The 71479-nt window shown below is 45.4% G+C and overlaps 1 protein-coding gene across 3 annotated transcripts; it reads right to left on the reverse strand.

Moving 5' to 3' along the window:
* Positions 1 to 8590: 8590 nt before the first annotated feature.
* Positions 8591 to 41779, reverse strand: LPAR4 (lysophosphatidic acid receptor 4). Of its 3 annotated transcripts, none has more exons than XM_049828070.1 (2): positions 41648 to 41779; positions 8591 to 14551 (listed from the first exon to the last, which is right to left on the reverse strand). In XM_049828070.1, exon 2 carries the CDS (start codon positions 14396 to 14398, stop codon positions 13352 to 13354), a length of 1047 nt encoding a protein of 348 aa, XP_049684027.1. In that variant the 5' UTR covers positions 14399 to 14551; positions 41648 to 41779; the 3' UTR covers positions 8591 to 13351. The 3 variants fall into 3 exon arrangements, with proteins under 3 accessions (XP_049684027.1, XP_049684025.1, XP_049684026.1); XM_049828068.1 differs by lacking the exon at positions 41648 to 41779 and adding an exon at positions 26121 to 26459; XM_049828069.1 differs by lacking the exon at positions 41648 to 41779 and adding an exon at positions 25079 to 25451.
* Between the last annotated feature and the right edge of the window lie 29700 nt (positions 41780 to 71479).

A 71479-nucleotide genomic window follows, 5' to 3' on the forward strand; every position in this document is an offset into this window, starting at 1 on the left:
ATGGAGAAAATCTGGACTGTTTAAAGGGAGATTAGTTTCCATGTCAGCAATCTGTCCTGCCTCTTCCTCTGTTTATCAGTGTGACTATAAAAGATAACTGGTCCATCATTAGGGGCTACAGCGGAGAAGACTAAAAATGTTTCTGCACAGTTCTCCAAAGTATACACCCCTGAAAATAAAGCCTCCTTTGCTCTCTTGCCCTACACCTTCACCAGAAAGCTTGCTTCTTCCATTAGGAAACAGAGTGGTTTAAGTGATGTGTGGATATATAGGCCACACAGTGAGAGCAGACCAAGAATTTGCAGATCCTAAAATGAAGGATTTTCACATTGGAGGAGTTTTTACTTTTAAATAGATCAAGCTTAAAAATAAGCCCAGTTGTTCTTGTGTGTTTGGCATCAGATTTCCTGTAGAAGTAATAGTAATAAGGTATTTAAATAATGACCTTTCCCCTTTGCCAGCTTTCTCTGCTACCCTGAAGCTAGCTTAAAAAGAGTTGCTATGGAAATTCAAACTTGCCAGGCCATATGCGTAGGATTAGAGTTTGACTATGAATCAAGAAACAAAAGGAACTGGATGAAAAGTCTTTTTATCTGAATACACATCTTCAGCAGTGATCATTTGTAATCAAAATTCCTTCCCTGATTTCCTGCTGGAGACACAAGACTGCAAGCCTGGCTGCAGTACAAGAGGAGCTAACATGAACCTATTTTTTGTCGCTATGGTGCTAGGAATAAATAGCCTTTTTTAGGACTGTCTCCAAAATACCACTGGCGCTTGCTAGCTAACACACAGTCATTCAACTTCTGAATTATCTGCATCCCTTTGTATTTCAATTTATCCTGTGTTTCCTTAGTTAAAACGTTGTTTTCCATATGGGTATGGAGCTTCCTTCCTCACTTGCTTTTCATGTTCCCAGTGTGAACAGAAGAGCACGAATCAGAAAACTGCTACCTATCACCAGCTTTTTTTCCCTGAGAAATTAAGCAGTGACCTGGCAGTCTCTGTGATCACTTCTTAGCCGGTTGCTTCTTGAGGTCTGAAGTTGTGTGAAATGCTGCGACACTGAGCTTCATCGTTACAAAAATGACTGGGGAGGTGGAGGTTTTGGAAGAATTATCTTCCTTGGTCCTGTGAAATAACCGAGATGGGAGAATTTTTTCTGTGGTGTAAGGTTGCAGTCGGACTGTGCTGTTCCGTGCCAAGAAAGATGTGACCTTGAGTTGCACAATCTGACTCGATTTGATAAGCGCCTCACAGTTCTGGCTTAGAGGGTGTTATAAAGCTGAGATGCGCAGCTTTCATCAGCTCCGTGAGGTGCCCATAGGCTCTCGCAGAGCCGCTGGCTCTGCATGCTGGGCCAAGCACATTAAAAATTAGCTGGTTGAATTCTTCCTGTGAATGTGTCCTTTAAACGTATCTCTGGAACTTTGTGATGTGGCTCAGCCCAACCAGTGCAATGTCAATGATACAGACAGATACCAGGCCCTGTCTCTGGTCTTTATCCAGAGCAGTCATGCATAGGCTATCGCAAAAAGAAAGGGGGGCGGGGGGAGAAGTTAAAATATGCTTGATATGTTTTCAGGCGAGAGCACTGTGGAATATGCTCTTTCACTTCAAACTCTGAAAGAAAAGGAAGTAAATTTGATCTCTGCTCCTTGCCTAGAGCCCTTAGGTTTCTTTCTGTAGCAGTCAAGTGAGACAAAGCCAGTAAAAATATATCCTGTTCTAGCCATTGGTCTCACCCTGCTCCAGCTGCAACTGTCTGTTCAGCCTTACCAGATGAAATTTTACTGCTGGAGCTTGGGCTATGAAACTGAGCAGGTTTTATGAGGAACTGCTTTAAATCTCCTGTGTTACCCATCTCCCCTCAGTGAAATATTTAGCAGAAGAGCAAGGGAAAGAGAAGTCCAGGAGAGAGGTGTGAAACACTACCAGCAACGGCTGCTAAAAAAGTGACTGTTTGCTCGCAGAGCCCCACGTGGTGTTTGCTTAGGCTTCCTGTTTGAAGCACAGAGACGACTGCGGTGTTGATCACCGTTACCAGATAAAGATCATTTTTAATGGTGAGACAGTATAGCTAAGAAGCACTGCCTGAATCAGGGCGATTGTACTGTTTGTACATAGATTGCTGCTTCTGGAGCGGAAAGCATTAAGCACATCCGTTAGGAGCAGAGGCCATGTCCTCCTTTTCTGTAAAGCATCCAGAGAGCACCTTCGACTGAGTTTGGGACCCTTAACAGCTCTTATTTCCCAAACAAATCCCTTGCCAGGATGGGAACTCTTACCTTGAATTCTCCCTAAATACAGACAGAAAGATAGACAGGACCTAATTCTGAGAGCTCCCACACATAAGACAAGTCATTCTTGAACCAAAGGGTAATTCCAGCTGTAGCTGTTAACTCCACACACCACAAATTTCTTTGCATAATCAGGAACTTGTTCCATACATCTGCTATATAGATTCACTTGTAGCATTTCTTTTTTTTTTTTTTACCGAGATGTCCTTTTCGTACCGTGATACTTCAGCATGTACTTTCCTGTAAGTACACCCCGTGGCTGTGTCTGCACTGCAGCACGTTTTCCCAGTGCTGGGGCCAGGCGTTCGGCTCCCTGAAATCCCTGCTGATTCTAATCTGCAGCTCAAGTGACTTGGCACCCATTTGTCACAAAGACCCTTGGTATCTACACCCTGTGCACGCCCCAGATACTTGAATTTATCTTTGCCTGATTAGGGCTCATCTGCTGCGGAGTTTCTGCAGATGTTTCTTTATTTAAACCATACTTCATGAAGGGAAGGAAAGGAGAGACACATGCAGAGGAAGGAGGTGTGTTTCATAGCATCGCTTACTCTGAAGTGACTCTGATGCCAGGAAAATGTGCACATCGCTCATAATTCTTTTTGTCTCATTTGTTCTCCCCTCCTACTCCCCCCTCAAAAACCCCACCAACAGGAATTCCTTGCTTCCTTACTTACTAATTAAATCTCTCTGTCTACAATGAACCAAGAAGGTCTATCACTGAGGCAGTTTGTGGTCAAATGATGGTTGGAACTGCTCAGCAGGAAATTTGGTAGGAAAATACGACTTCAGCAGCTTAGCAGGCTTTATTTTTAGGGCGCATGAGCTTATTCAACTCTCGGATGCAAACTGCCAAATTTCTATTGTTGTCAGATGGCTCCTGTCCCACCAAGCTGAGTCAAACTGGTGACTCACGGACAAGGAGGAATCACTTTGGTAAGGCGTTGTGATTTTCTTCCCTCCTCCAGTCTAAGATGTCGAAGGTGATAAAACCTCCAGTCTAAGATGATAAAACTTGTTTGCAAAACTAGTTTCCAGTTTGTTCTGGTTAAAAAATCCTGTTTGTAATCAAAAACCCATCACATTGCAAAATTGTTTGAAAAACACCTGATGTATTGAAGTTGGGTGCTTTTGCAGTTGGCGTGGGCTGTCTCTGCTCATGCTCTGGTCTGGCCAGGTGCAAGCCAAGCCCCGAATGGAAACAACGGGGATGTGTTAGCTCAGCGGTGTTTCTTGGCCAGCAACCCCTGCCGAGAGCCGGGATTTATTAAACCTGGAGCACAGTGCTGTACTGAGGCAGGGACAGGATTTCAGGTGTGAGCTGGCTGGCATATAGCCAGCTTGCAAGTGGATGTAAATCCTGTGGAGGATTCAAGTCCATACATTATTTGGGGAAATTCATGTTCTAATTCCAGCACACCGCCTCTCTCCCTCAGCCTTCCTCCTCCCAAATCCTTACCCTCCTCTGTAGTACAAGCTACTCCTTCTAGAAGTCACTAAATTAGTTCCTCGATATAGATACATGTGGGATTATCTTGGAGTCCTTACTGTGCTCGTTGCTTACCCTTCTGCCCTTTTGGCTCTTGAAAGCATTGTGTGCAGTTGGATACCAGCTGGGATAAAGCGAGGGCATGCTTTCAGGCCATCACCCGTAGAGATGAGAAAACCTTACGGCATTTCTGGTGGTTTTGTCTTACCGTGGGCTCTGAAGCAGGTCAGGGGGCTGGTGCCTTGCAGGAGAGGAGCAGCTGAGCAGTTCTTGGTGTGCATCCCATCGAGCACTCCCGTATCATAACGACCGGGTCGGGCTGTGTGTAGCAGAGCTGGAAGGCAGCAAGCCTGACTGGGGGGTTTAAGGTTGTTTCTTCAGGCTTACAGCACCTTGCAAAGACTTTCTGAGTTCACTCAGAAGGTATTTAGAAGGAATCAACCTTTTTTCTGTTATCGCAGTCACCAAGAGGTGTTTGGATCTAATGACATGCCCACCCGGCAAGGCAACAGGTCGTTCGGAGCGCTCGTTTCCCTACGCGTGAGCTTTCTCCTCTGCATTTGTGTGTGCTAGGCATCGCTCTCTGGTGGCTGTTCAGGCACTGAAGACACAAAGTGTTGCTGTAAGCATTGAAGTATGCTTGAGCATGCCCCTTAAAATGAGTAACAAGTCTCTCACTGTAACACAACATCTTGTTCTGTAGGTCTCAGCAATGTAGAAAAAGATGGATGGCCTTAGCATAAGGTACAATTAAACTTATTTAGTAGCCTACTGCAGTGACGCTTCTGCTTATAGCAGGCTTATATTGGTTTAACTTTCAGTGACTTATGTACTGAAGAGTCTGTTATGAGTTCATAGTTTGGTAACTATATGAGTTTGTTACTGTTTATTTTACTTTTAAGGAATTTACTTATTGTGAGTTTCTTACAGTAACATCCTTTTGGGCCCTTCACTAAAATGTTAGATCACACAAAGTCTGAGGTTTTGGTGTCGGACAAATCCACATGTGATTTTCAAAATCCCTAAATAGGCAAAATGTCCAATCCTGCAGTTTTTACATCTGTCAAAGTCTGGCTCAAGGCCGTGGCAGTCTGTCACATACAAGGACTGCTCAAGAACTCAGGCAATTATTCTCACTGCTTGACAGTGGTTATCCTGATTTTTATTTTTTTTCTCTTCTTTGGCCTTGTGACTGATCCGCACACTAAAACTGTCCTGCTTTGTCTAACAGGAATAAAGTGATAACTGTCCCCCCTCAGCTGCAGACTTCCTGATAACTGCAAAGGATGCTTTTAACAGGGTGGTTTTTTTCCCAAGGGCATGTTGCTATATCAGCAGAAGGTACTCTGATGTTATGAGAGCTGGAGTGCAAACCCAAACAGGTTAAGATAACTAAATAAAAATGGAGTATGAGTCAGGCTCTCAAAGTAAGGAAGGTGATAGTTCGCTGGGGGATGTATGCAGTATAAATGATGCATGCAGTGGGTTTATTTCTATATTGAACAGTGAAATAGTGTTTGTATCGCCCTTCATAATTCTGATTTGAACTACAGGTATGCTGCCTTTGTGTTGACCTCTAAGGATGAGATGGCTTTGAGGTGCTAGTCTTATCAGCTAGGGCCTTTAAATGTTCGGGTGTTGTTTTTAAGACTTCACATGGAAATCAAACTCCACCTCCACTACACGCCTACCCTTTATTCTGGAAGAGGGGCACTGTGATGCACTGACCTGAGCTGCAAAGTTGCCTTTAAAAGTTCCCATTGTCCTACCCACCCCCAGACACCCTCCCCTCAGTTGTCCCAGCACAATCACCGATGGGATAGAGCTCTTAACAGTAACCTGGTTAAATGATCCAGGTTAAAATCAAACCCCCGTTTTGGGGGGAGGCCATGGAAATGAGAGTTACATTTGAACCAGGTCATTGCAGTGATCTGGTAGGCAATGTGACCTCCCAAACAGGAGTTGCACAGCTCAAGAGCAGTGGAAGAGGCAGAGAGGGGTATGGGGAGAAAAGTGGGCAGCAGCCTCCAAAATAAGTTTCATTGTCCTCCACCCCTCAAAAAAAAGAGGGAGAATTGAACTGTGAACCCTGGTTTCAGAGAGTATCAATTAAACAACATGAGTTGTGTTTAAAGGGGGAGTTGAGAATAAATATTTGGGAATGAGTGACTGCTGCATGACAGTGTCTTACATCTACCTCCCCCATCCTCATCCCTACCTGCTGCGCTAGTTTGTGATGATGAGCCAATACATGGGAACAAGACAGGAATCTGAACTGCCAAACGGCAACCACATTTATGGCTGTACCAACATCATGACAAACAGGTCTTACCAATATTCTCCTTGGGTTGGGATGGCTCTATTGCACAGGTATGTCTTCTTTCATACACGCAAGTGGGAGTGGGGTTGGAAAAAGAAAAATTATTCTCATGAGCAATGCTGAGAGAAGATGCATTTCAAATTATATAATTTGCAATGCAAAATCTTCAGGTTAGTGAAGGAATTTTAATAGGAACCCTTGGCCCCTTGCTCTGTGGCCTCCTAGCTGTACACATGCCAAGTGACCACTGCCAGCAGTGAAAACAGCATAACCAAGGACCAGAAACAGAAAATGCCTTCTCCAGATATTACTGCAAGAAGAGCATTTAGCAGGATGTGGTTGTTGGACTTGAGACTGAAATTTATCCTATGATAAATCTGAACCCTTTTCCTGCACAAATCTGAAAATGAATCAAGGTCTCCTCAAATTACTTCCTGGCTATGGTTGCAGTCAGGTAGTTACATGCTTGGCTTTATAGTGGTTTTAAGAAGGCGTTTTGCATACTTGATATTGCCCATGTGCAGGAAATTTTGTTTCTCTTCCAATAGCTCAACAGTTGTGTGAGTGAATCTCAACTCCATTGTAACCTCAAGCTCTATATGAGTGGCGCTGATCATGCTATTTAGATGAGAAAATATTCTCTTGCTAAAATATCTTTACTGCCTTACCTGGAGCAGCATGGTCAGCATCTGACCTTGCTGAATCATGCTCTAAGCTTACGCAAGACTTTATTGTGGTGGGGTTTTTTAGCCCAGGTTGTGAGTGCATTACTGCACGGGTTTTGCACAAGGTTGTAATGGACACTGACAGAGGACGCTAGAATTTGTGATCTTAATAATGCCAGGAGGTCACTATTAGAACATAGGATAACTTTTTAAACTTGTGACACCTCTGTAAAACTTGTAAAAGTATTTCCCAGCCCAACACTACATCTGTGCAGTGGAAAGCAATCCTCCCCATGATATCTGTGTGCTGATCTGATGCTGTGCAATGGGACACCTGTTTAAAGCACTTTTCCCCACTCCCTAATGCAGCTGATACTAATTTAGTATATGAAATAACACCTCCACTGTGTATCAGCTGCTAAATCAGCATTGTTCAAGTATGCCATACAGTTCTCGGACTCCTTGTGTACGATCTCAACACTCACTTTTACTGAGATGGCTTTTTCTGCCATCTCACTTCCAGAGCTAACACAGCTTGATGGCAGCTTTGGAAACAGCGCAGTCCTTTCAGGGGTCAAAAGATATTTCAAGATCAATTTTATTCTATTAGCGTGAGGACACAAACTTTGTGCCATGGTTGAGTTTGAAATTAATGTCTTAACAGACAAAACACCAAGTCTAGAAAGACATTTTCCTTTTCCCTTAGAGAAGATATCTACCTTTGCTTTCTTTTTGGATTGAGTTTGCTGTAACAGTAAACAAACTCCTTCCAGCAAGGCACAAAAAGTAGGAAATGGGAGGATGAAAGAGGGACTGCAGATATGCACGCTGAAGGGAGGGCGGCTGTGGGAGGCACAAGCAGAGACAGAAGGTGTTTTGGCAGCCCAGGCTCTGACTTTGTCACCCTGTGCAGGAGAGAAAGGTGGGAGCTCAGAAAAACAAATTTATTAAAATAGGTTCAGTGGTAACTGCTTTAGTCTTATCTGTCAATTTTGGTCTTAGGATACTGACTCTCAGAAGTGATCTAGTGAATGAGTTCCAAGAAAGTATTCCGTGACTGCAGAGATGACTGAGGTTAATGATGCACTGCCTCAGAAGAAGTTGGGGGATTTGTATAAAACAAAAAGCAATGACTGCTTTCCCATGCTTATGGTTTCCAGGAAATTCTCCCTGTGTGCTGGATGTACTCACAGTTTCTTAAGAGGTCTACAGAAAAGCTTAAATTTAAGTATTATTCTAGTTAATACGTATATTTATAGAAGAATAAATAAGCACACTCACACGTACTGGTTTTTGGGAAAAAACTTTCCTTTTTCATTATACACACACATGCACACACATGCCCACAGATACATAAAAGAGCAAACAGTGCAAAACATGCATGTTAAGTTCTATACAATATTTATATTGGTCAAAATCCTCCAGGCAGAGAAAAGCTAGCGCAGGGTTTTCTTGGTTACTGGACAGTTAAGTATTCTGGGAAAACATATGCACAGTGATCCTAAAGACAAACTGCTTGACTTCTTGCTTGTCCCAGTGTTTTAGGGGTGTGTGTGTGTGCTGTTGTTTTTGTATGGAAGCTAAATTTAAGAATCAAAACCAAGAACAGCCAGCAGTGTTAAACATTAAAGTGAAATGACTGTTTCTAGAGAAAAAACAGGAATAGTGCTATGCTTTTCTTTGCTGTGAAATGTACCCGTTTTATAGCGGTTAAAATCACTGTGTTAAATGACAAGCTTAAGACTGTCTATTTTCTGCCCCCCCCCCCCCCCCCCCCCCCCGCCCCCCTTTCCTCCACCCCAGCATGCTCCAAAACTCGACCAGCCCTTTTCCCCATGAGGAACCCTGGCAGGCACAGTCCTTCACACGTTGTCCACATCTGCTCTATCTACAGCTCTGCCTAGCAATCTTTCACTCTTGGTGCAAACTCGCTATGTTTCACATCTAGAGCAAAAAGCACAGCAAGGGGCAGAACAAGCCCTTACTAATATATCCAGATATTGATAGAACAAACATGAAATGGAGAAGATTCCAGCAGCTGGAACTGGTACCTAGAGAAAAGGATCTTTGACCACTGCTGTGGGAAGTAAAAAAAGGTATTTTGAGTAGATCTTCCTCATTTTTTAGGCTTTTTGAGTCCATCTTAAATATCCCACAAACTTAATTTTCTAAACAAGGCACGTCCATAGCACAGCATCTCGGGGGTGATTTGAGTTATGGTCCTTAGGAGTGTGTCAGAGAGAAAATGCGCAGCTTGTACCCAGATAGGACTCTCAGGGGTAAGCTTGAGGTCAGCATTCAGAAGTTAAAATGACAGCTTTTCCAGCATTAGGCAGGGAAACAGGGCTTGGACTTCTAATCTTATGAAGAATAGCTCTGCCTCTTTCTTAACGCTGAGCAACATAATCTGCTTACTGAAACGAGGACTGTTTTGTTTCTGTTCTCAAATCCTACCCAAAGAACCATTTGCAGTCTCAGACACAGCAAAGCTCTGGGGTTATCCTGCGCTTAGGGTTACGTTTGCTTGGCTGGCACAGTGAGACCCAGCCTGGCTTTTGGTGCCCTGCACCGGCGGAGAAGCACAGGGTGGCTGTCCTGATCCTCTCTGCGGGACAGTCACCTTTGCAGCCGGCTGCTGAGCAGAGCTGTGGGCATACAGGAGCCTGGCCGTCCTGCTCCTGGCACGCACCGCTCTGCCTCTTTTGCTTGGACTTTGCAGCCTGGGTCGATGATAATTTGAGCATCTCCTCGCTGTGCTCCGTGGTGTGCTGTGGAAATGGTCTCGGCTGCTCCTCTTGGCTCCCTCACGCCTCCTGTTTTTGCTTTCTCCAAATCGAGCACTGCGTAGACGTGCTTTCACAGGGACCATTTTCTGTTGCTGGTCTCTGTTTTGAGGCAGCGCTTCTGAGATGCTAATTTCCTGCCTGTTGTACAGCAAATCCACCCACTGGGAATGACATAGAGCGTTACTGGGGAGCTCTTTAGGGACACTGGCCTTTGAGAAGATCATCAGAGGTGCCTTATAATCTTATCAGTGCGATAGGTCCCCTTTTCCTTGACCAGCTGTTTGTCAGAGGGAAGTCCTCTCGGGTTTTGCTGGGCAGAGGGCAGGGAGAGAGAGCAGAGAGTGTCACCCCTGCAGCACCACAGGGACAACTTCCTACAAATGTCATGGGGATGTTTTCAGAGGGACCTAGAGGCTGAATCCATCGGGCAGGTCTGTGGTGGGCAAGGTTAGGAGGAACAGAGCCTTGCTCTCTGAGTAGCTGTTTACTCGCATGTGCAGCACAGGAACTTTTCATCTTTCTTACTTACGTGACTTTTATGGGTGACTTGTTCTGCCTGCTTGCTCTTGCGTTTCATGGACTCGAGCCTAGGTAGTTTGCACTGGTTCTAAAAAGCTGGTGAAGATTTATGCTGTCCCACAAACACTTGGCACATTTCATCTGATGCAGAGCCTGCTGTGTTACTAAGAAAAGCCTACTGTACGCGGAGGGGCTTTCATGGTGACTGTAATACAAGGCCCTGCTTCCTCCTCTCAGGACATCTACCATGAAAACTCAGACTGGCGTGGCATTTTGCATAGGTGTGCCTATACAAAGGTGAATTTGGGCAGAGAGGTTTTCATATTCCCTTTCAGAGCTTCAGCTTTCCAGCAGGGCAATGAGTTGCAAAGCTTGTGGTGAGCTTACAGCAAATGAATCGCATGCGGAGGACTGGGGAATAGGAAAAGTGAGCTGGCTGGCAGCAATGAAATCCTTGATTGATGCTGTATGTTTAGCATCCAAGAGGATTACTGGGTCCTGTCTCTCAGCTTCAGCTAGATAAAGGCATCGACTTCTAACTAATTTGATTTTTTGCTTTTAAACTCATAGTTCTGGTGTGTCCCGTTTGCTGACAATAGCCCTTTGTCAGAAAGGGGAGAAAGAACACTGAGCTGCACCTCAGCCAGAAAAACTGTGAATCCACTTTTCTTTGTACCCCCATCGTTCCTTCCAGCTTGGCTTTACCAACATCTGAAAAATTACTTTTCCTCTCTCTGAATGCATAATTGGTTATTTATACACAAACCATAGAGCATTTACTTGGTATACCTGACCTAGAAAAAAAGATTAGTCAAGAACTATCCTAGCAGATGTGAGTGTCAGTCAACATATGATCTCCATATAATTTATAAGGTATTAAATTACAAAATAATGAATCTTTTCAGTTAGCCTTTTGGCACATGATGATAGTATTACATTTTATGTGAGAATATTGACCGCAGCTCTTGCCCCATAAAACTGCAAACAGAAATTTGTAAGCATTGGCACTAGTTTCACTTAGAAAAAGACACCCATTATGCTCAGATTACAGTTAAGCTATGTACGTACAGCCTGGAGGTTGTCCAGTCACACGCAGTTCTTTCCCCCCTCTCTTTTAACATTTCCTTAAGAAGCCTCGACAGTGGTTTCTAGGGTGATTTTGATTTTTTTTTTTTTTCTTCCCTTGGATTTAACTAGAGGAAGGTCTGCAGAGCACAGAGCAGAAGGTCTTCCAGGATTCTTGCAGATGAGTTATTCCTCTGCTGTCAGCTCTGAGGTGCTGGGCCAAATTCTGCTCTCACCCCAGAGCAACTGAGCAGCCACTGTGTGTGAGAACAGCCCTGTCCCACGAAGCTCCCAAACCCCACGTAACTCGGGAATCTCGTCTTCCTGCTTCTTGCTTGCAAGTGGAAAGAAGCAGCTTTAAAGTAAGATTTACAAGCTGACAGTTGTATGTTGCCCATTGAGAGCAAGCTGGCATGTAAACAAGTTTCTCATCTGTCTTTGTAAAACTGAAATAATATGAGGTTTTGTCTCGGAGAAGAGCACTTGTGTATCATATATTTTTCTTGCAAATAGGAAGATGGTTTTAAATGCACCCTCAGGTTTTTAGTGAATCCTCCACACTCTCATTCCTTCTCTCTCCCATCCCTAGAAGTGGAGCTCTTCTCTCATTAAGTACGATTTTTGACAACTATTTAATGGCAGGGCAGCGGAACAGGGGTGCCCCAGGTCTTTCACACAGCTTAGGACATGTCAGAGTTGTTGATGGTTTCACAATCCCCTCTTCTTCCCTAGACAGCACTGTGCTGTGAAGGATGGTTTAATGCATACAGAAAACCCTGCCTGTATCGAAGCCTGCAAAATCCTTCTTGCCTCACTTTGCATTTTGATCTGAAGTTATGGAAACAGCTTCTCTGAAATATATGCATTTTATGAGAAGTGTTGAAATGGGCTCATTGGCCAAAGGAAATACAAATTTTAAAAAGCCCTCTAAACAGTTGGGTTCGGGCCTGCACGGGAAGGAAAGAGGCACGGCACTGGCTTTCACTTTGCATATGGTTAAAATGCAATGACACACAGATAGGTAACTTTCCATATATTTCTATCATCTAGAGCTATAAAAGGAAATGCAGGATATGTAATAAATGAATTGAAAAACAAGAGAACATTGCTGTAACTGACTTAAGAAAAGACTGCGTCTAACTCGTTTTACTTACTCTTCTTTTGGAGTTACTTTGAGACCCTCTAGTTTAATTAGTTGACTGTATAGCAAAAACTGGCAAGCAATCACTTACAAGATCTTCTCTCAATTGGATGCTCTAACACCAGCTGTCTGTATCCAAACAAGCTCTTTACTAAGGTCAGCACTCTGGTTCTTCAGCCCTTCAGCTGCACTCAATTTCCACATAGGATATTTGCCCTTGCAAGAACTCTGGTGTTTCAGGCCCTTTCCTTCAGCTGGCTTTATGGTCTAGCCCTTGCCAGAAATAGTCACATATAATCTCCTAGGATGTAAAAGCCCAGGTGCAACAGAACAGTAATGAGCTCCTTACTTCTCCCTGGAGGTGCCATTTAAAATAAATTAAAAGACAGCTTAATCTGACAAAAATGAAACTTCTTCTTTCAAAACTGCATTATTAATTATTCTTTTCAATTATTATTTTTTTCTCTATCACCAGGCAACTGTTTTGCCTACTCTCAGAACAATTATTTACACATGAAACCTCTCCATACAATAAATTCAGCATGCCTGTATCTATTAAAACCAGAATGTATACTCTTGCAGTGAAATAAGGAAAAGCCAAAAGCTTTTATTATGTCTTTTTAAGCAAACATACATATTGTGTGAAGTTATTGAGTTAACATATGATGATGCATTTCCCAAAGACATGAAATATTGACAGATATCTCTAAGAAAATTAAATTTGCTATTTCCCAACCAGTCCCATGTCAACTGTTGGGGCTAAAAAATGCCAAATGTTGGCACATTCTGACTAAAGAAGCTGTTCTGTTCCCTCCTTAGTTGGTGCATACATTGTTACCTTTCCATAATCTCCAAAGGGAGATCCATTGGGATTTTTATATTTCATGTTCACCTGTTGTATCTGATGGGACCATCCCAGTGTAAGGATTTGTCTACCTGTGTAGTTATGCCCCAGCAACTTTTCTTCATTAACACCATGTGTGAACCCACAAATTCTGAAACAACTATTTCACACATGGTGTTAATCGGAAGTTAATGGGGGATAACTCCATGTGTAAACATCTCACTAGAAATGCGATTCAGATGTTGGGTCTCCTCCATTTGTAATAGCCTGGTCACTTATTTCATCCTGTGGTGCTGGTAGTGCAGTCTTTGTTAGAGGTGTCTCAGTCTTGAAAAGAGAATCCATTTTTATCTGGGTTTTTATATTGAAAGACTTCTGGAAGGATTCTGATGTAAAGTAATAGATGAAAGGGTCAAAGCAGCAGTTCATTGTTGCAATGCACAACGTGATTGGGTACATTGTCCTCGCAAACCTCTCCAAGGAGCAATTTGCTATTGCTTGGGACCGCACCAGAGCATACAAGAAGAGTATGGAATTGTAAGGCACAAAGCACACGACAAAAATGGCCACGTGCACAATGATCATTTTCAATACTTTCTCTTTGTTTGTCCCGATCTGAGACAAGGTGGCAGGTTTCCGGAGAGTCCTGAGAACTAAAGAAGAGCACGTGAGGTTGAGTAGCAAAGGAATTATGAATCCTACCACTTCAATAAATATAGTGATCTTAGACAGATAGGTTTTCCAGATACGTTTGGAAAAACCTTCAAAACAGGTTGTGCTGGTGTTGGAAATGTTGGTTGTGGAGAACAATGAAGCTGAAATTCCACCGCTGAGGACCAGTATCCAAACACCAGCACAGACTATGGCAGAATTTCTCCTGGTCCTAATGGTGCGAGATCGGAATGGATAGACGATAGCGAGGAAACGGTCAACACTAATGCAGGTGAGGAACAGCATGCTTCCGTAGATGTTAGTGAGAAATGCTGTACCAGAAATCTTGCACAGGCTATCTCCAAAAGGCCAGTGCCTGTTGAAATTATAAAAAATTTTAAAAGGCAAAGTGAACACAAAAAGCAAATCTGAAACAGCCAGGTTTGTCATGAAAATGGCTGTTTCACTTCGCATTTTCATCCGAAAGCAGAAAACAAAGAGGGAGGCACAGTTAGTAATCAAACCAAGGATGAAGACCACACTGTACACGGCTCCATACAAGTTATACTTAAAGGAATCATCTATCAAACAGGTATGATTGTTGCTGTGGTTTCCCATGCCAAGTTTGTGATGTGCTTCCAAAGAACTTCAAAGTCTACTTCAGTGACATCCATAAAATAAGGCAGTGATCTCTTCTCTTCCTGAAGAAACACATTCCAGGAAGGTTGCTTGACACCTTGCTACCACGTCTCCGTCATGAATCCTTTCATCCTAAAGGAGAGAGAAATAGATGCCATCAGTCTTGCAACCTGCTATCACCTAAACTGGCTGTGCAACAGAACACATGCCCTTTCCTTTCTAAATTAATGGATGTGCAAACAAGGCCAGTAATTAGGTTTCAAGGTAGTCTTTAAAAATTTCACGATTATTGGGATTTTTCAAAGTTGAACACAGCAGTTACTGTACTCAGCCTTTCCTTTCCTTCCCCCATTGCTCCCTTGTCCTCCTATTGGAAGGAGAGTGATTGCTAATTCCAACTTTCCACTTGGAAAGGTTTTTCTTTAAAATTTGAGATGGAATTGGCCCAGTGTGTTTGGAAAAAAATTAAATCATGGACCCACGATATTGCCCAGGTATAGAATCATACAGTCTGAAATGTTCACCTAAACTTGTAACAAGAGGAGAAAGAAGCTGAAAGTTTTAGTGTTTGCTTTTAACTGTGCAGGAACGAAAGTTCTATGGTTTTTCAACCTTTATTGATGCAAAAGTACTAAAAAAACCCAAACCCATGTTAACAAAGTACTGCTTTGCCTTTTTTTCTATTTGAAAATAGGAGCATCCTTAGACATGTTTTTCAAAGTGAAAAACTGAAATGTTGTATTTCAGAAATGTTTTTCAAAAATACTTTCTAAAGTTATGCTTGTCACTTTTGGACAACGGTGCTCTTTTTTTTTCCTTAAAAATTTCTGCAAAAATGGTATTACTTTTAGAAGGACTTTTTTTTGCAAATGTAAAATGCTTTGCAAAAAGGACTCCCCTAAGTACCAACAGCTTTGTTTCATTTCTACTCTTTGTCAACGTTCAGAACCTGAGATTTCAGAAATCTCAAACTATGCCCTTGTAAGACTTTGTCTCAGTTCAGCAAGCTTTAGAGAATTGTAGAGTTGAAGTAAGCATGCTGTTTGTTGGAAATAAGTGCTTTCTGAACTGTCTTGATGTTCTCTTATTGCTCTTCTAAGTATTGTTTTTAAGGCCTGGGAGGATAAGCAGTTGGAAAGTCTCCCTCGCTGGAGTGAGGAGGGTTTGTGAGTTGGAACATGGGCGCTGCAGTCGGTACATCTTGGAAATGTGGAGCAAAGTTGGACAACGAAGAAAAAGACCTTTTGCCTTATAAACTACAGCAAACCAAATATAAAACAAAGTTTGTGATCTTCTTGTAATCTAAGAAACATCTTGGTAGCTACAACTATGGAGTAATTTAGAGAGGTGAAACCCTTGTGAAGAGTAGGATCCATTCCAGAAAGTGATCCTCTGACAGTGTAGTTTCAACAGCACTGACTCGTGTTAAAGGTTGAAATGGCAACATATAAACAAATAAACTGGGGAAGAAAGCATGGAATCAGGACAATTTGGGATGCAAACTGATCAAAATCAAATGTCTTCCATATGTTTTCCTACTGGAAAAGCTCACGCTGACAATTGTTCTTGCACGCAGGCTGTGAGTCAGCTGGTAAAATGTCAAGTGTTGAGACAGATGTAATAGCCACGGCTTTGCCAGATGGAAGGTGCAAGCTCTGCCCTCACCTGGGAGTGCCTGGACAACTGCAGGCTTTACAGAAACCAGCCCTGGGACCCAGAGAGCAGGCAGCACCTTGCCTTTGCCCCTTACACATTAGTTGGACGTAAAGCAAAAAAGCAGTAAGGGAGGATCCCCAGATCTTGCTTCTCAGAAAGATGACTTTCAAATTACTTGAACCTTTTGACATCCAAAAAGATGACTTGGAACTATTAGGTCTCTCCTGTCGGGGAGGGTTCGTGCTCTCTGCAGGCTGAGGCAGTGTCAGGACTGGGGCAGCGAAGTGGTGCTTTGGGCTGGTTTGCTGTTCTGGCTGAGTTTGCTGTGCAAGCCTTGAACTACCGGAATTCCCTATGATATTCGTAGGCAGCTTTGGTACATGCTCTTCACCCAATTTAGTAAATTCTTCCTTCATTTTAGTTGCGTTTTGATTTACACGTTTGTGATGATATCCTGTATTAGCCAATGTTCAAACCAGAAGTAGATATGCCTTTATCCGATTGCTGTGGCAATGACAGAGGAGACCGATCCCATGTTGGAGCTTTCCCTACAGGGCATGTAGGCAAGTGCTTCGTTATGCAAACTGTACAGGGCTTTGGGGGGACAGGCAGGGTAGGGAATGGGCTGCGTAGGGGAGCAAAATGTTCCTTGCACCCCTTTGTGCTTTTGCACTTATCTCAGGTTTTTTTTCCTACTAATTCATGCCTAAATGAACTTTATTGTGAAATGACCTAAAAAAGATACTAAACATTGAAACTTATGAAAAGGATATTGGTAAAATCTCAAAGGTGCACCTCCTTTGAATAGGTGCTAATCTAAATAAGCGGAGGTCTCACCTACAAGTTGAAATGCCTTTAAGCAAGAACTTAGATTCAAAAGCATACATGAGCTCCAACAGGAATATCTGTGCCTCTTAGCTTAACCCTCAGCCTAATGCATTAAATTCTTGGCTTGTAACTCCCTTTCAGCAAAGAGAGTGCATGTTATCTCCATCAGGAGCAATTTTTGTTTATTCTGAAATGTAAACTCCATAAGTAGATCCTTTTCTTCTGCAGTGTGTAAAAACCAGGTGTGCCAGACTATTCTAGTCCAGGCTTCATGTCTAACTGGGGAGGTCTGAGAGGGATTGGGTGTCCTTTGAAACCTTACAGAGCCATGTGCCTAGGAGGCTGATGGAAACTCCACTTTCCAATCTGTGCACACAGTCCAGGATTTTGGCTGCTCTTCAAAACACAGCCTGACACAGCAGGTTTGAAAGGCGGCTTTGAAATGCTTACCTTTACTACTGACCTACGTGGCCGTCGCCAGCAGCCTGACCCAGATACTCATTACACGGGAGAAAAGATGCTCAATCGCTTGATTCTTTTTTCCCTGCTCTGCATCAGACAGCCACAAGGTCAAACACCAGTTTTTCTGGTGTATAAGTCTATGGGAATTGCCTGCCAGCAGTTGTTTAGCTACGTTATGGTCTTTAAAATACAGGCCTGTATTGTTTACCTATCTAACACTGAAGTGTTTAAACAAGCTGGCAAGTTGCTTTGAAACTCAGCCATGTGCTTTAAATTCTGCAGCTTGAGTCTACAGATTTAGTTTTCTGAATGTAAAATTCACTTTCCTTCCTTTTCACTAAGGATTAAAGTGGTAGGATGCTCTTCATTTATACCACGTTCACCACTGCTATTGCCTTGCTGGGAAAAAAACCCTAGCAATACATTTTAAAATGCTGAGTGAAGTGAATATAAAGAAAACCACTTTACTGTTCTGTATTTTAGGCAGGCCAAAACTTTAAATCCTGTATCTAAAATGGGGGGCAGTACATGAGAGCAGGAATGTACCTAGCTGTTATCAGAATTGGTGCTATAACAGAACATGCAGCCTGTTTAATGTGGTAATATTAGGAATATTCTCTCTCGTAGAAGGGATGGTACAAGTAAACCTACAGCAGCTGTTGCTTACTCATTTAACCCTGTTATTCTCAGAGTTATGAAGTGGGATTCAGCAGAGTAGCTGACAGGGTTTACTTCCATTTGCCTTTTATTGTAGAGATATCCCCTGTCCTCCGTGTACTGAAAATAAAGGAAAACATCTACGTATTACTTCCTATGGTGCACAAGTATCCTGTTTACAACTCTTTTATTTCCTCCACCTGGCACCCCAAGAAATCTCCAAAACAGCCAGTTTGCAGCTTAATTCAGACCAACCATTTGTTAGTACAGAAAATTACTGCAGGTAAAAAGCACACTTTAAAATCAGATTCTGTAATTCTATTAAGCCCATTCTTTCTGCTTCATAAACACCTCATTCCCCACAAGCCCATCAAACTGAGGTCAGAAAAAACAGCATGAAGTTTGGGACTGACATTTTTGCATCTTCACATTTTCTTTCTCATGCGAGATGTAAGATGAATGTAACTTTATCAGTCCGAATATGTAGGACATCCTCTGTGTGTTCATTTAAATAACTAAACACTGCAAAGCGTTTTCTTGTGAGGTCTGATACGAACCGAATGTGAAAACCTTTCAAATCTGAAGGATCTCGTTCTAGATTATCGCAATTGTCTCTAAATCTTGAGACACAAAAGTTTCATAGGTACAGAAGCCAAAACCTGATGGATCAAAAGGTGGGGATACTGCGGTTGGGGGGGAGGTTCTCTGGGTTTTGTCCAGAAATGTGTCTAGGTTACGGCAGCATTTGTTGTGTTTTGGTATAGTCTTGGACCTTGACCTTGGAAATAAATAAGTATTTTCCTTGGGCACAGCGTGCGTTTTATGCCTTCTCTTGACAAGAACTACATTCATTAGAGGGTTTTCACTTCCCTGTCACTCGCCCAGTTGGTACAATGATCGTATGATGTGCAACTCACTTCTACGACTGAGTCCAGGGTTACAGCTTTACAACCACAAACTGTATAATTTCTTCAATTTCTTGGGTTTTATTTCCCTCCTTCATTCTATTTTAATTATGCAGAAGGCTCAAAAAAGGTTTTGTTGGGTTGGGGGAGAGCTGTTTGGGGGTTTGGAAGATTTTTGCATACATGACAATTCTACATGAGGCTATAGGACTTGGATTCTTCCAGACTGGTAGGAGTACTATAGGTAAGGTGAGATATAGTGCAACTGTTTGAATATGGACTTAATAGATAAACAAGAAACTTTTTCTACCTGAAAAAGTAAACATTTCTGACAATTGTATGACAGTGCTAATGAGCAATCGTAACACCACCAAGCTATTATTTCTAAGGGCTTACAAGTGTTCACTTGAAAACCACAAAATGTGAATTCAAAGAAAGCAAAGCAGCACTGGAAAACACAACAAAACCATCTCACCACTGAGTTCCCCACTGCTTTGCCACTCTCGCAGTACCTCGGTGCCTGCAACGGGATCTCCGCTTACTAATACTTTCTCTTTTCAATAAAGCTTCACTAATTATTTTTTGTTGCAAAGAACTTTGAGAGCATTACCTGAAAGCAGTTGTAAGAACAAACCTCCAGTTTGGGGGAATCTGGTTGCTGACTTTTCCCGTTTTGAGGCTGACAGGGCAGTAACTGTGTTGCACGGCGATGCTGGCTCCGTTTTCCCAGTGCCAGCAGCGTGGGCTTACGGAAAGCTGTACCGGCAACAGCAGGCATTGCTGGACCTGGCTGCTGCTGCAGGGAAATGGCTGGGGATGGGAAAGGGCTTGGGACGTCAAGTTTGGGGTTGGTTTTTAAACCGACCAGCTTGCCGAGTTGCTGTGAGCTCTCCATCCTCCCCAGAGCTTCTTGTAGTTTCACAGTAACATTTGCCTACGTTTCTTCGCCGGTGTGGTAGGAGCAGGAGAAAGGGTGGGATTAGACAGTGGGAAACGAAGCAGCTGCCTGTAAACAAAGCACTATTGACTATATGAAGCGCTGGAAAGTAGAAATGCTTTAATCTCTTTCATTTACTAATCCTAAATGATGAATTTGAGAACAGTAGGAAAGTAGACAGAAGTGTGACTTTGAAGTCCAGCAAAGATTTCTGTAGCTTCAAAGAGCCGTTCTTCCCTGCGTTTTATCAGAGTGAATGCCTAGCTGGTATGCTGGGCAAAGGGGGACATTTTCTGATGGTTAGCATAAAAGACAAGGCAGGAAGGCTTTTATTCATGGCTTTGACACTTATTGTGCAAGGGTCTTCTGTACCACTGGTACTTTCATTCCCCAGTATTTGCTGTGGGTGTAATAACATCTCCCGCACCTGGTGGGAAGGTGAAATCCTGAATTACTTGGGATCGTTCCAGTCAGGTTTCACCGTCTGCTTTTCAAATCCTCTTTGACAGAAGAAAAACAAAGCGTGGGAGCCCATGAGGCATTTCTCTCAGCCACCAAGAGTCATCCCAGGGACACGCTGGGACTAGGTGAGAGCGCACCAGCCGCTGCTTTCCTCCCTGCCTGGGGTGGCCTGGGCTCTCCGGGAACCTCGCAGACCCTCCAAGTTCAACAGCTACTTTCTGTTGCCTGGAAGTCAGCGAACGCAATTGCAGCAGGAACCCAATTTAATTCTTCTCCAAGATGGAACGGAGAAGGGGAAACTTGAGCCTATCGGACCTAATCCTAAAGGCGCTCTCCTTTTTTCTTTCCTTTTTTTTTTTTTTTTTAATTGGTCAGCGCTGCCGTTGTCTCCTAACTGTCCTCTGAGACTTACAAAGCATTTCCTGCTCATGGTGACTTCTCTGTGCTGTATCTGTTTTGTATTGAGCTAATTAAAATGTTTCCTTCTGAAGAGAATAGTGAACTGACTTACCCCATATTCAGACACTGATCCTCAGGGCATGACTCTCTTTTTGTTTTCACTGAGAATGTCTCTCTCCATTTACATCACCCCTTTAACCCTTGACGCGCTTTAGCCTTCCCCATCCACTACGACCTTTAGAGGGTCTGGTCCGCAGAAATGACAGAATTCACCCCAAACTTCCCAGCACAGTTTGCACTATTTTATTCTTGTAAGAGGGACTTTTTTGCTTGCAAGGGAACCTCAATCTGATGATGGAGGACTGTAGGAATGTTGCTTTTTTCCGCTCTTAGGTGTCTCACTAAGGGGAGATTGTTTTATAATAGCATTGCTAGAGTCAATAGAAATCCCAATAGGAGAAGATTTAGATGCAAAGAAAAAAACTGATGAACTGATGAAAAGCCGAGTTACACTGTTTGACCCAATACTTGAAGATTTGCAGGTTATTTTCACTCAGAAGTAGAAGTTGGTGACGGAGGTAGCTATGTCTTTGATGTATCCCTGTTTATTTACAAAGCATGGTTAAGAAAAAAAAATAAAAAATAAGAGAGTCCTGTTTCCCTGAACCACTGGGGAATCCAACAACAGGACTCAGTTTATTTGCTTATGGTTCCAAAATGCTTTCCAGTCAGCGTCCTGCCCAAAAAGCTTCCTTTCTTTGCCTTCTCTGACACAATTTCCAGTGGTTCCTTGGTGATTGCTTGGCTTTTTGGCTCCTTGTTGCCTTTCCTCGGCTCCTCGCGAGGCGCCTGCAGCCGCATGAAGCCGTGCTTTCACCCGAGCCTTGTTTGACCGCTCTCACCCAGGACCGTGGCTCTGGGCTGGTTCCTCTGCAGTCCCTTTGCTGAAGCAGGAGAGCTGAACTTTCACCTCTGTTTATCCAAAAATTATAGGCCTTTTTTTTTTTTTTCCTTGCATACATTAGCACCAACAAGCTTCCATCCAGCCGCCAGCACCACAGCACAAACATCTATTTCAGCTTTTGCAAGCTAAACTGGGTGCAAGGACGTACGGTTGGTTTCCTTGCGGGTGCTGAGCACAGTCCTTCAGCAGGGCAGAAGGCAATCTGTACTCTGCTCCAGTGCTCAGGACCTTAAAGGATCTGTGCCCTGCATTTATTTACTGGAGGGAGTTGATAAAACAGGGCTTTGTTCTCTCAAATTGCTTTATTCTGGAGGGAAAGGGGAAGGTTTGAGAAGTCTCTTCTGACAGCAGCATGGACTGGGTGGGTATCGTCAGCCTTCGTTTCATTTGCTCCGAGCGCTGGAGATACATGGTCCCCTCCCGGAGCTGCCGGGCTCCCTCTTCTCCTTGGGGTATGTTTCTCAGCAAGATATTTAGAGGCATGATTGGGGTTTTCATGTCATCTCTCTCACCCCCCCTCTGGGGGAAAATCATTAAGGTCTTGAAAAATATTCAGTGGTGTGTAATGAAAGGACGCGTGAGGAAGCACAGCACACGGCTATGCTGGTTTTCAGCAAGCGTTACAGAGGGTAAATTTGCACTAATGTGTCAAAATAAATAAGAAATCACTTTGCAATGCAAAAATATCAAATGTCAGCCAGTGACTGATGGTTCTGCAGTGAAGTTTCTTAGAAATCAGATTTCTAATAGTGAGATGAGAGAAGGGGAATGACATTTTGGTATTTTATAAGGGATGCTGCTCTTACGGTCAATATCCATTTACCATGTAAAAGCAAATGCATGCTGGGGTGGAAGATGGTGTGTTATCTGCGGGTTCAAGAAATTAAAATGGGAATATTATTAGGTGAAAATAAGAGCTTCCGTTGTGGCTATCTATTTACAGGCATAATAGGTACTCAAAGTATTATGAGATCATGTTATGTACAGAGAAAGCAATCTGCTCTGTTGCCAGCACGCACCTTTGTCTCGGGGCTTAGGGACTGATGAATGTCCCTCAGTTTCACTTGCCAAGATAAAGAGACTTTCCTTTTTCTGCAAAACCAAACCAAACCATTACAAATAATGCAGAAAACTCTCCTTGCAGCTGGGGTCAGCTAAGGCTAGTTTGGCTCTGGAGCGGTGTGGATCTTTACCCCCTTTTACGGGACTGAACTGAGAAGAAGGTGCATTAGAGGAAGTGTTGCAGAGCCACTGTCTGTTCTCATGAATAAAGAGCTCCTCTTTTCAAGGGACAAATTTGCCTTTCACAAAAGGTGATGGCTCCCCTTCCCTGAGACTAAATCGGATCCTTATTTACGGAGGAGGAGCAACGTGTGAAGGAGCAGAGTGAGCCTCTGCACGCACGCTTGACCTGGAAAGACCTATTGAGGCTGGATTTGTGCTCCAGGAGCCATCCTCACCCACCCCAGCCCGTAGACGGGATGGGTCACTGGCATCTCATTTGTGATCCCGGGGCACTGTGTGAGCCGTCAGGCTGGGACCACCACATCATCTGTGTGCACCTGGCCAGCAACACTCAGGCATCGGTCAATAGAGCCCCGATACCCAAATATGCTTTTAAGCAGAGTTAGGCGCAGCCTGCACAGATGAATCACAAACATTGGCGTAAATACGTACGGCCGCTATAAGTGCCAATGCCGTACCACGATAACTGATGTCCCAAATTGTTTTGCCATGTACGTGTCTCTCCAGGGAGCAATCTTCTCTCACACGCCCTGTTCCAGGAGTAACATACCCTCCTACAGTGCACCCTTACCCCAGGATCTGGCCCAAGGTTTGGGTAAAATTGCCTTAACTCCTGCTCTTGTGCTCCAGCCATGAGGTCAGAGGCTGGAGGAGGGCAACCATCTTACAGCTGGGAGTGCATCCTCTCTCTGGCACAAGCTGCAGCGCTCAGGCACAGTGAATGTTTCGATCACTGCTTCTCAGAAAACTGGGAGGCGATGGTTTTTCACGGGGTTTTCTCCCCTCTCATTACAATACTCTGAATGAAAGTGAATGGGTAGTTGCGTTCAGGCGTTAGTTCTGTTTGTCTGTCCGGTACAAGCTGAACTTCTAACTCCAGAATTTGAAAGACACTGATTTTTATCAATTGACCTAACCCCAGTTAAGGAGGAGTCTCATTTTTAGTCTCAAAGGATTAAAGTGAAATGCATGCTCAGCCTCCCCCTCCCTTCCTCCCTCCCATGTTTTTCAGGACTTTCTTTTACAATTCAGAGGCTTTGAAGCCCCTAAAGTTACCAAGGTTAGTTTCCTGCCTGTTTTATTTTAGCTTTCAGAATGCTAGTAAGGGAAAGAAGATGGAAAAGTGCTACGAGGGGGGAATATCCTTATCACCAACCTGTGAACTTTGCACTTCCCATCCTCTGGGTTTTACTGTTCTGTTCATATAGGGGAGCAATACAAAAACACACAATTGTCTCCTCTCAAACAAAGATTGAGGAGTGCCATTAAAAAACCCCAACTTTTCTTGCAAATTCTTCTGCAGTGGGCTTATATTGTGTTAAATCCTATTTCTTCTAAACAGCTGCACCTTTAGATTAAGTATGTTGTTCATCATTCATTTTACTTCTGACACCAGGTTTTCTATCTGTTTAGAGCTGTATTTGACTTTTTCTCATGGAATTTCGCCACTGAGCTTAAAAGGAGTAGATTTTAGCCATAAATGAAAGCCACAGTGCTAAATAACACTTTTAAGTTTTGCAGTATAAAATATATAACTTCCTAATTCGTAATACAGTTTGTAGGAAGCAGTTCTCACATTACATGAAGCTGAAAGCATGTATCATTGTAAGCTGAAAGTCTATGTTTATGCCACATTTACATACAATCCTTTCTTAAGCTTAAAGTGTCTTTATGATACTGACTTAAAGTATAGAAAAAAGAAGCCCTAACCAAGGGATATTTTTTGCAAATCTGAAACAAACAACAAGGCTAGAAAAGTCCTTAACTTGTCATCTGCAGTGACACAATGAAAATTACAATGTGAATTATATCAATTTCCACTGCAACAGTTTGGAGGAGTAGCTCACATAGTAATTACCTTCCAAAAACTTGGAGATCATCTTTCTCACTTTAAACAGAAACATTCGCCTCTCCCATCCCAACCATAGCATAGCTCAAGTATGAGGAATGAGATCTGGCTGTATAGAAAAAACATTGCTAATCTCCATTGAAATGTACAACTCGAGCCCATCCCCGGGTAATTTTAACCCCCGGATTTGTCTGAGCCTTCAGATTTCGGAAAACACTGCAATCCTTTTTTCAGAGCTGACATGAAATCTGGATGCTTTTCTGTTGAGTTCAAAAGCGAGGAAGCAGAAACTTACCACGGCAGAGCAGCCGGGGCTGAGATCATGCCCACGGCTCGGCAGATTTCAGCCCGATTCCTCCCTGACAGCCCACATTTATCCTTTTTGTGTGCGTGGAACGTGAGCCGAGTTAGTCCCACGCGGAAGATCTGCGTGCTCGACTTTCTAAAAGTTTACCCGTTCATCTTTAAAATCTAAAGCGACTGGTAGTTGTCTGCCTTCCTTTGTTCGGAGAGGAAAGAAAACTGCTGAACGCTGCAGCCATCATGTCTTGGGAAACGGGACACAAGAATGGGCCCAATGTCTGGGCAGGGTCTGTGGGCTGGGGGAACTCTTGGGGGTCTCGATAGGAAACGCTTTCCATTGGGTAGGGATGTATTATTAGTGCCTGAGCCCGCCCCGCGCCCCGGTCTCTGCTGGGTCCCTCTCGCGGGGCTGTATTCCCTTCCAGAGCGTTGCCCAGCCAAGGCAGCTCCCAGTTCAGAATTAGCAGCTTAAGGACAGCCCCACAATGGGTAACGCGGATTTCCTGAGCAATTAGCTGGCAGGGACAGCCTGCGAGAGCGTGCCCGCGCCTCCACGCCGGGGATGGTAATGAGCAGGGGGAAAGCTGTTTAAATCTCGGATTTTCCTTCGCACGGCTGTAATTGTTTTTCCTTCCAATTAAAAAAGCAAGGAGGAGAGGGGGGAGTGGGAAAGCGTTGGGTAAGACTAGGAAGCTGCGAAGCAAAGCTGGCCGTGAAAATAAAATGCCTTTCTAAACAGATTTAGAAAGGGGTTGGGTTTTAGGTTGGGGTCGGTTTGGGGTTTTTTAAATCTTCTCAAAGGAGCTGGCTAGAACAGTCTGGACTCTTGTCCCCCAGCAGTTTGCTCTGAAAGCCCCGGGTTCCTGCTGGAAAACCTGGAGGCTTTCAAATGTTTAGGGACATAATTACAAATACTCCAGGGAAGCGCTGCTGCTTTTGCCTGTGTAGCTCACCCCGGGAGCTGCTGCTGCCTTTCAGTGAATCTGCCTTCCAGCAGAGCCACTAGCTAAAAGCTTTTTATTTTTATCTCTTACCTTTAATACCAGCCCTTCAGCTAGGGAAAGAGGATCTTCTGGCAGCAGGAGTAATGCAGCAGACGGCTTGTTTGCCTCCGCCTGTTTATGCTGTGGAGCAGCTGGTGCCCTTTTCTTTCTTTTTCAGCCCTCTCCAGTTCCATAGGTTTGAAATCCTGAGTCTGCTTTTAAAGCCCAGCCTCCCACCTAACGTGCCTCGCTCGCATTGTGTTTGTCTCTCCTTTTCCTCCACTCTTCTCGGCTGTTCCCACAGGCAGCCAAGGCCAGTAAACAACTCATTGTGAAGCTGGAACTAATGTTATTCCTTGGGCTGGTGGCTGATGCAGCGGTCTCTGACTTGCTTCTGCAGCACGCCCAGCTGCCACAGGCTTTTATCCAGTCGATGCAAATAACTTCCTGAATATCTCATATAACAGCCTAACTCCAGTCTGCAAAACCTCATCCTCTGAGGGCTTACAGTTTAATAAAACATATGAAAACACGAGTGTGGATTTGGATGGCAAATGGCGAAGGTGCAGATGTTTCCTGCTCCTAATGGTCAGAGGTCCATTTTCCTTTTTTTCAGCTGGTAAAGATGACAGCCAGTCTGGGGAAATTGGGAAGGGATGGCCAAAGACATCGGCCACCACTGGCACTTGTGGACAGATGCGGGGCGGGGGGAGTATGCAGGCTGGGAGAAGGCTCAGGATGCAAAATCCACCAGTATCACCAGTAAACTGGCATACAGAAATCAGCTATGGCCCTTCATGGCTTGTGGGCATTTTCAGGCTGGCTGCTTTTCACACCCAGGGGCCCATTCTTATGCGAGTGTGAGTGCTCTCAGCAGGGACCGATTAAATACCACCTCTGCATTTGAAATCGCCCTTTTTACAGAAAGAAGTGTGGTTTGGATGGTTTGGAGCTGTGTGTACTGCTACAGATTAGAATGAGCTGCCTGAAACCCTTTGCAGATTAACATCTTGTGTCTCAGCCTTCAAAACTACCAGTCGCCGGGTAAACCCTTTAGAAAGGAGACTGATTACTCCTTGAAGCATGCAGCATAAATCTTAATATTTCTGTGCTTCTTACAGTATTTAGCCTGAACGTGGCAATCATGCCAACTTTAATGCTGCTGGAATTTAACCAGGCAGCTGTACCTATCTGGGATGTTTGCTTTCTCTCTAGAGTTTTTGGTTTAATTAAACACTCCTAACGAAAGTCTTCAGCTGTTGTGAACTTCAAGGGTTCTCAGGAACTGCTCCGTATTATGTTACCTTTAACCTAACAGGAGACCAGGGATGGTATTTTTGCCCATTATGGAGTCCATCCTTCTAAACCATTGTAGTGGTTCCAGCTTCATATACATCCGTGGTTGCCACTGAATTCAAACGCATCTCTAGTGAGCAGGTTATTCAGTCACTTGTTACTCTGGGTTTTTTTTCTTTAAAAAGGAGCATCTTTTTCTGCTAGCTATAGCCAAAACTAGAAGCTGGAAAAGTGGGATCTCTAGGGTGACTCACGATGCTACTCTCCAGCCTCTAGAAATCATAAAAAAACCCTCAACATTTTCCCCTATGGGACATAAAAAGGTTTTGGTATTAACAAGAAAGAAAATATCCCCAGAGCCATATATTTCTGCTCCACTCTAAGGCACATTTCACAGAGTAATACACATAGGCCTTTACCCTTCTCCACGCCAGTTTAAATAGGCCAAATGCTGTGCTATCAATGTACTCAGTATATTTTTTTTAAATAAATAAAGTACAAACACTTCCAACAAAGTACCCTTAACATAGGTTTATTTGCCAAACATGAAAAAAAGGAGGTGGCTGCCTCTCTTCTTGGTTCCAGTTACAGGCAAGTGTTTTCTTTAAAATGGAAAAACAATGAATAGACTCCTCAGCTCTTCATCTCTCCTCTTTGCACAACTCCTTTGCTGTCCCCACCCTGATCCCATGGTGTTCATCTTAGACTTGGGACAGGGTGGGATTTAGTGAGCTCTCCTTGTTAAAACATTGGCAGTACATCAATAATCTCTAGTTATTTTGGAAAACAAGGGAAACTGGACTGTTATCTTATTGAAAACCACGGCTGCTGAGAAGGCATAACATGTTTAAGCAAAAGTTTTACCCCCTGTTTACAGTACTCGGATTTTCTGCTTATGCATAGAAACCCTACTGATATGATACCTCTGTTGTGTTTCTGGTTGTCTGTTGTGTCAGTGGTCTGGTGGCTTTTGGACTGGCATATGATATTTCCATTGATTTCAGCCAGACAGGAATATCTGAATTTAAGGAATAATTTTGCCCAGAAGACTAGCATACTGCATTTCCGGATGATTAACACTTAATTCTTCTGCTGTCAAACATACTGGCTATTTTCAGTCAATTGATACTTCGTTGTGCCAAGATTCTTACTTCAGGGCACTCGAGAGCACTCAAAAGGAGCCAAAGAGCAGAAACCAAATCAAAATTGCATTTTAAAGACCACTAGAATATATAGGATAGAGACATTAGCTTTTCCCTTTCCTCCTCTATTCATTGGCAAGGCATGTTTCCTTCCTTTGCTTTCTTACAACAGCAGACTTAATTTGTCATTTGGTAGCTAAATATTGCATGGCTTTAGTTAACCCTGATATGGCAGCACGTATCAGATGTTCCGAGGCCCCACGGAGCCCTCCCTCCCGTAGAGAAGAGTCTGTGAACAAGATTCTGTTAAGCTGCTGTGGTCAAAATGGACCATGGCACAGCACCGGAGCGGTTTAAGGACCTCCTTGGAGAAGCAGGTAAACCCCACGTTGCCAAAATACCTTCCCCTTGAGCTTACAAACTTGGTTGTATTTAGAAATTTTGGCTGTCTGCAATACATCTATATGATGTCCTGTATCATTTGCTCATCCTATGAGGCACACCGCTTCCTAAGGTCTCATGATTTTTTAAGTGCTGGCTTTAGGACTACAGCTCCTATGGAATACGGTTAATGTCTGGGTGACCCCAAAGGAAACATTTGGATGATTAAACCAACAGGTTCAATTCTGTTAGAATGGAGTATTTCATGTAAATGTGCCCTAGGAAAGCTAAAGGAAAAAATCAGTAATACTGACATTTTCCTGGTGAAAAAAAAAAAAAAAGTTACTTTACAGAAACCACAGTCTCTGCTGGAAAAGATTTTGAAGGAAAATTCCTCAGCAGAGGTAGCAGAACCCTTCAGGAGCTCACTAATGCTGCAATGTTTACTAATACTTAATGGTTTGTCAGTTCTTCCATTTGAAATCCTTTTTGAAGAGGTTTATAACAAAGCCATAAAAAATCACTTTGGAATCAAGTGGAAGTACAAAGCCTCATCCTGTGTATGTTTTTTTTCTTTTTTAAAATATGCATTTAGAAAGACCTTTTTTAATGATTTTAAATGCTGTAGTGAGATGGCAAAAAAAAAAAAAAAAAAAAAGGCAAGTGCCCATTTGAATCCATATCCTTGCAATTTTAAGAAGGCTTCATCTGAAACCCCTTGTTTGTCAACTTACCAGCACTTAAAGTTCCATCACTTTCCAATCCGACAGGACTTTTTGCTAATAAATGACAGGATATTTCTTCTCCAAATATTTAGTCAATTCAAAGCTTTTGGGGGCGGGGGAAAGTGCTACTTGCAGCAGCAGAATGGCTGAGTGTCCAGAAAGTCCCTGCTGCTCTCAGCACTGACAGTTTTCTAGTGTGAACATGGTCTGCTAAAACACACATACGATCCATCCCGGTGAAGATTGGATTAACCAATTACCCTGTGATTTGTTTCTCTGATGTTTAGACCCATCCAATAGCAACTCTTTGCATTCTCATGAGTCCTGAGGGCCTGCCTTTATTAAATGCGCTTAACTCGAAGCAAAGGCATTAGATTATGAGCTGCTGAAATGTGTTTCATTGTGTAAAAAGTAAATTAGAAGTTCATACTCTTTGCTAGGTCAGGAAAATAGAAACTTCTGGTGGCACCAAGTGCCTGAACTGAATATTCCTCCAAAGCATGCATTTTTTCCTAAACTTTTGCTTTTCTTTGCTATGTAGCATCATCAATAAGCTTGACGAATGTCAGTCTTTTGGGCAATGTCCTCTCCGTGCCTCGAGGCACGCCTCTCCCTTTGCTTTCCATGTTTTGCAGTAATTTAATCGGGCTCTTCCAAGTGCGTCTCAGTAGTTTCAGAGTCTTTAATTTTTCTTGTCAACGGAGAAGGGATTCATTTTGCAGACTCCCTGCTCATTAGTCATTCTCCCCATAACGTGGAACAATTTCCAATTTTGCATGACCAAATCTAGCCGATAATGTCTCCCTTAAGAAACCGCATCCAGGAGTTACTTCAGGCAAGAAAGAAATACCTGATTATTCTCTCCACCAGAATGAGTTCAGAAACTCACTGTCCTAATTTGGTGGGGGATCTGGGTTCGTCGATTCTTTTTACTAAGTTCAAAAGGACTCTACATGCTTCAGAGTCCCCGCTTTAATAAACACGCGGTAACGTATACCATTGTTTTGACAAGAGGCACCCGTTATGCCGAAATCTTATCCTCAGGAAAACAGAGCAGGTGTTTTCCAGCAAAGCTGCTGGGCTGCCTGCGTGAGCCACCGCCAGCACCGGCTGATGGAGGAGCTGGATTTCAGAGTTAAGTGACGTTGCTCTTGTCACGGCGGAGGCTGATGTTTGAATGTGCCCAAGGGGAAGCTGAAGCGACGGCTTTTTGGCAGAAGATGTTGTTTGAATGTGCCCAAGGGGAAGCTGAAGCGACTTGTCTTCCCATAGCGGGGAGCAGAGCAGGTTTTAACGAAAAGCAAGTGAAATAGAGTTATTTCATTCTTCTTCTGAATCCCAGCAATAGCCAGCCAATGGCTCCTATTCCAGGCATGGTGGAACCTGTTTTTTTTTTAGCAAAGAGCACCCTGTTTGACTGGTGTGACTGGACCCGCAGCGGCTGTTGGTGTCAGCAGGAGGTACCGTACCCGTATTTCACACGGCGCAGCTTCCCTGGGCTGAGGCTGTGGGGCGGCGGTAGTCAGACCGTAAAATGGCTTCAGTAAGTGCTGGTGTTTTACTGGAGGAAACTGAGTTTTACCAAATGAATTGGGAAGGACGAAGAGTGACCACGTCAGGAAGAGCCACTGCAGAGCAGTTAATGGAGCAAGCATAGAACAACAGACGATGCCGGCCAGCGCTGGCTGACTTCCCCATGCAGTAGCAAGGACAGCACCTCGGAGCACAGCACTGGAGGGATATTAAGTTTCAACAAAACAAACCCAAAGGACGCGAGAAACTGGTGAATATAATCTCTGTTCTGATGGTAAAAAATCAGAGTTTGAAAGGAGCCTGGAGCACCTAAAACAATTGAAGGCGCAACCGGGCAGGGAGCTTGCAATTCTGCTGTGCATGAATAGAAGGAAGAAGCAGCTGAATATCAGGAAACGTTTTCTAACAATGCGGACTATTAGACTTCAGTGGAGACTCCGGAGGGAAGTGGTAAAAGCCACATGGGCTGAATAATAGAAAACTAGACAAAACCATAGCGTACGTATACTGGAAAGAAATCTTTCGGTACAGTAATACACAATTCACAATACCTAGCGAACATAGCATTGCCATTATTAATAACATCTTTGAGATGCATTTTTTGATACACGGATTTAGAAGAGTTCTTGCAAACGAGGAGGCTGCAAGCGTTCTGTGCAGGTCCTCTCCCTGCAAGGTGGGTGGTAGAGAAGGGGGAGAGGGGACACGCTGCCCGTCACAGCCCTGCAGTGGCCTCCGCACCGCGTTTCGCAACAGCATGAAGAGGTTGCCTTGGCTGTCCCTGCGCCTAGGAGGAAGCCTGTTTTCTGCACTTTTGTAAGAAATCTCAATTAACCCAGGTCCCGCTCCCTCTAGAGGGCAGCTGCTTCCCTTAGAACCACTCGGGAGAGTGATCTCCCCACCAGCGTGTTCTGGTTCCCACTTTACGTGCAGTCAGGTTTGGGGGCTTGCAGGATTTTGGCGGTGCCGCAGACAGCAGGGTGATGCCAGACGATTCACAGCCCCATCGGGCTCCCCCCACCTTCGGTACTACACCAACCTCCATGGCTGTATCGCTGATGGAGAACAGAAACAGAGCTAAATCACTAAAATTCATCATGCTCTGTGGCTTCACTGTATTGGAAGCCTCTTGCAGCATCACAACATACAACAGCATAGCTATTATCAGGAAATTTATTGATGAAAGAAATATGCTAGATGGATGACAAATATTTCCAGTTTTCATTAGCATCCAAGCTATTGCAGTACCTAGGAGCTGGTACAACCTGCAGTTCCCCCCTGCCTTCTCAGTGGTTGACCCTTTTGAGCATCTTAACCCAAAAGACGACTGGTTTGAGCATGACTAATGCCCAGCTCCAGTCAGGTGTGTTCCATTGCACAGAACTACCCTCACGCCGAAGTCCAAACCTTCGCGCCGGACTTCTCTCCTAGGGACTGTGTTAGTAAAGCGTATTAACGGAGCTAATCTTGCCAAGCCGTGTGCTTTTCTGTTGCACAAACTTACAGTCAGACAGTGTTATGCAAATCAAAGCGGTATTATTCGTGTTGCACCACCACTTAACTCCTGCTCTCTACCAGCCCATTGTTGATAGAACTCTGGCATCGCGTCAATCTGATTGCGATTAAGCTTTTTACAAAGCATCGTTCAAGGCTGTCTGTTCTGGTTTTGATTGTTCGTGCTCTGAAAGGTTCTCCACAATGGATGTTCCGGGGAATATGCTACCAGCTGTGTTGGTAATGCCCTTCTCTGATAGTTTTGATAATTTTTTTGTGACTCATGAAGGTTACTTTGGTACTAACTTGTTTGTTTTTCTCATTGAAAAGTAGTTTCTGAGGAGAGAAAAGTTCATATTTAATGCCCTAGTGTTACGCAATTTTTTCTGAAGCCTTTTCCTATCCACAAAATTTTCTTCTACCAGAGACTCCAGAAAAATGCCTGTGTTCCTAATGAAAGCAGGATGTTATGTGTAGAGGAGCAGTAAAGAGGAAAGATTCTGATACAGATATCAAGGCCTAAGTGTGTTGCCAATACATAAATGTAAAAATAAAATGGAGCCTGCATTTCATTTTGGAAATAGGCTATATTTCCAGCTGAAACTTGCTGTCTTGGTTCAGCAGAGTCTGCAATAAAGCAGTTATGACAGTGTACTGAGAAGGAGCAAACAGTCTCTCTCAGCTTGTGAGCAAATGTGGGAAGGCAGCAGCATCCAAGCAGTGACTGTCTTATTTGGGGAAGGTCTGTACCTTGGGATCCTCCCTCTGCACGGAGAGGAGGCTGGTTTGTTAGGCTTAAACTTGGGAGGCTTCTTTTCCATTACATTTTGTCATTCTCTTCTGTCTCAGAACATTATTTTTGCATTTGGGGGGAGTGGGGTGTGTTTTTTTCTCCACATGAGTTCAATGTGCAGGAATTAGGCTGGACAAGTCTCTATTTTACATCAGCTTATAGAAAATACAGAAACTTTCTCTCTGCTGTGCTCTGTAATTCTGTTAGCCTCCCCTGCTTGCAGTCCACCTAACCCAGAAACAATAGGAAAAAGCTGTTTCTTTAATCTTTAACTGTTTGACCTAGTGCAGGAATTGCCTGGTACAGGCTCTCTCCAGCATTTCTTGTTTCTCTTCACTTTGCCCTGGACCATTATATTTCACCTCATAAGTCTGTGAACTGCTATTTGCATCTGTGCTAAAGCTACATAAAATAAACGTCAGGTATGCAAATACAGGCATTGGCCAATTTCCTTTTATTTTAAACCAAAGGCAACTTGCAGTAATTTAGTGCGAGTTGAGCATATCGGAGTTTCCCTGATATGAGAGAAGATCCCTCCTCTATTTGACTGAAATCCTCACGTACAGAGGGACAGGACCCAGCTCCCATCTGAGAGCACATTATCTCGATGGAAGCCTGCAACAAAACATTGCCTTGTGGATGGCCCCAAAACACCTCCAAAGTGCCCATCGGGGAGCTCTCACAAGCCCTTCTTCCTACTGACTCTCCTTTTCAGGACCACAATAGCCTATAGCAGACACTTGGCATCCACTGGAAGTCCAGCCTGAAGTTACAAATTAATCCCAAAGCTGCTAGTTAACAACTAGCCCCAAATTCATGCCCAGGCTAACGCTGAAGAAATGTGGCCGATGGAAGGCGTACTGCGTGCTGCACGTCACCAGGTGTCCTCCGGAAAGTGAATTCAACCAGTTTTTCATGGAGTCATCTGGAAAGAAGTTCTTAATGAGCAAAACGCACTCCTCGGTGATAGCTTCCACCAGCAAGGAGGCAACGACAAGTACCAAATTACAGGTACCCGCGGCGTATCGGTCAGGGCTTAGCTTAACAGTGGGTCGCTGATACAGGACGAGCTGTGCAGCTCGCGAGGTTCAGAAATAAGGATGAGTCCAAAGTTCAGTTTTGAACTGAACTTTCCCACAGACATGGGGAGCTCAGGGAACGCATCTCAGCGTGAACCACCTTGAAAACGGTATCACCAGTGCTATGCTTTCAAATAGAGCGGGGTGCTCTTAGCAGATAACAACAGATGGTCTCTGTTCGCTTCCTTGGAGTGCCCGAGGAGGGCTGCAGAGAAGCTCAGGGGGTGACACCTGGACACTGCTCAGCTGCTGCCAACAGGTTGCGGTACCGAGAACGCAGATGTCACGTCCTAGCCCCTGCCACGCTCCCAGGTCTGAGGGTACAGCGACAGCCGTGCCTCGGGATGCCTGTCATGATGAATATTTCAGTTTCTGGTAGAAGGCTGCCATGGGGCACTTCAGCACAAGTGGAGAATTTGTTCCAACGCTCATGACTTTCTGAGATACGTTTGCAGCTCTCAGCTGCTCATCACATGGAAAGACCCAGTGCCCAAGTCATGCAGTGACTGAGACTCAGCGGTCCTTTTAGAGGAGATGGGTGTTTCTGCAGTGCCATCAGGTTGAAAAAAAGAGCACCAAGACAAATAAATACAGGAGATATACTGAATAAAAGCTGCTTTTCTAAAAATGTTTTTACTCCTGAAGGAGAAGTTGCTTGGAGAGGCAGCTTGCCATGTCAGGGAAAGGCCGCCCTGTCTAGGAGCTCCCTAGATAAGAATGGAAATCCTTGTATAACATTTCCCTCTGTTATCAGAGGGGAAGAAACACATTTAAAAGCATTGTTTTTACAGAGGAAAGCAACACCATCAGGGCAATGACTTTTTTTATTTTACCTTTTCTCTGTTGACTTGGGATGGCCTTCCAAGCCAAGTCTTCAAACCACCCTCCACCGCTGTCCCTTCTCCCATCTCTGCCACAGACTCTTTCTGGGTTTGATCAGTTCTTGTTGCAACTGGAAGAGGTTTTTGCTTTCCTGCTCTCCTCCCTCCCTGGCCTGAGCTACCCACCTGCCGGGGGCACCGTGTCCTCACCCCTGCCCGTTGCTTCCCATCACCGTGGCCATCTCGCACGCTTCTCCACCTGCTCTCAGGGCACCGAGTCCCTTGCTTTGCTGAAGGCACCCTGTGCACAGGTTGCTGCACAGAAGAGGCTGGTCCTCTGTATTTGTTACCAGGGCTAAATGTTACCTAATTTGTTCCCTCAGCAGAGTTGGTGCTCTGCTGGGTCTGGGTCAGGACAGGGTTCATACCAGTCTGCATCCCTCCTTCAGTAAGATGCTCAGAATTTTGACTAAAATTTTCTTGCCGTTCAGTGCCCTGGGATTTAGTTGCCAAAGTTTCAGAGCCCTTGTGAAACCAGCTGCTCCTCTGAGATTCAACCATATTCAGATGATCCCTTCCCCTCTGGGTTTACGCATTATCTGGTACCACAACAACGGGGGTTACACGTAAAACTTGGGAAGGCTGAAGAGTATCTGGATTTTAATTTGCACTTTTGATTTTTCCTTTGTCCAAAAGCCATTTTTAATGTGGAACTTCTCAGATTCAAAATTCAAATAGCATTCTCATCCAAATGATATCCTGACAGTTTGCGCTGATGCAGAGATTTTCACCTTGTAGAATTCCCCATGGCCGATTGCTTCCGAGTGACCAGTGCCGCTGCTGCCAGCTCAGCTCCCGCAGGAACACGCGGCACCGCAGCCCCATTGCACGCCTGCCGCGCCGCTCTAGAGAACAGCCCTCCACGAAATGTGAGACCCTCACTCATAATTCATGGACGTCCTATTTTATCATCACTAAGTGAACAGGGAAGGGCAAATGTATTTCCTGTGACTTGGAGCAAAATACAGGATTGACTCCTAGGTTCACGTCTTCCCTCCTTTACCATCCTTCTCCCGTTGGGAGAGGATTTGCTTAAAGGAAGGATTTTACTTAACATTTAACAGCAAGTGTTATTGACTGAAGCGAATAGACCAAAACAAATAAACCCCTAGTTTTACATAGTCTGATTACAAGTCTTTCCTGCTGGTTGCTAAGTAGTGTCTTGTTTCTTGTGATGTAATTTCACTAATTAGTAATCATCGTGGACTCCTCCAAGGCAAACTGGCTGTGAAACGGGGGAAGAAGGGATGCTTTTTTATTTATAATACCACCAGAGCGACTGCTGTCCGAACTGCGCCAGCACCCACTGCCCTCGGGTGCGATGCTGTGGGCTAGAGGATTATTTCATCCATCCCATCCCCATCACTGCCTTTGTCAGAGCCACAGATGGGATGTTCAGCAAAAAGAAAGCTGGGAAGATTTTCATTGATTTCAGCTAGGTAGTGGCACAGCCACGGCCGGCGGGTTTGCTAAGGCTTTGATGGAGCTCTTCTGTATTTGTTGGAAAAGGCTTTTATTAACCTCATGCAACCAAAAAGCTTCCAAATGGCCCAGTTCTAGACTCCGTCATCCCTGGGCCTGACTCTGCGCTGCCTGTCCCGAGGACGGCCGGGAACATCAGGGAGCAGAGCGCTCGGTGGGCTACGAGAGGCCGCGGTACCCAATTTGACTGCAACGCACGTTCAGAGTAAGACGGCACGTCGAGGCCACTGAGATGGGTTGAGGAAAGCCCTAATCCTCCTCCCTTTTCCGTAGGCTTGGCGTGTGCGATTTCCCTGCTTGCAGCGAAGTTGCTTTCCCTGCGCAGCGGCGAGGTGGGCTGCAAGGAGCGGAGCTGCAAGGCAGAGCCCAGCTTTGGGGACAGGCAGCTCTTCTGCAAGAGCTGCAGATGCAGTTTCCTCGCAGGGCTGGAAAACAATGAGTTTTCAATCAAGCCAGCATCTTCCAGCAGGCTCTCAGCTCCATGCCTGGGGGGATCCGGCTCCAGCTGCACTGTGCTGTGATTCAGGGCAGGAAGCAGAAACCAGCACGCCCAAAGGGAAGCGCCGGAGGAATTCAGGGAGACAGCAATTAAATAGCCTGGAATTTGTCCAGGTCCTTGGGGTTGTCACCCCATCTCCTACAAAACTTTAACGACCATATGTAGCCTGGGTCTCTGCGTTATGTCTCCTCTGAGAGGCAGCGTGCAGGGCAGTGGTACTGGAGCAGCGTGAAGTGTTTCCTCCGTACTGGTTTCAAACCAAGCTCCAGCCACTGCCGTGCAGTTGTCTGCAGCGGCACAGGGAGTTTTTGCTTTGGGAGCTCTTGCCACGGCAGTGACATGGCTGGACTCTGCTGGGGCTTGTGATAAATATTCTCATGGGAATTTGAAGTGACTTCTTGGACCATTACTAGAGGATGCTATATTTATCCTAATGCTGACACATCTTTAAATAGTACGGTTACATGACAAGGTCCCTGTTTAAAGAGTTTACCACTATCACTTTCACCGAGTGTAGTTCATTCAAAGCAGTTTGAAAAGGAGCAGAGCCTCCCTAAGCACCGCTTTGATCCTACTAATATTTTTCTGACCAGAAATAGTTGCCAGAGACTCTCCCTTCTCTGTCAAGTCGTTGTTACACCTCTTCTGTAAACATTTTTTCCTCTCTTTTTGTTTTCTTTAGCTTTCCCAAACCACCTTTCCTACCATCTTCCAAATCCTGCTAAACTGCTTCCAAATTCTTCATCACCCCCCTTTCTCAACACAGCCTTTTGGTACACGCTGCCCTCGACTGCCAAGCATGTGGTCCTCCGCTTCACCTTGGAGTAAATGACTTATTTCTAAACATCCCTTGAGAAGCATGATTTCACCTCTTTGGCTGGGGTGCCCTGCTCCAATATTGGTGGGACATCTGTTTGCAATGTGAGTGATAGAAAACTGTAGCCTTTTTTTTTTTTTTTTTTTTTTTTTTAACTGCTCCTTCTTGTTGGCGGCTCTTCACACTTAAACTTGGCTTCTGCTAATTTATAACAGTGATGGATGCATCTTTAATCACAGGAGTACTTTGCACGTACCTCTGGCAGCTGCCGGCTCTGATACCGTGCCCGCGCTCGGGGAGCTGCTGCCAAGGCAGAGCAGCGGCTGCTGGCCCGGCTGGTGGTGAGCACGGCCCAGGGTTCAAGGCACTGCTCATGTTTCCCGGTCTCTTTCCTTCTCATGTGCTTTTATTTGGTTTTTTGACTGCATTATCTTTTAATGAGGACAGTGTCGCCAAATGACAGTTCCGTCTAAGCTTTCAGCTGCACCCGCTAAAATACCATCTGTGGGAAATGAACAGAATCGAGGCCTTTTTTGGGTGGTAAGCAGTGGTTGCAGCAGCCTTACAACTAGTTTTAATAATGGACCTTTATCTGGACAAGGAAGGAGGAAGAATCTTAACAAAGCCATTTGATGGAAGGAAAAACTTACCCAGGGCATGGGCTCAGCTTCGCTACCACTGCAGTTGGGTTGGGTTGCATGAAGTTCACATGAGAGCAAGCTGACTTTAAAGTCCTATATACCTCATCCTCGTTCCCCTTTATAGGCAACAGAGCTTTTATTTTGATAAACATGATGCTGTAGCACAGCTGACAGTGGAGAAGCGGGAGTACGCAGCCAGCCCTGCGGTTATGGCTCGCTTCCTAAGGAGAGAAGGGGAAAGGAGCTGCTGAAATGGCCCCTGCTTCATTTTTTGATTTACTGTCACACCTGAAGTCACAGGAAGCATCATAACTTCTCGTCACTGGAGAAGCTCGTGACTATACACCCTGTTCTTCACCCCACATTGCCATGGGCATATCTGTGGTCCAGTGCACGTCTTCTCTCCATCCCTGGCGTGGGTCTGTAACCCACTTTTTGCTTCTCTTCCAAGCTGCTGCTCAGTCTTTGCTCTTCTCTCTAGGACCCTTTTGCTTGGCCCTTTTCAATTTAGTTTTGCTATGAGCAGAAGTTATGACCATAGCTCTGTCTTTGCACAGTGTTGAAGTTAAACTTTCCCCTTGTTTTAGAAAAACACATGGTTTTGCTTAGCACTAGCTAAGGAATTACAAGCCGTATGTCTTGAATATGTATCTGCCAAGGTAAGTAATCTCTGCTGTGAACTTGAACAATCAAAGCTCATGGTTATTTGTTTTCCTATGTATAGATTTACCATTTATTGATGTTTTCTTTTCTCTAATCAAGACGTCATTGCCGTGTTTAACTAGGCAGTCTGTCATCTGACGTGCCGTGGGTAGCTGGGCATAGTGCGAGGCTTTTCCACCGCCCGGGGCAGCACAGCCCTCCCGCATGTCAGCAGCAGGCTGGGGCAGGATCTGGCAAGGAATCCCAATTTACTGTTTCTACCAAATCTGCTGGGGGAGGAACAGGTACAAGCAGTGTTTTACACATCCAGACGGCTCCCTGTAGTCAGCCCCCAGAAAAGGACTTACAGAAATCTTAATCCAGGCTGTTCAAAATGCCAGGGGATCCTGAAAGAAGTGACTGGGTATTTTGTATCAGCTTTTTTGAAATGTGCAGCATATGTTTGCTTAAAGAAAATAAGGGAAAGCCTGACTTTAAAGGTGTGTATCGTATCTTGTGAGTTTCCTGAATATTTTTTGCGATTCACTTTGATTTATGTGGTAGTTACGTTCTGAGGCAAAGCTTTGCAGAAAGAGCAGGTCCTGGAGCCATCACGACTAGATCTTGAATCTTGTCGTTCACAGGTGGACATCTGGGTTCACAAAACTCATGATAACTCTCAAAGGCTTCCTTGCTTGCTGCCTGTCTCTTAGCCCTGCCAGCGGATTGTATAGCTTTATCTGCACCAAGGTCCATGGGTTAGACATGCTGGATGAGGACAACTGGAAACTATTTGTGCTGTTGATTCAAATCAACAGTTCTCCATACACCTTACGGTGAAAAATTTTAAGTGTTTTGAGCCATGACTATTAGATTTACAAAGCCTGTGCAGAAGGAGTTTCACTTATGGAAGGAACTCCTCGGTAAAGGATGAGAAAGGGTTTACTGTAAAAAGTGATTGTGTTTTGCAGAACTGCCTTGGCAGCATTGACACAGACAAGGTTTTGAGACCATTTTGTTGGCTCGTACGAGTTGCTTTTACAAATAAAAATGATTTCCCACCCTGTCATTTAGAATAATTTAGAATTTGCTTCTTGCCTAGTGTCTTAACCTCAGACAGGTGCGGAGAGATCAGTGGTATCAATTTAGGCCGCAAATGGAGCATTCCAAAGTTAAGAAATGCCACTATTTCCGTTATCTGCATATTTTTTGTACCAGCAAGTATGTTGGTTTCTCCACACTCCATTTTGGTGCACAGGATGATAAACAGCAGGTTTCAGGACTTGAAAAATTGGCTAAGTCTTTACAAAGAAAGAGTTTATCTAGCTCAGAGGGTTTTTTCCTTGCCAGATTTCAAAGGCTTCCTCAAACAACGACAGCAACAGAGATTCTTGGGACAGTTTTTGAGAAAATTTTAAAATGCAATTTGGGAGCAGTTATCACTTGCCTTTATAGGACAGAGAAAAAGAGATTTGAAATGTGGGTGCTCTCCGATAATCTACTGACTTAAATGACCATTTGTTTTAGTCCTGGAGTTATTTGACATGCATAGAGACACAGAGCACTTTCGAGATCTCTCTAGCCCCAGGGAAACATTGGGAGCTCTGCCTGCCCTGCAGCCTGGCTGGACCCAGCACCTCGCCTGGAAAACCTCAGCTTGTGCTCTTGGCACGGGTTGCACGTGTCTTTTTTTTTTTTTTTTTTTTTTTTCCTTGGTCCAGAGAGCAGCAGGCAAAAAAAGCAACTGGCACAGAGCCTGGCGTAGCTGCGTGTACTAAAGCAGGGCCAGAACCCAGCAAAAGCACCTTCAGGGAGCAGAGCTGGGGGAGAGAGGTCTCTGGTCTGCCAGGAGAGAGCGGGCTGTGCTCCATTTCAGAGAGGTACACGCAAAGCAATGCCGCTTTTTCTGACTGCAGGCAGAACTGCCTTCAGTCTGGCAGAAGCACAGAGTTCGACGCCTGTTTCCCCGTTCTCCAAAGGGAGGTTTGAAATTGGGAAGGGAAAAAGGAAGGCGAGTTTCTGGTCCCTTCTCCCCCAGGGAGGAGCTGGTGCTCCCGGGGAATGAGCAGAAGGGAATGCTGCACTAACCTGCTACACAAACCAGAACAAACAATATAAAAAAACCCACCAAGTGCCACAGAAAGAACATAGATACAGCAAAATCTCTGCTCACCAAAGCTCCCCATGCCGTGACCAGGGAGCAGGCAGGAGTCTGGTTTTCACTCGTCTCTCCCGAGGCTTTCCGTCAGTCGGTGCAGCACTTGCCGTTTGGTTTTATTTGGGTGAGTTTTTCTGAAACTACCTGGGAGGATTTATTGAGCTACGTCGATTCTGAGCATGCTCTGAGCTCTTGACCAAGGACACTATATTGAGCATTGAGGTTGCTCTGGCTCTCAGCTGAGCAGATCTCGGTAAACACGCAGGGCACGGCCATCCCGGCGGCAGCTCTGCCCAGGCGCAGCGCTTGAACCTGACATTTAAAAATAGCCTGAACGGAGGCCAAGAGATGAAAAGAGCCCACAGCATGTCCACCAAACACAAACCCTTTAATGAAGCCGAGGGACTGGGGCTGGACCAACAACTTTGTGAGCGGAGGGAGATCTAGTAGCCAGTGTCATTATGAATAGACCGCTTGTAAAAAGGCTTACGTGCAATTTGCACAAGCGGGGAGACTGCTCAAGGAAAAACAACGTTCAATGAAATCTTTGAAAAAGCTCTGCTTTTTCAGTCCACGTTTAACGTTTAAACTGCTCTGAATTTGATACCTCCAGATTCAAACTCGTTCCATTACAGAAGCACACAGAAGGGGGGGAGAGAAAAACTCGTTTGGCTTGATTTTCAGGTAAACTTAGACTTCTTCATGAGCTTTTTTCCTGGCTCTCTTTATTAGTGGAAAGCAGATAATTCAACGTATTCTTACAGCCTCTCAACAGTATCAGTGTTTTGGCTAACAGCAGTTCTGTAGGTAACTTGGAGAATCAAACCCATTTTCTATGCATTGAAGAAGTAGCCACCTCTGTCATACAGAAACCCGTGTTTGTGATTCAGAATGGGATATTCTCCAGAGAAAAAATTTCATAGAAAAGCTGCAGGGGAGTTCCCACCCATGGGGTTTCGGAGTGTTTTACCCACCCACCCACCAGCAGCCCCCTCCCATAGCTGAGCATGGCAAGAATAGAATAGAATAGAATAATTTCACTTGGAAGGAACCTACAACAACCATCTAGTCCAACTGCCTGAGAGAAGCCACCACTCCTGTGTTTAGCTCTGCTAGAACGGTGCAAAGCTTCAGTGTCTCAATGGGATTCCTTGAAGAAGCTTTAATGACAGGCAATCTATTAGTTTAGTAAGATGATGTCTATGTGTTCCAGTGGACCCAATTATACTGCTGGATGTAAGGCTGAGCTACCGCATTACCGTGAACCTAATGTTAAGTTGAGAGATTTTTTCTCTAAACCCAAGCAAATTGGGCTTCTAGAAAAGGTATCTGAGACTGGTGCCAAGTGCGAGCAGGTATAAATACTAAGAGATGCAGCCTGAGGAAGAGCATGAGATCCAAAGCCATAAACTTGGAGGAAGCTCAGCTTTGTGTTTTATGGCTCCAAAATGACTGCAAAACAGTATAAACATGCCCTGGTTGACTTTAACCCTTTGGGGAACTGCAGCCATCTACCACAGCGGCACGGATCTCCATGCAGCCCCCGAGCCTGCCTGAGCAGGGGAAAACATCAGAGACATTTGACGCAGTGCTTAAATCCAACACTTTCCGGATGCAGCCTTGCCCCTGGGTAACTCAGGCTCTTGGGCTCATCTCTAACATGCAGTTTTTCCAGCTGCTCAAAAAAACCCCCAAATCACAAAATGATAAAACCCATTATTTTTTTCTCCTGTTCAGCATTAGAGAAACTCAGCTGAGAAGTTCCCGCAGCCTTTCTCTTGTTGGCATTGCTGATTAACTCCTCAGCCCTGGAGGCAGCAAGTATCATCTCCCTTAGAGGATTGAGCCAGATATTCCTCTTCTTCAAATCTGCTTATTCCCTCAAATTAAGCATCCAGCAGGGCTGACATTAAGTTTTTAGGATGCTATTCTTGCTGCTTTCTCTGTGACCCTGCGCACACCTACTGTCATGCAGTAAAGTCTGTGTTCCTCCTGCCTCTAATGAGATAAAATAAGTAACCTGATATTTTCTGTTCTTCTGCCTGATTGCCTCCCTCAGAAATAAGGCAGAATCAGCAGTGTCAGAGTCCTTTCAGTTGTGTGTTTGGATTTTGAGTAGTTGATTACCTGAAATCAGTACCTAGGATGGTCAAAGGGAGGTTGCGAGTGCTTCAGAGACCTGATTTTCAGAATGCGGGTCCTCAGCACCTGAAGGTCAGCTCTTTTCTCAGAGCGGGAGCCCCAAAACACGATGAACCTTTTAAACATCCCATTCGTGGGGTGCCTTCCTCGTGGGTTTGTGTGCATTTGGAAACGTGGCCTTGCCTTAGAACCAAATACTCCAGATACACCTACTTTTACTGCTGCGATGGGGGGTCCTGGATCTATCCGCATATGACTATATTACACAGTAGCGCTGTGCAGAGGCTTGAGCTACTGCTGAAGAGGCAGCTCCTCCTGTGCTAATTAACTCTGCCGAGAAATGAAGCCTGCCAGCCAGGGAGGACCAGCCTGCTGACAGCCCTGCACTGTTCTAGGACTGAGGGACTTTGTTCGGCTCAGGTGTCCCTGCACGAAGCGCAGCGGGCTGACTTGCTGGGAGCTGCCGGCACCGTTCGAACTTGCACGGAAACCCAGGTCACGTAGTGCAAATCGGTTCACTCCCGCAGACCGCTGGCAGACGCCCCAACTCCCAGAGTTTGCTGGATGTTACCATGGAGAGAGCATTAGCTATTTCTCTTTTGCCTCTTGTTGCTTTTACAGCAGCGGTGCTGAGGGCAGGGAGCAAAAACCGTAGGCAGCGACTCTGGATGCACAGGAGAGAGAATAGTTTTACTTGTACTGCCTGTCCTCAACCGTCTGAGGTACGAGCGTTTGTCAGCCACCTACATCCCACAGGTGCATTTGTAAAATTAAGTTCCCCATGATAACTCCAGCCTCGCTTCCCAGCTAAATGGTGAATGTGCCCAGTTGTCCCAGCTCTGCAACGAGCAGCGTAGAGCCTGTGAATGGAGAGCTATTGGGGATGCAGCCATCCCGCTGAGGGGCGCTGGAGGTGATGCTAACTGCCTTGCATTCGATAAACTGTTGTCGCCTGAGAAAAAGTCAGATTGGGCCCACCATGTCGTGTCGGTGCTCAAACAAAATTCCACATTGCTGGGACCAGGGGGAAGGGAGGGGGGAGATGCCACCCACACTTTCTCGCAAGTGTGGAAATTTCAGCTGCTACAACAGGCAGGTGAAATGAATGTGTAATCCTCCCTGGATTTTTTTTTTTTTTTTTTTTTGGTGGAGTTTTGCCATTTTATTTCAGTCCTTAGACAAGGTCAAGCAGGAGTTTTGTTAAGGAAGGGCTGAAGCCAGGTGTAACTGCAGCACCGATGGAGCATCACGAAGTCTAACACCACAGGGACCGGGATTCGCCCCAGTCTGAGATGGGCTCGGGCAGGTGCAGCTCTGCAAACATGTGGGGTAATTTGGGAATGACTGAGCCAGGTGGTGATGGGATCGTGGGGGGACAGCACTTCCCTGACCTTGCTCCAACAAAAATCCAAGCCCATGGAGAAGGGGCTTACAGCAGAAGTTCTGATAATTCATTTCCCTTTTCAAAAATTGTTTAAATTAGCCGTGTGATTTAAGATTGCTAATACAAAACAAAACTGACCAATTTTGGAGCGGGAGGGCAGTATTTGGTTTCTGAGCAGCCAGCACCCTCTCGTGCTAAGGCGTCCTGAACAGGCCACCAAAATGCCCAGGCGGTTTGCAAAACTAGAGCAGCAGAACGCCGAGTGCTGGCCGGGAGGGAACGTGCTGCAGAGCTGAGAGCAGCTCTTTGGTACTCAGGTATGAGCCTCTTCTGATAGAGATCTTCTTTCCAGCTGCGGTTTACATGCAAACTTGATGTAGGAAGAGAGGGATGAGGCAGAGCGGGGCCGATTTGTCAGAAGATGAGAGAATTGTGAGGGTTTTTCCTAATAACAGTTTCATGCTTCCATTCCGGCTCACAGCGGTGCAAACCTTTGAAACCAGCTAATTAAAAGTACAGCTTGCTTAAGTGGGTGCGTTTTGCCTGCGTTCAGAGCTGTGCCTATTTACATCCACGGCAAAGCTGGCCCTAGAGATTTGCAGCGGCGTGCACGCGAGCAGGATACGGCCCTCGCCGCTTTATCCCAAGCCGAGGAGCTCTTGCCGCTCTGTCAGCAGCTGCCGGCTCTACCGGGTTTTTATGAAGTGCTGTTTCAGCTGCGGTTGGGGCTCACCTGCGCTTTATAAATACCCGTTCTCTGCCAGTGCAGGGCTTGGGCTCTGAGTCAGCAAAACATTTCAGCACGTGCTCAATCATACCCCAGCCCATTACAGAAGTTAAGGATCTGCTTATTTTTAAGCTTGCACTTACATATATTTGGGGGGGGGGGCTTGAGTGGTATTGCCAAGTGATGGCCAAACCTGGGTGCCGGTAACGGTGGCTCTCGCTGCCTACCTGGAGCTCCAGGTGAGCCCTGCCCAAGCTACCTTCTGCTCTAATGCTCTTAAAGAATGTAAAATTGTCCAAAACTGTAAATATGGGAATAAACATTCCCACAAGTCATCTGCTGTTAATTTACAGTTGAATCAATTCATTTTAATCCAAAAACAGCAGAGCAGTTTTCAGTCTCTGAAGACCATTGAATATTATACTTGATATCATAAGCAAAAGGATTGCAGGGCATGTCTTTCCCCCAACTGTTTTATTTCACCAAAAGCATTTAGTGCTTTGCCAAATTCTATCTCTCAGGGTCACTGCATATGTGTTCTCCTTCTGCTTTTCATATAATACTGAAAAGTGAGCTGTGGTTGTGTAATTCGTTAACTATTCTTGCAATTTTACCTTGGAGGCTTCTCTTTTTTAATGCATACATATAGCTTGCTCTCACAGACTTATCTCCCCCTAAAAAAGTAAGTACATGAGCAACTTGTGCAGTGCTGCCACAGCAGATTGTTACCTGAAATAATGGGAATTATTTCTCTCGAAAGCCGGAGCAAACAAACAGCCAGTTTCTTTGATGTCTTGATTTGAAAAGTCTGCTCATGGCAAGTGGTCAGCCTCCCATCTGTCACCACGGTCAGCTTTAAATATGAAAACTTTTCTCCAGATCACTTTCGATACGTTGCTTCCTATCTGCAATATCTGGTACTGCAGGTGATCATTTCTCTGTCTGTCAATAATGGGAACCAGTTGCTTAACAGCAGAGTAGAAGGTCCAGACAAAGCGAGTGCGCTTACCCAAACCGCTCTTGCACTGGAAGTTATTCAGTTGTCAGACAGTGATTCCTCCCTCTCCGTGCCCATCCAACCCACCATAACAGATGGCCCCAGGCAGCGTGTCCCTTTGATTTTAGCATCGGTTTGACGAGCATTTTTGCTCATGGGCTCTAGTACACGTCCAGGACAGCAGTCGGGGGCTGCACTCAGGCTGACGGGCTTTGAAGGCTGTGCAGTGAGAGGTGTAGCCATACACCGGGTGAAATCCCGGTGCATCTCCCTGCCAAGCTGGCAGGGACCGAGTCTGTGCCCTGCTCCCCGAGGAGCGCTCCCCATGCACGGGGCTGCTCCAATCCCCCAGAAAAAAGGTCTCAGGCATTGCTCGCCTCTGCTCAGACAAGTTAGACTGCACAAGGCATGCTTCACGTTAAAATTATATCACAAAAGAGCAAATGGACGTTGCCTGATTTATGTCTTCATTTACCTTTTTTTTTTGCCTAACGTTGAGGAAAGACCTTGGTAGGAAGCAGTAATGTTATGCAGCTGGCTATGAGCACTGCCGGGTTCAGTGTCTTTTGCCGCGTTTGATTCCTTGCAGCTGCTCAGGGTTGGTCAATTATCTCCTTAAAAGAGGAATTTCTATTTTTACAGGATGACTAGAAGGCTGATGGAAACATGCAAGAGAGCAGAAACCCAAATATTTAGGCAGACCTGTAAAGTGCTTCCCATAGCCAACACCGCAGCTGCAGCTAACGCCAAACGCTCCCTGCTTTCTGGGTGATAGATTTTTCTTAAGGGATAAGTTGCTGGAACAGCTTGAAGTGAGCATCACCTTGCACTTGCACAGCCTCAGTCACACCTCGGTATGGAGCTGCACTGAAAAAACAGCAACGGTGCATTTTTGCTTCACAGAATTGTTCCCGGTCGGTTCTTATTGTCCTGGTGTTGGGTCAAGTCTTACTCTGCATTACTGCTGCCTCGGTCCCTGCTGTAACGAAGGATGCTGCAGACCGTGCCGCAGTGGCTGTCCCTAAAGGCACGGGCAGAGCTGTGCCAGAGCGCAACAGGTTTGGGACAAGGGACAACTTTTGGGGTGCAGAAAACTCACGTAGCTTGGGTGGCTGTAGGTCTCACCCCGGCTTGCTTTATTCCGTGAATATACTCCAGGGCTGGGGAGGGTTTCGCGCAGCCTTTGCCAGCGAGTGGCGTGGGGCCTAAGCACGTGACAGCACAGCTCATGCACTCGGGATTTAAAAAATATCTATACTGTTGTTGCTGAAAAGTATGAAACGAAGTCTAGTCTCACTTGATCTTTCCTTTCCTTTTAGCCTTTTTAACTAATAATGGGCACATGTAAGTGATTAACACGACCTCGTGCGACTGTTTCTTGTTGTTTGTGCAATCCTCAACATGTGCTTTATCTTCCAAGTACGAGGTGGACGTGTTTGGCATTTCGTACGCGAGGGGCTTTGCCAGCCCGGTGGGACGGCGCTCGCCGTTGTCGTGCTGCCGCAGCTGCGGCGATAGCTGCCGGCTCCCCCCCGCGCTCTCCCCGGACCTCTGGAGCATTACACTGGGCTCACTGTTGGAGGGGATCACTTATTTTATGCTGGTAAAAAATGCTTTTTTAATTCGTGGCCTTCATAGTCAAGATAAGCTCGTTCTTTGCCTGTGCTATACAGATACAGTCTTTGCTTCACTTCTCCTTCGTGAACAGCGATGCCTGACAGCTGCCAGGGTGGGTTTTATCTTCAGCGTGCTCTTTTGACCCCTCGTGTCCCTGCCATCCATCAGCAAGTCAGGGTGGATCCACGTCAGATGCCAAAACTGAGGATAGAGGGGAAAATCAATTAAAATCTTAGAAAAACTTTCCATATCCCTGAAGAAATCTTGTTTTCTTTGAGAAACATGTAATAGAAAGTTGGATCTAGGTTCCACACTCTGTCCAGCTGGCAACCAGTTCACAAAGTCATCCAAAAAATTGTTTTGAAACCATGTTACTGACAATACTAACCATTTAACACATCGAGTGAGTTAAAAAATAATGCAAATACTGGAGAAAATAAATGCATAGGATGTATACATTTTGTGAAGATTAAGGGAAATTAAGACTGAAAATGTCTTAAGATGGTGCAAAATGCTGCCAGGTGCTCAGGTGAATGTCGCCCAGATTTCTAGTCTTGAATCTCAAAGAAAAGGGGCCGTATTGCACTTGCCACGGGCAGCCTTGGTGTGAACAGGAGCTCAGGTGCATGTGCCTAATTCCTCCTGTCTCTGGGCAGGTTGCACAAAACCGAACAAACCTGAGCTTTGCGACATGGCCGGTTCCAGAGGCCATGGATGAGGCGCCCGCTGCTTGTCTGACTCTTACCTTGATTCCTTTCTACCTACCTTTTCCCTTGATATGTCTTTTTGATCAAACTTAACGCAAACCGGTTCTGTCTGTTAAGGCACGCTGTGGCTCAGCAGAGGCCCTGTGAAGTCTGGTGGCATTGCTGGTTCTCCTTGGCCTTGTTTGCATAACTTTCTACGTGCTCTTTAGATTTGGAGTGTTTGTTTTCATAATACTTTGAAGTGTTGACCCATGACGTGGTTTCCTACAGCCTCCTAAGAGGTACAAGATAATAAAATATGTTTTTACTTTTAAGGGTTTCTTTTTTTCCCCAAAAAGGCTGCTTTCAGGAAAAAAAAACCTCCTAGGTTTATGCTGTATCTGGGAGGAAGGTTGGTTCTAGGTCTATAAAAACAAGCATGGATGCATGCCTGAGCAGTGCTACAGTAGCAGCATGGATAACATAGGTCCTGCTGGAGCAGGGAGCTCCTGCAAATGGAGCAGTAACGTGATATTATGCAAGGGCATTTAGTGGAAAATGTACCATAACCGAAATGATTTGGTTTATCTTTCTTTGTGACTTGTGGCTGGAAGTCTGGAAGCTTTGTGGCATTTCCCAAATCCCTCTGTTAACCTATGGGAAAAGCAACACTGAGCAACTGGGAGGTGGGGAAGGTCCACTACATGTGAAAAGCCGAGGTCAAAACTAAACACATAGACTGAAGCAAACACTGAAGCAAACAGTCTTGTGCTGGCAAAACCAAGATGGTTGTGGTTTCCTTTCTATTTTCCGTACTCCTGGGATGTGAGCAAGCACAGTCTGTAGTCTATAAAAAGGGAGATAAACACTAGCAGAGGTTAAAGCACAGAGGACCCCAACATATTTATCTGACCTTGAGTACCATGGGTCATCATGTCTGTCCTCTTACCCTGGTCTGAGATTTCCAAGTTGGAGACACCCACATTTCTTTGCAGTTTGACCCAAAGCACATCTGCACGCTGCTTCCCCAGGGCTGTCGTGTGGGTTCTCTCTCCGGGGCTACACCTGCTAAGAAATACAAGGAAATCTGGCAGGCCCCATAATATGGGAAAAGGAAGTCACACGGCTTCGCAGCATTAAAGAGGACTACACGTTAAGTAGCCAGCTACACTGGTCTGTAAGGACAAATAAGATCTCCCCACCAAAAAGCTCCTCTTCCTGTCTGTTGGACCACAAAAACCATGCTGAAGGAACACAGAGCAACACCTGGTGCTCCAGGGGTTGTTTTTCAGGTTGCTAGAAGAGGCTGGGCGCTCACAGCCCGGAAGGCCGATCGCACCTTGGGCTGCGTCAAGAGAAGTGTGGCTAGAAGGTTGAGGGAGGAGATTCTCCCCCTCTGCTCTGCTCTCAGGAGACCCTACCCAGAGTACTGCGTTCAGTTCTGGGACCCTCAGCGTAAGAAAGACATGGACCTGCTCAAGCAGGTCCAGAGGAGGGCCACGAAGAGGATCAGGGGGCTGGAGCACCTCTGCCTTGAAGACAGGCTGGGAGAGTTGGGGTTGTTCACCTGGAGAGGAGAAGGGTCCAGGGAGACCTTACAGCAGCCTGCCAGTACCTAAAGGGGACCTACAGGAAAGATGGGGAGGGACTCTTTATCAGGGACTGTAGTGCTAGGATGAGGGGTAACGGTTTTAAACTGAACGCGGGTAGATTTAGATTAGATGATGAGGAAGCAGTTGTTTATGGTGAGGGCGGTGAGGCACTGGCACAGGTTACCCAGAGAAGTTGTGGCTGCCCCATCCCTGGAAGTGTTCACAGGATGGGGCTTGGAGCAACCTGGTCTGGTGGAAGGTGTCCCTGCCCAGGGCAGGGGGGTTGGAGCTGGATGATCTTTAAGGTCCCTTCCAACCCAAACTGTTCTGTGATTCTATAATTCTATGAAAGTAACAGTTTTAACACATAGGCAAAATATCACAGCAGCATGGAGGTCACTACACACATATTAAATTAAAATCTTTGTGCAAAATAAGCTTTAAAATGTGCTGAAGTTGCACTTGTATTTAGAAACAATAATAAGCGGCAAAGAGATGCACACTGAAAATACAAAGTCGAAGCAGTTGTAGTTTAATGGCAGGAAGGCATGGTGACGGGGAAAGCACCAGCCTGAACCATCTGTGCCCAAAAAAAAAAAGCCCAGAGAACAGGGACTTCAGAGTGACATGAGCCCCCTTCTCCCACCTCCATCCCCACCACGGTGACTCTGTGGTGCCCAGTTTAACTGGCCCAGGAAGTGGATTTCTGCTCTTCTTAGCCAAATATACCCCCTCTACGGCATGCTCATGGGTGAGAAACCACAAAGGATGAATGAGACTCAGTATGTGCACATATTCCCCTAACACCCTGCTCAGGTCCTGCAATGTTGGTGGTCCCCAAGGGCACGTTGTCAATGGCAGAGAGCTCTGATCTTGTCCTCTGGGCTTCTCCACGTGACCTGCCCTCACCAAAAGGTGCAGAAGCTGATGTCTTTGGTATACTCACTTGGGAGCTTTGCCTTGAGCGGTCTTGTCTAAGGCAAATCCATGGTTCGTTTACTCTGCCAGCCGGACCTGCCATAAATGCAACGAGCCACAGATATCCTTTTCATAAATTAAAAAACTTTCCACTTAAGCATCAGTGCAAAGTCTGGTCACTCTCCTTGCTCTGAGCAACTGTTTGACTCTAGAATGAAGGGATCAGGTATTCTGGAAATTAAATTCATTTCCAAATACATGCAGGCTCACAGAGTAATTCTAAGTCAAGGAGTTAAACTTGTTTCCTTTTCCTTTGTATTTAAGCTCATTTTGGTTGTGTACAGAGCATATCTGAGATAAACTTTGCAGTAAACACACATTAGTACCAGACTCTGCAAGGAAACGTATTTCTGTCTTTTTTTTTTTTTTTTTTTCCTTAAACTAGGGCTTTAAATGGATCCTTCTATAATTCTCAAGGTCATTGTTAAATATTTTAAATAGTTGGTCAAATGCCAAACTACTTTCATTGCCTGAATTTCTCTCCTTGGAGAATTACTGCAGACAATGAAATGTGGCATCTTCAACATTTGTGTCAAAGTGAAACCTGCCATGACAAGCAGTTTTGTAACTCAGGAACTTGACTAAAGTCTTGTATTGAGTAGGACAAAGAGTCTCACGCTGTATTTAATCACCAGATCTCTGCGGCATCCTGTACTGCAATTATTATAGCTTTTATTTATTGGGAAAAAAGAGATCTCATTTCTGTGTTTTGTATTAAATTTGGGCTGAAACCATCTGCTCTCCTTAGAAATACCTGGATGAAGCAATTGCATGCAGTGGGAAGGCTTGATTGCCCCTCTTGCTTTCAGTGTTAGAGCATGCTCTGGGATTGGGGAAAGCAAAATGGCCAAATCGAAAGGAAAGTGAATTTTTCCTTTCTTCAGTTCCCAAGCATGGTGTATCGATTTGCAGTGAAAGCCTATTCAAGACAGTGGAAGAACGCCTCGGTAGTTTGGGTCAAGCCTTGATCTACAGTGGAATACATGAGCAAGCCTTGATCTTGCCATACAGCTTGCTTTTCTGCTTTCTCAATTTTATACTGGAAAAAACCTAATTAAGGTCTTTCTGTAATACACTTTTCACCATCCCTTTCCTTATGGAAGGAGTTGAGGGGACTTAAATGAGGCTGACAGATATGCAGCAGTGACAGATATGCAGCAGTGAAAGAGCCTGTACCAGTCAGATACATATGCTGTACGTAGAGATTGACCAAAAATGTTCAAATGACTAATACGTTGTTTGCCTGATCATGAACTCTTATTTGCTCGGAGGAAGAAGTAAGCAGAATTTGCTGAAGTTGGATTATGAACAGATTAGGCATTTGTCTTCCTTTTGTGAGAACAAGCGAGCATTATTAGGCAGAAAACAGATGAACCTGTACTTGACCGAGTGAAACACATTAATTTTTATTTCCTTCAAAGCCCTAACTTTGATTTCTGCACTTGATTGACACTGATACTCCAAAGTCTCTGGAAAGAATTGGGCATTTATCCCTGTTACAAATCTGCGGGCTGGGCTGGTATTCATTTCCCTTAGCTTACCCATAAACGTCTGGGCTGGGGTTTAGTGGGTAACGTGCCCCGTGCTAATCGGCCGTTGGCCGCGGTTAATGCGTGCTGGCGTGGAAGCTCTGGCTCACCGCGGCAGCAGGGAAGGAAGGACACGAACTTTTATTTTGCTACTAGTTAATCCTCCTCCGCCCCTCCACCCCATTGGTTTTTTCCCCATTTAAGGGAAGGAGAGAGTAGAAGTTGTGACTAATTCCTTCTTTCATTTCCTCGCTCTTAATGAAAATTTAGGTAGACCATAATTCAAGTAAGCACATCCCATGGAGTGAGGGGAGAAGAGTCCTTCTGGCAAAGTAGGGCAACTTAGAAATTTGTGTGTGATTGCTCTCAGTGCAGCCATTTCTGCAGCCGCGTAGTGCATGGCCAGTATGGAAACAGCCCACACACGAGGGTGTTTAGCTGCTGCAGAACAAAAATGCGCCTATTTGTTTCGGCACTGAAGGCAAGTGGGAAGTGTTGCCCTTTGCTTTGCAAATGCTCCTTCAGTACCTTGAAAATTATTTTTAAAGCTGGAAATTAAGATTCTTTGGAGAAAAAGATAGTAGGGTCTTAATACAGTCTTAACCTTTTTAACCTCACAGCTTTAGCTGTTCCAAATGCATTTACTTGATGAGTTTATATGTCACCGTGTTTGTTTGGAGGCTGCATATTTTGGGTGCCTAGATATTATCTTACAGTGAGGATCAACATTTCTAAGGATGTATTTCTACAACCAGTAAATAATGCAGAGGTGATGGTGAAGTTTACAAGATTTATCAGACGGTTGCATGGAACCATCACCCAGCCCTTGAGGAGGCTGGAACGATGGCTTTTTGGTGCTCTCTGTAGTTTTGGGAGTATTGGCATGGCTACAAACTGGCACAGCTTAAGCAGGGAGACAAAAAGTGGTGTCTGCAAACCTGGCTAGCTAAAAACCTGGCTGCTATAAACAGTAATGCAGAGATGGCGTTCGAGAAGCATATCGCTAGGGTTGTTATTTCTTTATGATCTCTTTTCTGGCCTACTCAATATTTGTTTTACACAGCTGCCTCCAACATCTGCTTTTCATCTCTGCTCTTTATCCATGGAGGTATTCAATAATGCCTTTCTTCTTTCAGCTGCTTGATGTGTCTCCTGTCTTGTCAATGAAACGTGCGGCTAATTGAATTAAAAAATCATTTTAAAATAGGCTATTGCATATTTTGCACACAAATAATTAAAGAAGTAATGTCAACTGCCTTCCACATAAAGGAAGACGGGGAAAAATAGCAAGATGTGCCTGGAATTTCTCAGGAATCTGAAAGTAGGCTGAGCCCATTCTGTAGTTTCAAGTTGAGATCTTTTCCCACCTTTCTACCTGGTGGCTTTTAAGCTGCTTTCCCAGCCTCCAACCTCTCCCTTCTTCACTTGGATCAACTAGGGCCCAAGCTGTGGTTCAGCCTTTTAGCCCAGGATCCCTCTCCAGAGCATCGGACTTCCCTGGGTGAGCTGTTTCTTCTGGTTAAGCATCTAGCCCTAACGTCAGAAATAGCCGATTCTTTGGCTTTTATTGTCAGTTGGCATGAAAACGTTGCTGAGCAGCACCACCGCCCTGCGACAGCAGGTCTTGGCAGCTCTGCTTCACCCAGCTGGGATTAGAAGGTCTGCATGGGGGGGGGGGGGGGGGGGGGGCTGTGTTTAAGTGGCTCTTCCATACCCGTTTCAGCCTGCAACCCTCTTCTCTCCTCCTCCCCAATAAATGCGGGGGGTTGCTTTTGGATAAAGGAGGCTGCAGGACTGAGACATTTCTCAAAAAGCAAATAGAACTTTTGACCTCAGCAAGGAGCAGAGTTTTGCCTGGACTGAAGGTCAGCAGCTCCATGAGCCGTACAGGCTAGAGACACTGATGCCTCCTCCGTCTGATACTCACTACAGCCTCCTCGGAGAAAATCCCTTTTTCTTCTCAGAAAATCCCTCTCCTTTTGATGTTTTTTCCCATTCTTTGTTATTTATCCCCTTGGACAAAGCTCGCCCTTTGAATAACATCCTTCCAAGCTACAGTATCTCTATATTTCTGTGGCTGAGCTTCTCTTCCATCTTGAATCAGCCATGGAACAGGCAAATCTGCATTTTCTCACGTAGATGATCAACAGTAAGGGTAGCCACTAAGCCCTACGACTGACTTTTGTTAGGCAGAAAGCACTCCCATGCTCAGGTGGGGTAGTCTGAAACATAAGGGACCCTTCCAGCCTGGAGGGCAAACGAGGTTTGCATCCCCCCCTCCTCGTCACCTTCCTCTGAGCTACCTGGGCAAATGGCACATCATACGGAAAGCAGATTGGAAAAAAGCTGCCAGGTCGTGGCTCTTTTGGATGTCTAAAAGGTGTAGGGGGTTTCAAGGAGAGAAATGTGGAGCAGAATTGGGGGCAAGTGGGATCAGGATCTGGAAGCCCCGGAGGTCCCAAAACCAGCCCTGCAGCGGAGCAGCACTGAGGTCGGTGTCCGCCTGGATTCACATCCACGGTTTCTTTCGTAGGCAAAGGAAAATCTGATGTGTTTATGCATGTTCGTAGATCTGAAAATGTAAACTATGGTAAAGTAGCTGCTTATAGTGCAACCTCTTAACATGAGCGGTTTTTTTCTGTTCTGGGGTGAATTCCAGCAAACTGTGCTGCTGTGTTTACAAGGAAAATGCCTGTTTTCTATGTTCTCAAGGCCACAGCATGTCTCATTAAAAATCCTCTTTGGGAAAAGCAGGCTAGTTAGCATTGCTCACCCCAGTAACATTGCAGTGAATAAATATTCCTACTCTGCTATTGTAAAAAAAAAAAAAAAAAAAAAAAAAAGAAGAAAAAAGAAATGAACTAAAATCAGATTGAAATAATCATTTGCTACCTCCTCTGGTTATGCATGTGTTCCAAGTTTTAAAACATTGAGGTGCTTAGTTACTCTACCCAAAATCAGCCCCAGGGCTCGGAGCAGGCAGCAGGTTGAGCGCCCCTTGCAGCCGAAGCCCCGGGTAATCATTTCTAAATGCCAGGAAGGATTTAGCCCGCTCTGGGGATTCCCTGTGCAGGCTGGCAACCAGACAGACAAACAGCCCTTCCAGAAGGATGCTGGCTCCCCACCGTGGCAACAAGCACGATTTTAGCCGGCGAGCGTGTCGGCAGAGGCACGCCAGCCGCCGCTGAGGTTGGAGCAGGATGGAAAAGCGATGGATGGCCGGTGGGCCAGGACCCCCAGCCCCCTGAGAGCTCCGTCCTTCAGCAGGTGCTATTCCAGGAGCTGTTTCAGCAAAGGGCCGGGGGGAAATTACAATTTCTGTAAATGACAGGCAGGGTCCCACACTTCCCAACGGTCACCCGGCTCTGTAAACAGACTTCTGTGCGCCTGGCGACAGATCAGAGCCATGCTAATCAGTCCGTCCAGCTCTGCAGCAATGCTCCACAGCATACTCAAAGAAAAGCCAAAAACAATATGTTTATGGAATCAAAACATCGCAAATACACTTTATTTACGCTGCTGACACTGAAAGGAGAAACAGATGCTTCTGGTTTGGGTGCCTGTCTAGCCTAATTTCAGGAAAGCATGGAGATCAGAGGGAGGGGAGAAAAAAAGGAATCAAAATGTTCAGTCTGTCACATCTCCAGTTTTAAATGTTATAAATCATTTGTGTGCTGCTACAACAAACAGAGATGGGCTCAGCTTTGCCAAACGCTGGGCGGTGTCCCTCCGTGGATTGATGCCGTGGGGAAAATTGACAGTAAACACCAATCCCGTGAAACAGCCACACGGGCACTGTTGCAGCGGCAGTTTGCATGCCCTCTGACAAGGTGGCGTTATCCGGAGAGCAGGAATAATCCCAGCCCAGGCCCAGCAAGCCAGGCAGTTCGTAAGCTGCCAAAAGGCTATCGCTGCAGCTTGGCAACGTCCAGCGAAGGAGCCTGCGTGGGAGCTGAGTGGCAACTCGAGCAACCCCCAGCCTGCTCCCGGCGGCATGAAGGCTGCAACTGGGAGAGCACCCGGGAGATGCAAAAGCGTTATACACAGCTCAGATGGGCCCTTGGCCCCGGGGCTTTATTTAAATAATTGTCTTTATTGCCATAAAAGGTAAAAATAAAACATGAAGCAACACATTAAGCAGTGCTGCTGACATAGTGACTGTCTGACTGAGCAGTGCCTGGAAAGACAGTGTCTGAAAAAAGGACCAGGGCAAGAGCCAGCCACTTTTTAGACTAAACGACAAGCAGGATTTATATCATGAAAGACATGTCATCAGAAATTCTCCCCAGAAAGCTGACAGGGTTAGAGTGCCTGTGTCTCGCAGGCACATCCCTGCTGAGTGGCACCAGCACCCTCCCGCATCGCAGCGGCCTTGGCCTCAGCTCGGATGCTCTCACGTCTGCGGCGGGTCGGTCCTGCACAGCCCTGGGCAGCACTTCCCTGTCTTTGCTTCCTGATAAGCTGCAGCGAGGATGTGAAACGTTTTCCACGGACTCAAACATTGTATTATTTCATATGCGCTATTTATGGTTTTACTATGCATTCTGTCCCCACGTGAAATTTGACAGGAGTGAGTACACGGTGTCCCACCTTTGGGAATTATCCCAAAGCTCTAAGTCTTAATTACATCTTAATTTCTCCTCTAACAGGCTAAATCTGCCCCTGCCTCCCAGAGCAACCCTCAAAGACATGTTGGGAAGGGCTCTTTCATCAGCATCATTTATATGTTGTGGCATCATCGCCGTTGACCGAAATGGGTGAAACGCAGGACCTCTTCGTGGGGTTTTCTGGGCTTGTCACCAGCCCCGGGGCTAACCCTGGGCTGCAAAGGAAAGTAAAGCTAGAGAAGTTATCGGGAGATGGTAAGATATTTCTCCCATCAGTTCCTGTGTTTCGGGGCTTTGGGGTTTGCTTCATTTAAGCTGTGGTAGTGCGGCTCGGCGCGTGGTGGGGCTGCGAGTTTCTTGCGGAGGGTGTGCTGGGGTACGGGGTCCCCAAAAAGCTGCTTTTTGGCATGTTCGTTTGTTCAGACCTTCCAGTAAGTTCTGGCTAGTTATTCATTATCAGAGCGTAGCTAAAAATAAACACGTGAAGGAAGAGAGAATTTTCCTTTTGTCTAGATGAAATCATCTATGTTTCCTAGTGAAAAAGATTCTTAATGAGGGAATTGGCTGAACCTTGTACATCGTGATTAACGTGGAGGGAGTTTACACCCATTCACCAGCTTATGTCTTCAGGGAAGAAGCGGACGTGCCTGCAGGGCTTACACCGTAGCACTGGGAAGCACATAGTCCCCCCGGAGAAAGCCACGATCGGGCCATCCGTGGATCCGCAGAGCCGTCTGGACGTTGAAAGCGTTGCTCCCTAAACCCCTAACAGGGACAGCAATGCCTGGGCTCCCTCTCTGACCGTCCACGCTGGCACCAGCCTCGACGGGTAGCTGCTTCGTCGCATGGCTGAGCCTGCACCAAGCAGGTTTGAAACACAAATGCAAATAGTGCTAAAGATGAAGCAAATCCCCAAAATGCCAGGAAATTAAGTCAGCCGTTGTATGAGGCGAGAAGCTGTCACCTGCACGCGGTGTGGTGGCTGGAGGGGACCGGTGCTGGCAGCAGCGAGCAGAGCTCACCCCTGCTCCGCTCCGAGGGGTTACGGTCCTTCCTCGTGCCTGTTGCATCCTCGCAGCCGTGTGTGCCTCAATGCACCGCTCGGCTCTCTGGGTACAGCCTCCTGGTGCCACATCGGGAGCTGCAATCTGATTTTCCCCTAATTATATTGTAAGATATGTGTCCGGGACGTCAGGAGTGCTGGGTCGTGCAGCTGCAATCGAGCACTATTTCTTGCAAATGTCAAGCTGTGGGGTGACTTCCAAGTTACGGTGTCATCTGATACCCTGGTAAGCTTCTGTTAAATTGAAAACCGCATGTCACGGAGGGACCTTTGCGTGGGCTGTGTCCTGACTGTGCGACCCACATTGCTCATGGGTTTGCTGGCAGCAGCACCCCTTACAAAAGCGCAGCGCAGGTCTGCAGGGTGCGGGCAGGAGCCCCGTTCTGACCCCTGCCCGCACAGCCTCGCGTTTTGCACCCGGAATATTTCCTTTTCGTCTTCAGGTGTGAACATATTGTCACGCTGTTGTGACAAACGGGCAGCTCCTGCCAGCCCGCGGGCACCTCCAGCAGGGCCAGATCCTGAGCAAGGAGGTTGCAGAGCAGTGCAGGATTCTCGGGTACCAGCAGCCCCCTGCTACTCCTGGTTGTTCCATGTTGACTGCCCCAAAAAATTGTTAGGAGAGGATTCACCCAAACCTGGTGTACAAACCTGCTACAAAGCAGTTACGTCAGTCCCATGGCTGATGGCTGGCTCCGAGCTAAGGCAGAGTTTGCACACCTACATCTAGAGATGAGCTACGTGCTGCTGCTCCAGCGCGGTCTCCTTGGGTGAGCAGAGCCAGACAGGATGCTCCTGCCTTTCCTGTTGCGTGTAGCGTTCACTAATTACAGGCAATCTAAACTCTGGGCTTTTTTTTTTCCATGCAAACACCTGTTACTGATCATTTCCCCCAGCACTAATATTCTGAAGTTGTTTGGCTGTGTTGATGGTTTTGGCAGAAGGCTGTGTGCCGGAAGGTAGTTAATCATGGTCCTGGAGGTCACCTTTATGGGAATGAAGAAGGATTTTTTTTTTTTCCCCCAGGGAGAAGAAGTTTTGAGAAAATTAGTCTGATGCAAGAGAAATTTTGGCAACTAGAAGCTTCTTTTTTTAGGTGGCAAATTTTGTTCTCAGTTTCCAGAAGAAAAAAAAAATGAATTTTTAAGTTGTACAAGGCTTTATTCAGTTGAAAATGCAACTTTTCACCGAAAAGACAACTCCAGGAAAGTTTTAGTCAGCCACGGTAGTGCACAGGCCTTCATCGTTAAACATAAGCTCAAGTATCATGAACCAGAGTATGCCTATTTTTCAACTGCTAGACTTTGCATTATTTAGGTCTTTTGCAAGCAATGCGCATATAATAACATAACTTGATTTTCAGATAAGTTTCCTATATATTGATCTCCTAATCACTTGAACACTGTTGATCGGAGGGACAGCTGGGGGGGTGGTGTTAGGGCAGGGGGCTGTATTAAAGACGGGGATGCTGGACAGAAGGCTGAATCCCTGAAAACGCTGCTTCCATGCCCTCCTCCAGCTGCCGGTAGGTGATGTGACTTATTCGAACCTCTCTCTCCTGGCCCCAGGCAGCAAGCTCATCACAGCCTCTTCTCCCTCGTTAATCTTGCATCCACCACCTAATGAGCCACAACATCCCCAAGCCCTGGAATCTGCTGTCGCCTCCAGTGTCCCACACGGATCACCTGGCTGCCACAAGTCAGCTTATTGGTGGTGGACTGGATGCTCGAGGATTTTTTAAATATGCCCTGAGCATGGACACGTCTCATTTTTGAAAATCCACCCTCTGCACGGATCAGTTTTGCTCTTTATAATCAGGCAAACATGGTAGACAACGGACAAGAGCACAGGGGAGGGGATCAGCCCTTTTACAGCGTTTTAGAAGTCACTGGGAGCCCTGTTCTGCAGTATGCGCAGGTCCAGGCATTTAACAGGTCTGGCTTCTCGGGGCAGCAAAAGGCTTCGTCATCACTGACAAGAGGAGAAGTGTGTTCTGGTCACAGCCGGAACTGGTCACTGTGTGCAACCAAGAAAAATGTGCTGTTTTTCAGCTTCTGCTTTCATTCTCAGAGAACTGGAAATAACACGCTGACAAATACCAAAAGTCAGAATGCAAGTGCAAGCAGCAGACAACAAACCCACATTTGGGCTAAAAGTTTAAAAAGGAGTGGTCTTCGACCAAACTATATGTCTATCCAGGTTAAGTATTAGTTTCCATGAGTATCAGTGTGTATTTACCACAGCCTAAGTGGGACAGATTTATTCTTCAACATTGGCTGTATAGCAATGTAACTACTTGCCCTAACAAAAATAATCCTTGGGGCATGGGAGTGGATAATCAGCCCCAGCGGGATTTATTTGGCATACCTGCAGCATGCAAAGCAGAGCTCCTGAAAACCTTTCTGAATAAATGTGGCAGAAGACTGAGGTGGCAGCTCAAAGGTGACTTCAGAGCCCCAGGTCTGGAGCTGGCCGTGACTTGCTGCCTCCTCCCAGCACCGATCGCGCTGTGCCACAGCAAACCGGGAGGATTTGCTTTTTGGCTGACTAAAGCCATTGCTTTCCCAGCAGAGGGCACGATGCGTAATGAGAACAGTGACTATCCCTGCCAGAAGCAATTTCAGGAACGATGCAGCAAAAAGGAACAAGTGTGCAGAGCCAGAAACCCCAAAGGCAGGATGTGTCGGGGTCTGCTCAGCGCCGTGCAAAGGGTCCGGCTGCGTCTTGAGCAAGCACCCCGCGCTGCTGACTGCTCCCAGCCCAGAGCCACAGTGGTCAAATATCTTCTGCACTTTCGAAAGTACTTGGTTTCATTATAAAACACCCTCAAAGCTATTTGAAATGGAATTTGGAGAAATTTCTGCGAATTAAAGAAAATGGAGCCAGCATCTGTTAGAAGGAATGGAATTGCTCCTCATTTTCCAGAATTTTGAGGCATTGATGTCAAAATAGCAACGTTTTCCAAGACAACTCAATGTCCTCTAGCAACGTAATTTACTGCAGGGAGCAAACCCACCTCCTCAATTCAATCTGCTCATGGGTTGTGTGAGGTCTAAATTACAGTCCTTTGTTTGGATTATCAGTGCTTAAGAAAATCGATCTCTGAAAGATGACCTGGTTGTAGAAAAATACTTTCCTGTCTGACTGTTTCCTTCTCAGAAATGGCTCCCTGGATTATTATCAAACTTCCTTTGAAAGAGGCTTCCAAGCAAAGGCATGAGAAACATTCAGTTCTTGCCTTAACTATTAAGTGAGGCAAACATGCTGTTTAGCCTCAGCTGTATATTTTAACTGTTCTGGTCATTCCCATGACCTGGAAATTTCCCTTGTTGTGCACCATCACATGCCTATTCCAAAATTTCTTTTATTTCAACTTCCTGCTCATATCATACTACTGCAGCAATGTGATTCCTGACTGACACACACTTACAAGGATTGAATTATAAATCAATTTTCTTCCAAGAGGCAAAGTTTACACACATGCTAGATCAGTGCAGTGACCAGTTGGGCTGAATGGACAAAAATCACCTGCTTTGAGCAACTCCTGCATGGTAAGAAGGAAAAGATCACAAGCACAAGGTCTCTTTGGTGCTGCCACCTGAGAAAGAGGGTTGTGCTGCTCCACTCCCTTGGGAGCTGCGTGCTAGAGTTGCTTATCTACTAATGCTTTCATGAACACTGTTGTTCGTTAGTATTATGAGACAAACTGACTGGGCCACGAAGCTTCAGGGTGTTCAAATGGCAGATAATGAAAGGATTTCACACCCCTGCCCACTGCGGCTAACGTGTGTTTTACAATTTATTTTATGCTGCTTAGCAGGTGTTGAAAAAGAGAACTTGCACCAAAGATAGCCCTTGAAACGGTCACATGGATTCCTCACCAAGGCAAAGCTCTCGGCACAACCCAGGCTGGTTGGGGTTTTGTTTCAACCCTGTCCCGCCTTTAGGATATTCTCCCGATAAACAGCAACTCAGCTGGTTTTCCCTGTTAACCCATTATCTTGTAGCCAAGGATTTTTTTCCACCTTTGGAGAGATTTGTCTAAGGTTACCAACGCCTAAAACAACTGACAGACTGCGGATGTGCGCTTGGCCTGCCCATCCTGCTTCCTCCATCACTACCTGCTTGCGCTCGCCCTGTGGTGGTTGCTTTTGTTGACAGCTCCTTCCCAGTCCCACCGCTGACACCTGGCCACCTTGTTCATAGTTTCTAGAAGATCTGCTATGGACTTTCTGCCATTCACCATGGACTGCTGGACCTCACATCACTTCAAAAAGCCCTTAAAAGCACTGCCTGATCTGCACGGCAGGTCTTACTCTTTTTTAACGCTCTGAAAAAGTTTTAGATTGGCCCCCAAAATGTCAGTTACCGTTGCATCTTCAAGTCTCGAAATACACCATCCCCACCTCATGCAAGCCGAAGGTCTGGTACCCACAGGGACACGTGCAGCCCCTGCCAGGCCGTGTCCTGCCCATCGGTGCCGTCCACTGGCCGTCCCCGTCCGTTCCTCTCCCTGCACCCCAGAAAAGGCTTCTGTGGTCAGGGAGAGGATGGACTGGGCTTCCTCGGGTGCCCAAAGAAACAGCAGCGTCTGCAGTGCCCGTGAAACCAGGGGAAGAAGCGCTGTAGTTTTTTGGTGCAGAAAATAGCTCCAAGCTCTTGGCAAAGACAGATGGGTCTGTGAACCTTTTGCAGAGAGTGACCTGACCTTGCAGCCACAGCTACGTGAACAGTCAGACCTGCTGGTTCATGAACCAGCCCCAATCGCTTCGGCAATCGTCTTTCAAGTGAAAAACAAATAGCCCATGTATATCAGGAGAGCTGTAGAGAAATCCCCTTTCTTTTAATGATTTGAAACTTCATGTGAATATGCAAAGGGAATAGAGGCTCTGTCACTGACCACAAAGCACTTTGGGGATTCCAGCTATGCAAATTTCTTGGTAATCTGGTCTGCTGTCCCAGCTGTGGACCCAGAACTTCCTTGTGGAACATTTCCTTCCCTTCCAGCCTGACCGCTGCCCAGAAAACCCGCCTGCTCTCAGGAGGGATGCTGGTGGCGGGTCATGCGCGAGGGCGAGATGTTGTGTCCACAAAGGTCGTACCAGCACAAGGAAAAGCTAAAGGCTGCTCAGCCTCTTGGGGACTTATTTCGACCCACCACTGCAGGGTGTGCACGAAGCAGCTCTTCAGCCCTGGCTGGTAGGAGGAAGGTCTCCCCTCCACAGCACTCGTGAGCTGTGCGCTGAAACCGCGAGTAGATTCTGGATCTTCAAGCTCCCTGGTGGCTTTCTGCTGACGGGGGAAAGGAAATGCTTTCTATTTATCAGTTTTATCATCCTGTGTAAGGTTTGTTTCCTTTACATTTGAGAAGGTGATCAGAAGTGGGGGTGATGGGGACAAACTGCTGGTAGGCACGCATGCGCAAAAATGTGAATTTGCTTTTGCTGCTTAGATTGAGGACAGGAGATACAAGCATGCAGCAACATTTCTCTGTCATTTGGGGTTTTCTCTGTGTCCCTTTTTGCCACCCTAAGGAGTCAAATGTGGTCTAAATGTTCACTAATAAAAAACTAGCCAACTTTGGCTGTGATAAGATAATCTTCTTATCTATAGATCTCAGCCGAGTGAATCCAACACCCAACATTTTATTTTACGCCTGTCTTAGCTTTGGTGAGCGTATGATGCAACGTGGGAACGTCTGTTCATCAGACCATGTCAGATAGGAGAAGTTTTAAGCTCCATTCCAGACCTGGTCCGCAGTCACTGAAATCAGAGACAAATCGGGGCTCTGACTTCAACACAGAGGAGAAAGTCCCCACTAGGCTGTTCTTCACCTTCCCTGGGATTTTTCTTGCAAATCCATCAAGGTGGAGATGCAGCAATCAAAGCAACAGGAGCAGCCATGGTTATGGGGTCCATGGTTACTTTTGCAGAATGGGGACAGTCCCTAGGCTTTTGGTTTTTTTCTTAATTATATATGTTTTTATTGTTGAAGACTGTCTGGGGCATTCATTTGCCTTTCAGAGGAGTGTGTAGTTAGGAGATGCTGAAAAAAATCTCAGAGCTGTGGGATTACTTGTCTCTATGTGTATATTGCTCAGGTTTTGAATAGGAAAGGTCACTAAAGAGTTTGTTGGTTCTTAACACGTACAAAAGCAGACAGAAGGATAACAGGTCACCCGGCTCTGGAAACAGCCAACTTGTTTCCTGGCAGGCTCTACAGATAACTCAGTTTTATTAGTATTTTTGTAATAGATCTCCATCAATGACTTCCCAGAAAATAAAAACTGTTGTGAAGAAGTACCCAACGCAATATTCTGGGATTCAAAGCAAGTTTAGTCTGGCCGGACTAAGCTGATAACCATCATCGATTCCTGTGCTTTTGATGGAGAGTTCTATAGTATTAACATCAGCTAACATAATTTTGGTTGCTAGCTTACTTCAGATCAGTAAAATGCTCATTCATACTATGCAAATGAGTCACTTAGGAGGGAGAAGAAATTTCCTGAACTCTCATTTTGCACAGTGTGAGAGTCTCAGCTCTGTTTAGTCATCGTTTTGTGGAGTGTCTTGTATTAAATGATTCACTTTTTCCAGAGCATGTGAATTTTGGACGTTGCTGAATGTTAGAATAACAATTTCTTTGGTGCCCAAAAGCCAACAGAAAAAAAGTGGATGGTGTTATTTAAAGCTTGACCTCACAGCCAGCTGAAAGACATGTCCTGGCATAAGACAGTAAGACAAACTCATTGCCTAAATGTGTCCTATCCCAAGGGTCTTGAGGTAAGGTTGAAAACGCAAATAGAAGAGGCACAGTACAGCAGAGCATGGAGAGCTCTCTGCAGGGAATTTTCTGTCAAGTTTTTTCATTGAAAAAAAGTGATTTAACAAAATCTTCTATTTTGTAGTGAAGATGCAGGAACACTGCCCAGTTCCCAGTGGAGCTGCAAGCCTGAAACACAGGAGAGCTCCCTGGCTGGGGGGGCTGTGAGACTCACCACGTTCTGGCCCACCAGGCTCCTAGTCACCAAGCAAAAGTCCCAATTCCTGACTCTCATCAGCACCTTCAAGTATTTCACCGTGGCACCTGGGATCCTGATTTCCACATACAAGTAAATACTTGCTGGATTTTTCTATAGGCTATCTTCTTTTTACGTGCTTGCTGTTTAAGCCAAGTCACAGTCAGTGTTTGCTTTCATTAATCTCTTAAGAAAAGGATTGTCTTGAGGGCAGAGGCACTTGTAAGATATAATCGGGCAGAAAAAATTCATGAGCTAAGTGGTGAATTTGAAGATTAAAAATCCTGTATGCCTTGTGTACCAAACACGGCTCCGGTCCCCTGGTCAACACTCAGCCATCTGCATGGGCTTCTGTAGGAGGGGGCAAAAGTGCAGCAGATCCTCAGAAAAAAAATGTACATTTGTAATAAATAATGCACACGCTTTAACAAAACAAAGTTTTATTAATTACAGCACTTCAAGTAGCAGTTTGTCTGTCCTGAAAGTGGCACTTCAGCCTTCCAGAATAAGAACAGTGTATCACAGTGCATCAAAGTACTAAGACGTCCTTCCTGCAGAAGGAATCAGCTTTGTTGGGCAACATGCATCCGAATTTTTTTAAGTGACTTGATGAAATTCTGTTCTGCTTTTACTGGATACCCAGCCCTTACCAGTGTTTCCTTTCGGTCTTCTGAGAAACAATGATGTCAAGCACCCTTCCCTGGCTTCTGGCCCACCAGTGTCCACAGCACCTCTGACGCTGCCGATATTCATCGTAAATAACTCCACTCTAGGCAGGTAACTTCTGTGAATTCTGATAATAACACTATTCATAATTTTTTGAAGTGTATTACTGCAGCCAAAGGGATTAGAATATTTTTAAAGATTTTAACAGTTGTAAGTAAGAGCCCACTATTTTCATCTCATAGAACCAGCCAAGTACTTCTGCATTATTATTGCTTGATTTTTGATGTAGAAGTAAAATTCAGCCTTTTCTCAGAATGTGTCATGAAGGAACACAAAGAGAAGGTGGAAAGGAAGCGGGGAGGGTCTCTGAAATGACTCTAGAGATGCTAGGCAGGGTATAGTCACGTAAAAAATGTTTTCATTTAGTGTCCTTGTCAGAAAAAATGCGCTTGAGTAATCTCAAAGATCCCAACGTAAGATGCATGCTCCTTGGGCCAGGATATTTGCCTCTCATTAAAACTAAGCTGACTTTATCTGACATGCAAAAAACCCTATTTTGCTTCATTTAGTCTGGCTGTGAAGGAGATAGTCCTGCTGCCAGCCGCCTCCTGCCCCAGCAGCAAGACGGGTGCACCTAGTTTCACTGCCCCTTTTCCGGGTGTTGCCTTTTGGTCAAGTTTATCTCCCTGAAGGAGGAAAAAATCACTTCTGACACCAACTAGAAAAAGCGTGATTGCGAAATTCAGAAACTGGCTGGTAAGCATAGCAAAGAGCAGGAAACTCCTCCGCGCTTGCTGTTTGTCTTGGGTTTGTGAAGTCTGACCTTCAGTTGACAGCTCTTGTGCCTCTGGTCACCTTGGACTACAGGCCACTCGGGAAAGTGCTCACAGCTCCAATTTTCAGCTCTAATAGTCTAAGTGCCAAGTAACTGCTACCAGCAGGGCACGTCAGGCATTCACTGGTACCAGTTTGAGTGTGAGGACCTACTGCAACCTGAAGGAGGGAAGGTTAGAGCTGAAATTCATCACGCTGGGGTTTTGTGCCCCACATCCTTCTTGTTCTCAGGTGGGCAGAGGCTTATTGCTGTGTTTGGGCTGGCAAGATGTATTGAAGGGCTGGAAGCATGACGGAGCTAGGTTGTACGTAGCATTTTGGCTATTAATACTTGGGGTTTGGCTTATTTCATTTTTCTTTCCACCTTTTACGATCTACGGATTTGCAGAACATATCACAGAAGTTCAGTTTCTCAAAACCGCAGTCTTTAATTGAAGCTGGAGGCCATCTCCCATGCAAAGTGCAAAAGTAATCAGAAGTGCCTACATCCACTTGTGTGTTGGGGAGTATCTGAGGTATCTGGAGTACTTTATGTTTTGCTGATAACCATCCAGCGCTTTGAGAAGACCCCGGGAATCACCAGCTGGGTAATAGCTCTGTTATACATCCACCCGAGCCCCAGTGCAGTCAGAGGAACATCCATGGCCCTGGTACCCGTGGCACCACTGCCAAGGGAGCTGGAACAGCACTGCTAACCCCAGCGCATCCTTCCCTGCTTCTGAAACCATGGCCACCGAAATCACTGGTGATCCCTCTGGGTACAGCACATGGAGCCTTCAACACAGGGGTTTTCTGAAACTCCCTCCCCGCCCTTGTAGGGCTGCAGCAAACAACTGCATTCTGGCTTTCCACCTCCTGTTTATTTCTGAAGGAGGATGTGAGAAGCTATTTACTACTTTACTGTAGCAACCTCCCAAGACTGGCTCCAGGCGTGTACCGAGATGTGGCAGCTCAGCCCCGCTTTGTCCTGGGGACTCTCGTGGTGGGGCTGATGCCACCTGTGGGACAAGCCCAGCTAGGCTAGGTCAGCTTGGAGCTCACCTTGTTTCTCAATCCTACCTGCTGATTTTGATGGGTCACCTGGGTTAGAGATATTTTAGGACATAGATCATGTCTTTAGTGTACAGCTCTTGGCTCAGCAGATCCCTGAGTAAGCCTCTAAGCACCCTTTTTATATAAAAAAATATTTGGGTTGCTTTAGTTTTTACAACCGTTCGTGAAATGTCATTTGTTTCACCTGCACAGTGAATAAACTGTAGACTGCAAACAATCAAAGCAAGCCTGCGGTGCTCTAAGGCTGTCAACACGAGCACCCACAGCCCAGCTCCGTTGGGTTTCAGTGCCAAGGGGCTCCTCAGCCCCAAGCTCCTCGTAACAACCAAGGCTAAACAGCATCAGAAAACAGGAAGGTTTAAACTCAGTGGTGTGCCAAAACATGAGCCTTGGTCCTTGGTTATTGAACAATTTTCAAACCAATAGTTTGAAATTGTGTTGAAGTCTCTTCTGTTTGGTGTCAGAGCGCAGCTTCCCCTGGGAATACGCGCTACTTCGTTTTTAGCGTAGATCTGTTAGACACGCTAAAAAATATTTTGTAGTAGATGTATACGTTGGCAATCCTTAAAAGAATCCCCAGGAAGTAACTGAGGGACCTGAGAAGGGCTGCGGCCGTGCTGGAGAAATGAAACAACAAAACCCAAGGGCTGCAGGTGGGAGCAGAAGTGCTGCTGGCCTTCAGGAGGACATCCGTCTGGAACAGGGCGCACTCTGCAGTCACCAGGATCCAGATGATCCTGGATGTCAGTCTGGCATTTTTCACCGTCCGCAAATGGCGAGAGTCAGTGGGGAAGAAGGTTATCAAGTAAGCCTCGACGGCAACGCAGCTCAGCAGCAAGCAGCTGATGTGCGCGTTTGCAGTAAGGAGGTTCTGCAGCAGAGCTGATGTGAACGCTGTAGATGAGATGCTAACTTCAAAGGTCCAAACAACCGTCGCAGAAACAATGCTAACAGAAACCAGGATGTCTGCCTTTGCCAGGCTCGAAATGAGAACCACAGTGGACTTGGATGAAACCTTTGCAGACTGCAGGATGATTATCGTGTACAAACTGCCCAGCAAGCCCAGAAAAGTGCTGATGGCATTTGAAGAAGACAGGACAAGATATTGGATATATTTAAGTACCAGGTATCTCCTAAGATCTTTCATGTGGTCTCTCTCCATAGAAATGCCAGTTAGGGAAGCATACCTAGAATACATATAAAAAAGGGCGATTAAATGTACAATTAGTGGGAGATATTCCAGACAAATTGTTATGTACTTGCATTTGTACAGACACATGCTGCCATCCTGCACGCTCCAGCATTAATATGGCATTGGTTGGTTATCCAGCTTCAGAAGCGCTCAGCGTGTGAAATCCTCAGGCTGCGTCAATTATTAAACAAATTGCATGTAAACCCAGGCGATAGCATTTTATTATAGTTAACACAGGAGTCATTGCAGGGTACTGGAATGACTCTCGACTAATATTGGAAAAACTGAGGTCAGAATAGGGCTACTTTCATTATGCAAGTTTTTGTCTGTTTGCCTTTGTGGGTCAATGCAAGAATGAAGAATCCATTCTCTAGTGTCGCAGCAAGAAAAAGATTTCCAGTTGTGTCATGTAGAAGAGTAAATGAGATATTTATTACTCATTCTGGGAAACAAAGTAATAAACTAAAGTGAATGCTATCCATGAATGTCCCAGTTGAATCAGAAGTTGAGAATTACCATACAAAATACCCATTTTATTTCCTTTTCCTATCATTAGTGCAACTCTTCTTACACATTCGTATGCGGTCTCTAGCTTCTAAACAAAATTGAATGCCCGGGCACAGTGTGGGAAATGGCAATAAATTACAGATTCTGGGCTACCAGGGAAAAGGTGGGCTCAGCAGTCCCGGCTGCTACAGCTTCACAAGCACACAGCTGCTGGCTGCAGAAGCCCATTGGGTTTTTCAAGTTTTGCCGAGAAGGGATGTGGTCTCTGGTTCGATGTGCGGTTGGTGACAGCATCCCCGTGTGCTCTGGAGCTCCCCGTGCCTGTGAGCTTTCAGCTCTGAGCTTCCCAGGGCCATGCCGGCTGCCGCATGGCTGGAAGCTGGTCCAGCTGGTGCCCAGCCCCAGCTATGGCACCATTTAAAATGTTTCATCATGTTCTGATTTTATATCTACATTTCTTTGGGAGCAAACTAAAAGCCAAGAGCTATTTCAAGCATTATTGCTAGAACGTATTGTTCAAGTTTCTTTTTCTTAAGTACCGTTAACAAAGCCTAAAACCAACTTGCTGCCCCACCAGTGGTGTGTCTCTTGGCAACCACTAACATTTTACTCCTTGGGCTTAACAAAGCTATAATTAGATACAACTCTAATTTTCTCCTGAGAAAGCTATACTGCTATGTTTCCAGTTTGTTTATTAGTTGAATCTCCTAATGCATCCAGTTGGATGTTTATGAACCAGTTGTGAGATCTGACCTGGAATTTGAGGGAAAGTTTATAGACCTGTGGGAAGTCACACAAACGAGCCTTGGGATGAAGGCATTTGGAGAAGGACCACAGCCATTGCTCCCGGTGCTTCTGGGTGCTTGGAGTCCTTTCGTACTTTACCCACCACTGCTTGCCTGCAATCTTCTGCAGCAATGGTGTGCTTCGGGGTTGAGTTTCTCTCAACAGGCATGATACAAGCCTCAGTTCACTAGGGTGTGCGAGCAAGAGGGAAAACTGCATCCCTCCGACTGTTAGGTAACGTTGCTCGACAGAATCAGCCTTCAAGAATGGCACACTGCTGCGTTTAGGCAACATTTGAAACAATGAAATTTATTAAAACAGCCAGTTCCCATAGGCTGCCAGTGGGAGTCCTTCTTGATCTGACCATTGTCTCCTATAAAAGGTTGTGAACAGTCCCTTTGCCTTAAATTCAGCAGAAAGAGGTGCCTGGATGATCCACTTCTGCCTGGGGGTCCTTCACATCTCAGT

This window comes from Accipiter gentilis, chromosome 24 (assembly GCF_929443795.1).
Source record: "Accipiter gentilis chromosome 24, bAccGen1.1, whole genome shotgun sequence".
Lineage (NCBI taxonomy): Eukaryota > Metazoa > Chordata > Aves > Accipitriformes > Accipitridae > Astur > Astur gentilis.

Coding starts and splice junctions, on each gene's coding strand:
- LPAR4 (XM_049828070.1), bottom strand. CDS start 14,398: ATGGGAAACCACAGCAACAATCATACCTGTTTGATAGATGATTCCTTT.